The following is a 69,144-nucleotide window of genomic DNA, read 5'->3' as shown; positions in this document are numbered from 1 at the left end:
GTGCCTGGTTCCCGGGTTCTAGTGAATGGCAACTTCTGGGCTGGCTCTTCTTGTGATCACTGTCACCCTGAAGAAGGCGACTTGGCAGAAATGCCCACCTTGGTGGGCGTTAGGAACAGACCGCGAAGCGTGCCCTCTGGCTTTCGGCTGAGCTTGTGGCCTCAAGGTTTTCTGCTTTCTTTAAAGTAACAGGGTGAGCCGTTAGTTTCGCTGGGACCTGCCGCATGTTGTTGGTTTCTCCTCCTTGTCTGTGATTTCTTTGTCTGAAGCAGGAAAGACTGAGAAAATGCTTGAGGCTTTAATTGTCCTTTGAGTTCCTCTTGCTTTTGCAGATGAAGCAAATAGATAACGAGTCATTTTAATTTTGGTTTAAGCCAGGTGCTCTCAAATGCCAGCCATGACCCCAGGCACTGGCCAACGCTGAGATGTGGCAGTTCCACCCTGCTGGGATCCATGTGGCTGGTTTGGGGGCCTCCTGTGCAGAAGACCAGGCTTCCGAGCCTACCCTTATGAGTTTGAATGCACATAGGGACACCCCAATTCAGGTGGGGACTGCACATCACCAAGTCCCCCACTCAGGTGGGACTGCAACTGGGGGGCCTCTCCACTAGACCTGGTGGTGTTCCGTGACCCCCACCCTCAGCCCCCAGACAGGAGCCCCCAGCAGCTGGGAGTGCAGGCCCATACCCCCTATATCTCATGGGCCTGCCAAGGGGTGCCTGCACCTCAGTCCCTGCTATAGCCCTTCCTCCCAGCTCCCGGGATCCCAGGGGCCATCAGGTGGTCCTTGGCTCCAGCCAAGGAAAGACCAGTGGGGGAGACCTGGCTCCGGGAGAGTGAGTGTGGTCTGAGGTTGTTATCATTATGCTGCTAATTCATTCCCAGCTCATTGCATTTCCTGCGGCTCATTTGTGCTCTGGCTAATTTGATTAAACTCATCCCTATGCTAATAAACGTGTTTCCATTTGTCTTAGTGGCTGAAGGAAAAGGGTTTGATGTTTACATATTTTGACATTTACCAGAGAGATCAGAGCATCCGAAGTAATTCCTCTCTTGTTTGTGAGTTTGTGGAAAGGACTCTGGATCAGGCTTTTCCTGCAGGTGGCCCTTCCTCCAGGGGCCCTGAGCCTTGCCCAGTGTGGGGGTCTCCACCTGGCACAGCCTCCTGGGCAGGTCCTCCGCCTCCCTCCCTCTGAGGGGAGTCTCAGTGCCCACGCCTGTCTCTGCTGACAAGTGCGTTTCTAGTAACAGGACAACCCCAGCTTTCATATCCCCCGACTCTGGGCATGGGGTAAGGAGGCCCAGCACTATTTCCCTTAAGCCAACCTCATCTTGACTTCTATCTCATCACCCCAAGCTCCCTCCGAAAATGCACAAATATTGTTTCATTATATGGGATAGGCTCTGCCTCCTGGGATTCCAATTCTCAGCCTGAACTCAGTGTCAGACCCATTAATAGGCCACAGAATGCAGGCCTCCTCCTCGAGTCTGTATTTTGGGGTTACAGGTGCCCAGGCACATCTGTTCTGTCCACCTGCCTGAACCCCAACTTTCAGGATTAGGAGGAGCTGGACATTTTCAAATCATCTCCTCCAGGCGCCCAAGCAGAGGCAGGGTTCCTTGGCTCCCTCAGCTCATTGCTGTGAGGAGGTGGGCAAGAGGGAGGAAGGAAGGCGAGGGAGGAGGAACGCGGGGAGAAGGCTCAAGCTCTGACTGAGGTTAAGAAAGAGACTTTTGCCCCCACCTGGTGAAAGAAATGGACTTACAGGTCCAAGAAGCGCGGAGAACCCCAAACAAAAGGAATCCAAAGAGGACCACACCAAGACACATCATAATTAAAATGCCAAGAGCAAAAGATAAAGAGAGACTCTTAAAAGCAGCAAGAGAAAGAAAGTCAGTTACCTACAAGGGAATACCCATACGACTGTCAGCTGATTTCTCAACAGAAACTTTGCAGGCCAGAAGGGAGTGGCAAGAAATATTCAAAGTGATGAATACCAAGAACCTACAACCAAGATTACTTTATCCAGCAAAGCTATCATTCAGAACTGAAGGTCAGATAAAGAGCTTCACAGATAAGGAAAAGCTAAAGGAGTTCATCACCACCAAACCAGGATTATATGAAATGCTGAAAGGTATCCTTTAAGAAGAGGAAAAAGAAGAAAAAGGTAAAGATACAAATTATGAACAACAAATTCACATCTATTAACAAGTGAATCTAAAAATCAAGTGAATAAATAATCTGATGAACAGAATGAACTGGTGATTATAATAGAATCAGGAACATAGAAAGGGAATGGACTGACTATTCTTGGGGGGGAAAGGGGTGTGGAGGATGCGGGAAGAGACTGGACAAAAATCGTGCACCTATGGATGAGGACAGTGGGTGGGGAGTGAGGGCGGAGGGTGGGGCGGGAACTGGGAGGAGGGGAGTTATGGGGGGGAAAAAAGAGGAACAAATGTAATAATCTGAACAATAAAGATTTAATTAAAAAAAAGAAAAGAAAGAGACTTTTGTTCCCAGAGACACGCGGGAGAGCCATAACCTGAGACGGTTGGAGGGAGGCCCCGTGGAGCTGGTGTTTGTGGACGCCGGGAAGGTCGGCCAGGCTGGGGTTTCGCCTTCAGAACCTTGGAGAGCGCACGACCCAGCGTGAGTCTGGCTGGATCCTAGCACCATGGACAGCGGGCCCGGCCTGCTCAGCACCGGGACTGTGGGGAGGGGCCCGGCCCGCCCCAGGCGGAGGGGCGTGGGAGGTGGCGGTGGGTATTGCCCACAGCCGGGCAGAGCAGGGCCTGTGCCCCCTCCGCAGCGCTTCTGAGCAGTGCCCCTGCCCTGCTGAGAGACCACAGCTCAGCTCCCTTGGGGTTAGCAGGAGCCTCCCAGGTCAGGCGTTTTAATTGGCTTCTAACTAGCAGGTTTTTTGTTTTGTTCTTTGTTAATCCTCGTCCGAGGATATTTTTCCATTGATTTTTAGGGACAGTGGAAGAGAGAGGGAAAGACAGAGGGAAACGTTGATGTGAAAGGAACACATCAATTGGTTGCCTCTTGCACAAGCCCCAACCAGAGCCCAGGCCAGGGAGCAGCCTGCAACTGAGGTACATATATGCCCTTGACTGGAATCGAACCCCGGACCCTTTGGTCCACAGGCCGACACTCTATTCCCTGAGCCAAACTGGCTAGAGCTGTGTTGTTTTTAAAAAATAAACTTTTGTTGATTTCAAAGAGGAAAGGAGAGGAAAAGGGAGATAGAAACATCAATAATGAGAGAATCATTGATCGGCTGCCTTCCGAACACCCCACACTGGGGATTGAGCCCACAACCAGGTATGTGCCCTGACTGGGAATTGGACCTCCTGGTTCATAGGTCAACGCTCAACCACTGAGCCATGCCGACCGGGCTAAGCAGCAGTTTTTAAAAGCCAGCGCTCCTGGCCAGAAGCAGACCAGCTGGCCACAGAAGCTGGGGTGGATGCAGCGGCGGCTCCACCAGGTGGCAGGGGCCTGGCCTCCATCTTGACTCACATCTGACGCCTAAGAGGAGGTCGGCTCTGCACCCCAGGAGCCGGAAGAGGTGGCACCATGTGGTTGTGGCTGAGTGTGGAGGTTTCCTTCATATCTTATCGCAGTGATCTCTGTGCCCAGCTATCCATCACAGCTACCCACCGAGGTCCCCACCTTTATGTTTTATGAATCCCAGCGTGGCTTGGCCACCTCCAGGCTCTGTGCCTGGAGACCTGGGAACAAATCTCACCTGCTCCTCCGGTCGCTTTCAGGAGAGCCTGGTTCACCTGAAAAAGAAATCAGCTCAAACACCACCTCTCCCCGGAAGGAAGGGAGCCGTAATGTGCCTGTGCCCGACCCCAAACGGGCCCACCCCTTGCTGCCCTCAGGGCTCCTCCCATCCTCTCTCAGCCTCCTCTCAGCAATACCAGGTGCTCCATCTGTAGTCCAACCCCCGCTCTCTCCACCCCCTGACCCCTAAGACACTCCCTGGTGTGTTCCAGGAGGGAGGAGTGTGCGGATCACCCGGGGAAGGAAGGGTTAAGGCGCTAGTGTACCGTTTCTGAGGAAATGTCTCCTTCCCGTCTCCCGCATTTCACCCAGGAGGCCTGGGTGTCTCTGGGCTCCAGGAAGGCAGATGGCTTCAGTGGCGGGAAGTGGGGTCCAGATCCTGGGAGCTGGGCATCTCCCCTCGTCCTGGGCACCACAGGCCGCTCCCTGCCCTTGTGCCTCCTCAGCCTTTGCACCAGGCAGCAGGGGAGCTGAAGGGGAGGGCGGGGAGCTGGGCTGGGGCCCTGGACACTCCTGTGCTGCCTCTGTCTGGGCCTGCCCGGCCCCCACTCCTGGCTGCTGATGCTAGAGTCACCTTCCCTAATGTGTGTGGGGGTGCAGGGAAGGGGCAGGTGAAGGAATGGACAGACATGAGGAGGGGATGTGGACAAAAGAACATGAGTCAGCATCAGAACCAGTTGGCACTTTTGTCCTGGGCCCCACACACACCACCCGGCTCCACGGCCCCAGCAATCGGTCAAGGGTGCCGATTGACAATTCATATCGTGCCCTCCCAACCCCCGCCCAAGTCAAGCCAGTAGGTTCAAGGGATAAATGAGTGGAGTGAGTGGGTAGGTGGATGGATGGGGACAGAGGTCAGGATGTGGGCGTGAGGCACTGGGGACTCAGCGTGAACATGAAGCTGCCTGCTCCGCCACTGCCCCCGGATCTTTCCAGATTGGAGCCCAGCACCGGAGCAGGTGATGATGGCAAGACCCCAGGGCTCCCTGCTCCCGGCCGCCATGCTCCTCCCCTCGGCCCACCTCATCCCACTGGCAACACAGTGGCCGTTCCCTTGAGCATCCCCCTCACCTGCCTTAAGTCCTGCGAGAAGGGCCAGCACAGAGTCCGCTTCATGCCAGGGCCCACTTGTTCCAGGCTCGTCTGCTAGGCGGGGGGTGGGGGGGGGTGGTGAGTGGGTGAACCTGCAGGAGAACAAGCAGCCCACACACACAGAGCAGTCTCCCCACCACCCGGGTCCTGCCAGGTCCCCTCTGACCCGCAGGACAGACGTCAGTGACACGCCAGTGCTCCGGGCCTTCTCAGGACAGTGAAGATCCACCTGCTGCTTCTTTTTTTTTTTTTTATAAATATATTTTATTGATTTTTTACAGAGAGGAAGGGAGAGAGATAGTTAGAAACATCGATGAGAGAGAAACATCAATCAGCTGCCTCCTGCACACCTCCTACTGGGGATGTGCCCGCAACCCAGGTACATGCCCTTGACCGGAATCGAACCTGGGACCTTTCAGTCTGCAGGCTGACGCTCTATCCACTGAGCCACCGGTTTCGGCTACCTGCTGCTTCTTTACATCTTATACAAACTCTGGAGACCTCAATCCTGGGGATGTGGTCACACTTGGTCCACAAGGTCGTGGCACATGAGGTCAAGGCCGTCCCCTACCTAAGGGACACCCGGGGACCCTGTGTTCCCAAAGCAAAGCAACAGGTGCGCCCACCGGCACCACAGCGTGGGGCCTTGGCCTGCGGGTGCCTGGCAAGCGGCAGGAGAGTTACATGCCCCGGGAGCAGCGCCTGTCGACTGTCAGGATTTCACTCTTGCCCGTCACAACAGCATCATCCAACCCGCGCCCAAAACGGCAACTGAAAATGGTCTTGAGGCTGAGCAGGCCTCGCTTCAGGCAGCAGAGCCGAGCAGCGCTCAGGGGGAGCTGGCCCACTTCCGCCAGCATTCCACGCCGCGTGGCTCGCCCGTGTGACCGGAGGGCTGCTTCTGCAACGGGGCCTCGGCTGCAAGGACCTGACAGCCCGGGGCAACCACACCGCCACAGGGCAGAACGCAGCGAGGTGGCCCTCCTCTTGCAGGGCGGGCACCGTCAGGGCCAGGTCCCAGGCACGCTGTGACCAGGAACTGCCCAGGTGCCACTGCCTCCGGGGACAGCGAGGAGGGGACAGCGCTGTGGACTCGGCCATCCTTGCTGAGCCTCTCTGCCTCCTCCCCTGGCGCATGACTGTCCCCAACCCAAGGCCAGGCCTGTGAGAGCACAGCTGCTGCAAGCCCATGGGCAGCGATGCCCCAAAACCTGTCAGCAAGAGAGGAGGGAGCAACGGGCGTTTGAATAGAAACATGGGCTCGGCGATGAGGAGGCGCAGGGGGCTCCCCTCATAAGGAAGGGCGTCGGGAGGTAAAGCTGACCCGGCCAGGGGCTACAGCAGAGCCTGAGGTCGGGGCAGGGGGTGGGGGGACGTGCCCCCGCCTAACCCCAGAGACGCACAGTCCAGACAAGGGCGCGGGAGCGAAGCCCCGAGGCGGCGGGCGGGAGTGGGAAGCACCTGGCGTCCGGGCGGAGGACCAGAGGGGAGCTGGGAAGGAGAGCCCGCCGTGTGCCCACGCGTGTGTGGTCCAGACAACGCTGCCCAGCCCACGGCCCGGGGCTGCACCTCACTACTGGTCAGACCCAAAGAAAGCCTCCAATCCCCACACGGGTGTGTAGTCAAGGCCGGGCAGCTGCTGGGGAAGGCGGGTGCCTGTGCAGCGACCGGGGTGCCCGGCCACCACGTGGAGAAAGCCTGCTGGGTCCATCCCAGCCATCCCTGCAGTGGAGCTATTTTAGCATCTCTGACAATGGTGCAGGCTTGCTTCTAACTAGGAAGAGCCAAGCTTGCTTGGACAATAGCTTCTGAAATTATTTCCATCCCGACAGTTTGGGGAAGCGCTGACTCCTTGGCAGAAGACACAAAGATCCTCATTTTCTTGTCTTCCCTTCAGGCCAGTCATGATGATCACCCCAGAGACACCCACGGGGCCGCAGGGGCCAGGCTGGGCCCTGTCCCCTCCCGAGGGCGGAGCGGAATGCATGCCGGGAAGCAGTTCAGCAGCAAGACAGAGAGGGGGTGCTCACGCACGTGCAGGGCACGGGTGGACATGCCCGCAGACGGCAGGAAGAGGCCTCATCTAGCACAGACCAAAACATGGGCCAGACTTCAAAGCTGCCCGACTACCTGCCCCGGCCCCCAGGTCCTGCCAAGCCTGGGGCCAGCGAGGGACCCTCCTGCTCCCGCGGCTTCACCCGCACATCTGGGAGCTGATGTGGACGTTTGCAGGTTATTCCCACTGAATAGCTTCATCACTGCCCTCGAATCATCCTTCCTAAATGACTGTTTTAATTCTCATAAACTGCTTGTGCCTCCCCTGGTGACCCAGGCCCTGCTTCCTGGGCAGGGGGTTGGGGAGGGGCGGGGCGGGGGGGGGGGGGGCTGGCGCCAGGCACACAGGGCGTATACAGAAGGCCTACGGCTGGTTTCTAAACCAGATCTGATCTGGAAACTGTTTCTGGATGGAACCTGATCAGGAAATGACTCAGGTCCCACATTTGGGGAAACACGTGACAGTATTTAAACCTGTTGTGCCCACGCTTCAGCCCCACCCCAGGTGCCGTCAGGAAAGCAGTCCCACTTTGTGCCACCTGCCCAGGACCCGCTGTGGCCTCAGGTGACCTCACTGAACCCTCTGAGAGCCAGCCCCCCACAAAGGATGCAGTTGCCAAACAGGGTGCTGGGCCCAGCCTTCCCCCTCCAGGGCACAGGGACAAATGGGGTTTCTGCCCAGTGGGTAGTGGAAGCCACATAAGAGTTGAAGATGGAGCTGAAGACCTCACAAGCCAACGAGGGCGACAGGCACCTGGGGGTCCCCATGCCCCCACCCGCCCCTTCCCAGGACGCTGCCAGCACAGCCTGGGGTTCACCTGACCTCCGCGTCCGAGCTGCAGCTGCTGAGTGAGCCGCGAGGCGGCCGATGAGGAGCGCGACCAGGAGCAAACCCGCAGGCGCCTGGCCATCTCAGCCTCACCAAGTCAGGGGCCTTCTGAGGCCCTGCCGAGCCAGCACCCAGAGGGCCTGGCTGCTAATCCACCTGGAGCCCAGAACCCAGGCCAGGGGCAAACCGTGACAGCCAGGACCCTGAGAGGGAGAGAGACCCAGGCCAGTGAGGTCGACCCAGGTGCAGGGAGGCTGAGCCTCGTTCATCCACCCTGCTCCCCATCGGTGCTGCCGGGGTGGGGCCTGCCCAGCCCCCTGCACCCTGCCAGGCGCTGCTGGCACCCCCAGCCCGGGCCTGTGCTCGGCAGGGGCTGCCAGAGCTTCTCCCGCCGGGTGCTAGGGCCCAGCGCAGGCCCCGCCCCGCAGCACCGTGGTGAATGGCAGCACCCAGCGCAGGCCCGCCCCGCAGCACCATGGTGAATGGCGCACAGCAGTTTGGAAGCTGCTTCTTCCTTCCTCCGGCATTGTCTTTCCTTTCTTCAGGGATGAATTCCTTAAATACTTTATCTTACTTGTAGTTAAGATGTCAGATTAACCACAGGCAGGGGTGGGGCGACTTAAAAAAAGAAATGTCAGAGAGGTTAGGCTAGACTAGAGTGTCCCCACCTGAGAGAACACAGGAGATACTGTGGGGGTGACAGCAGGCCCCTGGCCCCTGGGGGCCCTGAGTCCTGGCTCAGACCAAAGGGCAGTGCCCTGGAGAGAAAGGCCCCCCACCCTGTGTGTGAAAGAGGGAACAAATGGCCGAAGCCGGTTTGGCTCAGTGGATAGAGCGTCGGTCTGTGGACTGAAGGGTCCCAGGTTCGATTCCGGTCAAGGGCGTGTACCTGGGTTGCGGGCACATCCCCAGTGGGAGATGTGCAGGAGGCAGCTGATCGATGTTTCTCTCTCATCGATGTTTCTAACTCTCTATCTCTCTCCCTTCCTCTCTGTAAAAAATCAATAAAATATATTTTAAAAAAAAAAAAAAAGAAAGAGGGAACAAATGGACAGATGAGCCCTGGAATGAGGGGATGAGTGCCTGGGGTCCGGGGGGTCATGCTCAGCAGGGCCATCAGCAGCTGCAGCTGATGCAGCCTCCAGCCCTGGGGTATGGACATCTCCAGCCAAAGCTGAGGGCCTGCGGGTCATAAGGGTGGACCTGCCCTGTGGACACACCCGCTAATGGCTGTCCCCCGCCTGCTGCTCTCTGCAGGGCATTGGCCTCCAGCCTTCGGGAGGAACGTGGAGACCCCAAAAGGCGGAGCCCATATCCAGCAAGGCCCACCCACTCTGCCCCGCTGAGTGCCAGCCCACCGCTGCCCTCTGCTGGCCGTGCCCATTCACTGCGCTCCTGGCTGGGAGAGGGAAGAGAGGGGACTGAAGGCAAATTGGGATGGTGTCAGCTTGTCAGCAGGTTGCCATGGCAACGAGAGGGTGGGCGTGGAGGGGCTGCTGCCAGAGCCTCTGGAAAGCAGGGAATGTGCCATCTTCTGGCTGGAGCCAAATTCCTCATGCTCTGCCTCCCCAGTGCAGCCCACTGACCACACAGCCCCACCGGAGGAGGGCAGGGGAGCCAAGAGGGCTGGGCCCACTGCCAGCCTGGCTCTGCTTGGGACAGCAGCAGCACACTCCCTCCTCGCTGGGTGGTGCTCCCCGATGGCCCTGGCAGGCCACACTCCCTCCATCCAGACCTGGAGGACACGGTGATCACCTGCAGCGGTCACTTGGGGGAGGGGGAGACTCAGCCAAAAGCAGAGGCTGGGAGGCCAACACAGAGCAGGGCCCCCCGAATTCCAAGCTGGGCACCCGGTCTCTTCCAGAGGCTGCTTGCAAACCACCCATCAGGGAGGATGGCAGTGACCGCACCTGGACGGGAGCAGCTGCAGTGTTTGAGGGCAGCACCATTAGTATACAGCTCACGGCCCTGGGGCGGGACCACAGGCACTGGGCCAACCTGCAGCCTTCAGGGCCTCGCTGACCACAAGCCCACCCGTCACAGAGCAGGGTGTTCAGCCAAGCTGGGGTGGCCCAGGAAGCCCCTGACCCTGGGTGCCACCCAGAGCATCGTTGTCCCCAGGTGTCTCTTCAACAGGAGATGATGCCCAGCTCTCCAGTTATCATGTAAACAGACAGGAGTTGCTGGTTCCAAACGAAGGTATTTATGTAAATTAATATATCATATTCTATCCTGTAACAGAATGGTTTGCCTCTGGAGGTATCATGTTAGACATGGCATAAGGTATAACTGTGTCATTTGCATATGCAGATATACCTAACTAGAAGCCCAGTGCATGACATTCGTGCACTGGGGGGGTGGGGGGGGGGGGAGACCCTTAGCCCCGCCTGCGCCCTCTCACAGTCTGGGACCCCTCAGGAATGTCTGAGTGGGAATGGGCCTAAGCCGGCAGTCAGCCATCCCCAAGGAGTCCTTAGCGTTGCTGCGGAGGCAGGAGAGGCTCCTGCCACCCTGTGGGAGGGCATTGACCACCAGGGGGCAGCTCCTGCATTGCTGACCACCAGGGGGCAGATGCTCAATGCAGGAGCTGCCCCCTGGTGGTCAGTATGCATCATAGCGACCAGTCGTTCTGCTGTTCGGTCAATTTGCATAATAGGGATTTATTATATAGGATTATTCAATCCACAATTAAAGGTTTATGTGTCAGCCCTAGCTGGTTTGGCTCAGTGGATAGAGTGTTGGCCTGCGAACTGAGGGGTCCCGGGTTCAATTCCGGCCAAGGGCAAGTGTCTGGGTTGTGGGCTTGATCTCAGTGGGGGATGTGCAGGAGGCAGCCGATCGATGATTCTCTCTCGTCGTTGATGTTTCTATCTCTCTCTCCCTCTCCCTTCCTCTCTGAAATCAATAAAAATAAAAATTAAATTAAAAAAAAAGTTTATGTGTCAGCAAATGTGACTAATTAGATACATTTATCTATGACAATCAGCTCTTTACAAACAAAATAGATCCCCCTTTGCTTCCTTCGCAGGGAAGTGGTCCGGGGTGCTGGCCAGTGGCGGAGGAAGGGGCCTGGTTGGAGGTGACTGGGGGGGCTTGCAGCGCCCTCTGCTGCATCTGGTCTGGTGCACAGACCTGCCCACTGCACTGTCCTGGCCACAGAGGGTGTCCCAGGATGCAGTGCAAACACAGGCAGAAAGTAGAATTCCCTGCGGGGGGCAGCAGTAAGGGCAGCCTCTAGGCCAGACAAGGTTGGGGAAAGTCCAGAGAGATGCTGAGCCCAGGGAGGGCTCTGTCCCCGGAGGGAAAGGCAGGCGAGTCCCCACAGGGAGGGGAGGGCTGGCATGCAGGGGCGCAGTGTGCATGACTCCTGGGTTCTGTGACCTCACGCTGGGTTGTGTCACAGGTGCTGGCTTTGATCCCTGAGATCTTTCTGGATTCAGGGGACAGCCCCTCTCGAGGGGCCAACAAAACACTGGGACCAAAAATCCCCGACCCCCTGCTTCCAGTCCCCACATCATGAGTGGGGAACATTGAACAGCACCCACCTGCATCATTACAGAGCAGACTGGAGCTGCCCCCCCAAAATCAGTCACTGCACACCTCATCCCACCTACGCAGACCCCTCCCCCTCCTCCCACCTCACCCCTGGTTCCCACCTCCCTCCCTCCGAGCCACCTGTCTGTCTTCTTACTGTGGGCCAGGCCCCATCTGGGGACGCTGACACCTAGAAACACAGTAAATCAACAGAACAGGGCACAGGCTAGGAGAGCGGCCCTTTGGGCCCGAGCTCAGGTGCACAGGTGACCAGCACGGCTGAGGCTCTGCAAGGCTGTCTCCAGTACCAGGTGGTGAGTTCTGCCTCTTTGCAAACCGCCCAGGCTCAAAGCTCAGCCCAGGCTGCTTCAGATGCGGAGCCGCCACAGCAGGTCCCCTGGGGTGACAGTCACCTAATTCGGTAGCGGCCTGGCACCAATGCCCTGATCTCCCCATGCTGAGGCGTGTGAGTGCCTCTTCCCTGCTGGGGCTCCCAGGCCCCCGGCCTGGCACCCTTCTTGTTTACCAAGCCCACCTGTGGTCGTGCCAAATATGATGCCACTGAAACCCCTAATTGCTTTCAGAACCCCTGATTAATTCAACATCAAGAACGAGAGCCTGGTGTGAGCAAACCAAGCCCTCCCTGCCTTTGCACCCAGGACAGAGGTGCTGCGCTTGGGACAGCAAATCCCATCACGCAAACTGCATCACTGGGTAAAGCAGCAGGGGCATGGCTGCCAGGCAGCACTGAACACACAACCCCTGCCTGGTCAGGAGCTCTGCCTCCAGGGGCTCCATCTGCCTTGGTGCACTGATGATGGTGATGATGATGGTGATGACAGTGATGATGATGATGATGATGATGGTGATGATGATGGTGACGGATATGATGGTGGTGATGGTGACAGTAATGGTGATGATGGTGATGATGATGGTGATGGTGATGACAGTGATGATGATGATGGTGATGATGATGGTGATGGATATGATGGTGGTAATGGTGACAATGATGGTGATGATGGTGATGGTGATGACAGTGATGATGATGATGGTGACAGTGATGGTGATGATGATAGTGATGATGGTGATGATGGATATGATGGTGGTGATGGTGACAGTGATGATGGTGATGATGATGGTGATGACAGTGATAATGATGGTGATGGATATGATGGTGGTGATGGATATGATGGTGGTGATGGTGACAGTGATGATGGTGATGATATGGTGATGACAGTGATGATGATGGGTATGACAGTGATGATGATGGGGATGATGGGGATGGATATGATGGTGGTGATGGTGACAGTGATGGTGATGATGGTGATGGTGATGATAGTGATGATGATGGGGATGATGGTGGAGACACCTGCATCAGTCAGGGCCAATTGGGAGGACAGAACCCAGGTCCAAGTGTTTAATTAGGGTACAGTGACCTCAGAGCTGGAAGAGCTTTGGAGACAAATGGGGGGTGGGGTGGGAGAGGCGGAGGAGCCACAGAATGCCTGCCCCCACCCCAGGGCTGAGTGCCAGGAACACTGGCTTCAGTGGTGAGTAGCCTCCTTTGAGGCAACCTCTCGGCCCTCAACTTCTGGAGCTCCTGGTAGGGGCCATGCCTGGGCTCCTCATCCTTAGCTCAGGAGAGACCGCCCCAGGCAGGGGAACTGTGGCGAGAAGGGGCACACCTCAGTGGGCAGGCGGCCGAGGCTGCTGTGCTGGCCTGCCCATGTCCTCGTCCTCCTTGGAGGGCGGTGCTGGGAGCCCTGGGGGTCCTGGTTCGGCGCACAGGGCTGAGAGGACCTCTGGGGGTAGTGCCATCTTTTGGGGTCCATTTGGAAGTAATGCACATGGAGGTGCTGGCAGACAGCTGGAGGGAGCCCACATGGGATGCCCCCAGGTCAAGAGTGAGAGAGTGAGGGGCAGGTCCCCAGCAGGGATGAGCCAAAGAGGCAGGGCCTGGTCAAACTTCAGAGCCTGTGTGGTCAGTGCTGTGTGGTCTGAACTGGACCTTCTGCTGGTCAACAAAGAGGAAGCCACAGGCCTGGGGAGAGAGGCAGGGAAACCACCAGCCACACCCCATCAGCTTGTCCAGCTGAGGCTCCTGGCCCCACACAGCCCTTCCCCAGCGACCAGGACGGTGGACATCACGGCGGGTCTGGGTTTGGCTTGCAGCCTCACCTCTGCTGGTCCTGCTTGCAGACATATCCATGTCCTGCTCATGGTGACCCGTGACCCAGGGCGTGTCCCATGGGAAAGAACCCCGTGCCTGCATGTGTCAGGCCACTGCCTGTCGCCCTCAAGGACCGTGCTCTGGTGTCAGGGGCTGTCAGCCTTTCTCCAACTTCAGTGTTTTGTTTCTTTCTCTTGTTTCATTTCTAATTGTAGAATTTTACTCTCATAACAAAAGACGCTCAATATCTTGCTGCCGGGGGTCCAACCCCAGCAGGTCCAGGGGTCCCCAAAGGTGTGGATGGAGTCGGCGAAGAAGGAATGACACAGAGACAGCGTTCAGTTGATCAGCAGCCTAGCCAGGATCTCTAGCCAAGTTCTGGTCTGGATCTCCAGCAAAGTTCTGCTGTTTATTGTCTTGTTACATCCGTATTTATACCAGTTGATTTTAATCCTGTCAATTTCTATTACAAAGGTTAGGGCGTTTCTTATCTCCATTCCAGGGAGTAAAGATTATGTAGCTTAAGCATGATTGTTTGTAGTTAAAGTGATTAACTACCCGCCTGGCACTTAGTTAAGGAGTTTCATCCCCTCCCTGACTTCAGGGAAAAATTCCTACCTGGGGAAACAACCTTTCTAGGAGAGGCATCCCCTCCCTGACTTCAGGGAAAAATTCCTACCTGGGGAAACAACCTTTCTAGGAGAAGCATCCCCTCCCTGACTTCAGGGAAAAATTCCTACCTGGGGAAACAACCTTTCTCGGAGAGGTGACCTTGGTTAAAACACACAGCGCTAAGGGGAGCAAACATATTAAGAACAGTATGCTATATACGCCAGGTCCCTTGAAACATATGCTGTGCAGATGTTTCTTTCCTGCAGCGACTGTGTCAAGCAGCAAGGATGGACCGGCTTCCGGCAAATTCCCCCTGTTTTATTTTTTAAATGATAGCACATGCAAATCAGTGGCCACCTCTCAGATTGGGCCATTTAAAACTCGGAAGAAGACTGGCAAGCAATGACAGTGAGCATAACTATAAACATAGTGGATGGAGTGCACAAGGAGCCCCATTCCTGTAGAAGCTTGCCGGCCTCTTCAGTCAAGGGATTACAGCTGTCCTCAAGTTGTTGGTTTGATTGTCTTTGTTGGTCTGGCTAGCGGGCGGCATCACTGGCGACGGGCTTCCCGAAGCATCAGTGAGTTGAAGGGCTGCATCAAAGGGTCCATCAGGGCCGTGGTTGATGGTGGTGTCGGTGTCCGAGGAGGAGTAAGCTGTGCCCTCTGGGTCAGCTGATATGAAAGATGGAGGGTAGTAGAGAGAAAAAGAAGAGAAAACAAAAGAACTACAAGGCATGGAAGTGTTTAGAAAAAAGAGGGAGAAGAAAGGGAAGAAGGCAGCATCCTGACACAGCCCTTTCCTTCAGTTGACCCTTTCCCCGTGGTCCAAGGTAGAAATGGGAAACAAGTCCTGTTGCAGTGAGAGGGCAGCTGCTCTCATCCAGTCTCTGTCTTTACCTGGGTCCCAATCTGAGCTGGGCGTGGGAAGCGGGAAGCAGCCATGGGGACAGGATACCTTCCTCAGAAGGGGCGAGTGTTCAAGCCCCTGAACCATTGGGGGGGTGAGGATCTGTGCCCCACCTCTGTTGAACCCCAAGTTCTCTCCTACTGGCCCCCGACTGTGCCTGTCTTAGGTTGCCCCACCCTGTGGGGTCTTACCCGTCTTTGACTACCAGCCATCTCTGGGCCAAGCAGGGTGATGTGAGATTCAGTTCTGTCTCCTTGGTAGCCTATGTCCCTCTGGCCTCCATGCCCAGCAACTGCCTTGGGATCCCCTTGCCTGCTGGCGGGGCCCCAGCATTGATCACATATCTTGGGGAACCCAGGTTTCTTCTCCAGGGAGGGCCCAGCTCACGCCATTGGGTGAGAGACAGATCCATGGTACCAGCCACCATGAGGCTTCAACCTCAGCGTGAACAGAGAGCTCAGGCAACAGCTATGGGCAATTGGATTGTAAGAAGAGGGTCCCTCTTGACACAATGGTAAGAGGGGCCAATACAGGACAAAGGAGAGTCCCGGAACAGGGCTTTCTCAGCCCAGGATGTCAGGCTCTTGGCACAAGACAACTCCATGTATGGGACATATACCAGACATCCCTAGTCACGGCATAAAAGGGAGGTGCCCTTCCTGGAACAGTAGGGTAGGGAGATTCTAGAAGAGGCTGTGTTCAGGAAAGAAGGAGAAAGGCCAAAGAACCAGCAAACAAGTAGTTAGATTTTAAAAAAAGGAAAAAGGAAAGGAGATGTGGGGCAAAGCTGGGACATGTGGAAAGACAAAAAGGAGGCACATGTGATCCTCCCAATGGACAGATTGTTCCAGCTCAGGGCTGCACATCTGCTGCAGATGGGCACTGGTCAGGTGTGCTATGATGAGGCAGAGATGGCGGGCGGTGAGACATAAGGTCGGACTAGACGGTCTGGAATCCACACAGGTGAGTCTGCGTCCTATGGAAATATACAAGCATATCCTCTCCCCCAGGTTAAAAGTACATCAGGTCCCTTCCAGGCTCCTGTAAGCAAGTCTCTCCATTTGACGAGGGCTTTAGGTTTAGTTAGATCAGGGTTCCAATGCCTGTACATCGGGGAATTTCCCTCAGAATCTACATTTAGTATATTAATTACAAATAGAGTATGTTGTAGAACATGATGAGGAGAGGAATATTTAAACTCATTTTCTTGTAATATTTTGTAACAGGAGTAAATCAAACACCGCTGGGGCTATATAATAGAACTCCCATTTGAGATAAGATATCTCTTCCCCATAATGTAAAAGGGATAGTTGTAATTACATAGGGACAGAATGTTCCTGAATGTTGATCTTCATCAGCCCAAGTTAAAATCTGAGAACTCTTTTTTACATTAGATGCCTTGCCTAGTCCTACTAGGGAAGTGGAGGTGGTGTGCGTGGGCCATGAAGAGGGCCAATCCTTCCCTGCTATGCAGGAAACATCTGCTCCTGTATCCAATAGACCTTCAATTGGTTTTCCCTGAATTTGTAAAATTTTTGTAGGTCTAGTAGCATGGATTTCTTGTATCCAAAATGCTGCATCGCTAGATCCAAAGCCTCCAGACCCTCTAGCTTCCTGGGTAACGGCTGTCCCTATTTTCTGCATTGGTAACAGGAGTAATTGGGCAATTCTCTGGTTGGGCTGAATCTGTATAGTTGTGGTGGGTGGGGAAAGTAAAATCTGTATTTCTCCTGTGTAGTCTGCATCAACAACTCCTGGGATGACTAAGATCCCCTGTAACGAGGTGGAGCTCCGTCCTAATATTAAACCTACGGTTCCCTCAGGCAGCGGCCCAGACACTCCTGTAGGAATGGCTGCTACTGGCGAGTCTGGGGTTAGTACTGCATGGGTGGTTGAGTGGAGGTCCAATCCTGCACTGCCTGGGGTTGCCCTGAAGAGGTCACTGACTGATCGAAATTTGCAGAGGGGTTGAAGGTTGATGCCCCTATTATTGCAGGGGCCTGGGGCTGGCCCCTTCTCAAGTTTCCCAATTGAGGTGATGGGATATAACCTCCTTGGGAGCTATTTGTAGAGTTTATGGTATTTTGATCTACATTCCTTTGCCCAATGGAATCCTTTCTGACATCGGGGACAAACGGTTTTTGGAGGATTAATATTATTCCCTAATGTATTTCCAGGCTGTCGAGGAGCTTGCCATCTGGCCTGAGTATTATTATTATTTTTATTTGGGCATTCTCTGCTAAAGTGCCCAGATAAGCCACAAGAGTAGCAGTTCATATTTCTTTTATTACCTGTATTATTGCTGGCTTGTCCTATAGCCTGTACATATTGAGGGTATGTCTCCCCTTTGAGAGCTGCAGCTATAGCTACACCCTGTATAAATGCTGGACTTACATCAGCACACTGTTTTATAAAATCATTTATAGTTCCTGTTCTGAGAATCGGCCTTAATAAAGCCTGACAGGTATTATTAGCATTTTCAAAAGCCAGTTGTTTGATTAGGATATCGGCTGCCTCTTTGTTATTGATTACTCTCTTGACTGCCTGCATGAGGCGAGAAAGGAAATCCTGATATGGTTCCTCGACCTTCTGTTTAACCTCTGTAAGGGTGGTTGTTTTTCCTGCTGTATAAGGTAGGGATTTCCAGGCACTTACTGCACAACTGGTTACTTTGGTAAGTGCCTCTGTGGGCATATTCATTTGCTCCTCAGCCGTGTTAAAATCACCTTCTCCTAATATCATGTCTAGGGTTATTCCTTTTCTGGTTTTTTCGCTAGTGGCTACAGCTTCCTTAGCAAGATCTTCATATTCAGTTTTCCATAATAAGTAATCGCCTCCTGAGAGACAGGATTTACAAACCTGTGACCAATCATAAGGAGTCATCCATTTACTGGCTAGGGTTTCTACCAAGGTTTGTGTGTAAGGAGCTAGAGGTCCATATTCAGAGCAGGCCAATTTTAATTCTTTAAGTACTTTGTAAGGTATAGGCTCCAAGGTGGGGTTTCTATTCCCACCAGACTCATTCTCATATGTAACTGGGAAGCAGAGTGAGAATTCAAGATCTCCATTAGCTTCAGCTTCTTATCGCCCTTTGAAATTAGACATGGAGCTCATAGGAGCCACAGGACCTGGTTTAGGCTTCCTTTCTAATTTGGGGAGCCTGTTTTGAATGGGAGGGCCATTCTCCTCTCTACTGACTGGAAAGGACCAATGGTCATGTTTATGATATTTATTCTCCTCCCGATCAGTAGGCATAGCTAAATTGCTTTTAGATTGAGCTGAAGACAATAATGATGTATCCTCTCTAGGTGGAGCCAAGGGACTATTTAAAGTTTGAGAAAGTTCAACCGTTTTTGCCTCTGGTGCCAAGGTGTCACAGATTGAATTCCAGAGAGAAAAGGTATCTGCCGGGACCTTCTCAGATCCATGGTAGTTGTAATAGTTCTTTAATTGCTCTCCTACTTTAGTCCAAGTTTCTAAATTAACAGTTCCATCCTCAGGAAGCCATTGACATACGTCTTCTATAAAACTTTCTGTCTGACTGGGAGTAACCTTAACTCCTCTACTAGCAAGCATATGTGTTAAAAGATTAATACAGAGTCTTTTTTCTTTAGACTCAGTATGACCCATCCTGTCAATCTAAGTTCTGTACTAACTACCCGTTTACCCTACTTATTCTCTATGGGGGGGGGGGGGTCTGCAGCACCCTACGGTGCAGTCCTATCCGTCCCAAGTACGGGGGGACTTACCTAAGGGTCCCTGTTCGGGCGCCAGATGCCGGGGTCCAACCCCAGCAGGTCCAGGGGTCCCCAAAGGTGTGGATGGAGTCGGCGAAGAAGGAATGACACAGAGACAGCGTTCAGTTGATCAGCAGCCTAGCCAGGATCTCTAGCCAGGATCTCCAGCCAAGTTCTGGTCTGGATCTCCAGCAAAGTTCTGCTGTTTATTGTCTTGTTACATCCGTATTTATACCAGTTGATTTTAATCCTGTCAATTTCTATTACAAAGGTTAGGGCGTTTCTTATCTCCATTCCAGGGAGTAAAGATTATGTAGCTTAAGCATGATTGTTTGTAGTTAAAGTGATTAACTACCCGCCTGGCACTTAGTTAAGGAGTTTCATCCCCTCCCTGACGTCAGGGAAAAATTCCTACCTGGGGAAACAACCTTTCTAGGAGAAGCATCCCCTCCCTGACTTCAGGGAAAAATTCCTACCTGGGGAAACAACCTTTCTAGGAGAGGCATCCCCTCCCTGACTTCAGGGAGAAATTCCTACCTGGGGAAACAACCTTTCTCGGAGAGGTGACCTTGGTTAAAACACACAGCGCTAAGGGGAGCAAACATAATAAGAACAGTATGCTATATACGCCAGGTCCCTTGAAACATATGCTGTGCAGACGTTTCTTTCCTGCAGCGACTGTGTCAAGCCGCAAGGATGGACCGGCTTCCGGCATCTTGCCAGGCACAATTGCATAAAATCCAGGACTTTGCCTCACACCACACCCCACATAGCTCTCGGATTCCACTTCTTTTTTTTTTAAATATATTTTATTGATTTTTTACAGAGAGGAAAGGAGAGGGATAGAGAGTTAGAAACATCGATGAGAGAGAAACATCGATCAGCTGCCTCCTGCACACCCCCGACTGGGGATGTGCCCGCAACCCAGGTACATGCCCTTGGCCGGAATCGAACCCGGGACCCTTCAGTCCGCAGGTCGACGCTCTATCCACTGAGCCAAACCAGTCAGGGCTCGGATTCCACTCCTGAGCTTTATGTTTGCCTACCCGGGTCCACGTGCAGGAGCATGGTGAGGCGGCTCACGCAGTGGGGCATTGCCGTCCAGCCTCCCTGACCCCACCCAGCCACAGAGAGGGCGGCTGGGGGTGGGGAATGAGAGCGTTTATTTTGCCTTTTCCAGCCACTGACTACATTCAAATATAAATTTACAAACCACGTTTGCACTTCCCACTGCGATGCTTGTGCTGTGATTATTAAATGCTTCACAAACAGTAATGTGACATTTCACGATCGGGCGTCTGATGACCTGCCATTCTTAGCAGCTGAGGTAGCTGGAGGCTGAACAACCCCTCGGGGACCAGGAGTCGGGGCCCCCAAATGAGTGCCGCTCAGGCCAGGGGAGCCTCCCCAGGCCACAGTCTGAGGCCCTGAAGCGCCCACCCGGCCACACCGTGGCCCGCCTGCCCGGTGGACAGCGTGGCCAGCCCAGGAGCACCAGAGGAACCAGGCAGCCCCAACGCCCTCATCTCGCAAGGCCAGCACCTCCTGCACACCCCCTTCCCCAGGGGACAGCGGGTCTGCCCTTCCCTGTGCAGAGCATAAGGGCCATGCCCCTGGGCGCCTCCACAGCTTCTGCCCCAGGTCCCCACGGGATCCGCGGCCCAGCCACGCAAGAGCCCGCCTGCAGTGACCAAGAGAGACCGGCCAAGCCAGGCGGCCTCTGTCTGGCCACTGCCCCTGGTTCTGGAGTCTCAGTGACAGCACAGAGAACCTTCACACACACTGGGCGCCTGTCGCTAGCCAACACGTACAAAGGGGTTCTCCAGACCCACCTGTGAGGCGGGACTACTGCTCCCCATCTCCCTCTCCCTCTCCCTCTCCCCTCCCCCATGAAGACAAGAGACCCAGGCTCAGCGAGGAGCTGCCAGCTGCCCAGGGAGCTCGGACAGAACGGAGCTAGAGGGCCAGGCTCCACTGCTGGCACAGGACTGGGGAGCCTCCTCTCGTGCGCCACCCAATCCACCAATGGGGTCCTGCCCTCCTCCAGCCTCTTCACATTGTTCCAGGAGAGGGACCAGCACCCCCACCACCAGGTCAGCAGTCACCAACCCCCACCCGGCTCAAGGGCCACCTCCTGTGGGAGTCCCCTGGCTCCCTGACCAGTTAGGCCCCACCGGTCTGCTCCTGGACGCCCAGCTTCTCCCCAGCGCTGGTCATATTGCCAATGGACCTCTGGTGGCAGGAGGCCTCTGGCTGTCAGGGGCTGTGACCCTGAAGAGGGGGAAAATTGGGCAGCAGATGCCAGGTGGCTGGTCCTCTGAGCATGGGCTTTAGTAACATGGCAAAGAGCTGTGGCCGTGCCCGAACCAGCTGGGAGGTCTGACAGGATCTGGGATTCAGCCTAAAAGCCCCATGCCCTGAGGCCTGCCAGGCTGAGGGCACCCACGCCAGGCTGAGGGCACCCACGCCGGGCGGGAAGCCAGCGCTCAGCCGCGAGGACTCTGCCTGTGTGCGGTGAAGCCCTTCCGGGGGCCTGGGCCCCTGGAAAAGCTGCTCCGGGCACTCACATCTCCCTGGTGTTTCCCAGGCCCGTGGGCTGGAGGCGCAGGCCACGCAGGGGCTGCAGCCCAGACCCTGTCCAGTGCCCTCCTCAGCCTGCAGCCCTCACCACTAGCGGCCAGGGCAAGCTCCTGGGCTACGTCCCAGCCCAATTCAGCCATGACCCAGGCTGCTCCCAGCACAGCTGCACGCTCACAGCTGGAGATCTCACCCTGAAAGGAGGGAGAAAACATCTGTTTGGTGGGAAACCTGCGCTTAGTTGAGGGTGTAGCTCTTTACTTTCCTCCCTCGCTGGCCCGACCATGAAATATTTGTTTTTCCTCGTCAGGCCTCTGTGCGGAAGCCGCTTCAGACCAGTTCCCCGCGGGGCCACAGAGGGAATCGTTAGTCAGTGGCCTCACACAAGAGGCCAGGGAGGCACTGGAGCAGGTGTGTTTGCCCAGACAGCCCCCCCAAAAAACAACCTCAGGACGCTGCCCCTGGGGCACCGTGTCCAGTGAACATGTGTGGGGACGAAATGTGAATGTGTCCTCGGCCCAGTTGTCAAGCCCAAGCAGAGAGGTCAATGTCGGGGGAAGGCAGGGCTGGTAGGTGTGCGGGCACGTGCAGCCTGGCCTGGGCCTGTGGAATGAGACTCGAAAGCCTTGGGGGGAGGGTGTGAAGCGGCAGCGGGGGAGGCCTGAAGGGTTCGGAGCCTTCACCAGAGACAGTCGAGATCGTCACAAGCAAAGAAAGAGCCCGGTCTCCACGGGCTCCTGCCCAGGTCTCCTGGGAGCTCAGCGGGATGGCTTCTCGCGCTGTGTTGGGGTCCAGCCCCAACAGGTCCAGGGGTCCCCAAAGGTGTGGACGGAGTCGGCGAAGAAGGAATGACACGGAGACAGCGTTCAGTTAATCAGCAGCCTAGCCAGGATCTCTAGCCAGGATCTCCAGCCAAGTTCTGTCCAGGATCTCCAGCCAAGTTCTGGTTAGGATCTCCAGCCAGGTTCTGTGTCCATGTTCCCTCGCTAGGTTCTCCAGCCAGGTTCTCCAGGGTCTCCAGCCAGGTTCTGTAGCCATGTTCCCTCGCTAGGTTCTCCAGCCAGGTTCTGTGTCCATGTTCTCTTGTTAGGTTCTCCAGCCAGGTTCTCCAGGGTCTCCAGCCAGGTTCTGTGTCCATGTTCCCTCGCTAGGTTCTCCAGCCAGGTTCTCCAGGGTCTCCAGCCAGGTTCTGTGTCCATGTTCCCTCGCTAGGTTCTCCAGCCAGGTTCTCCAGGGTCTCCATGTTCTCTCCAGCGAAGTTCTTCTGTCTTTAGGTTCTGTGTAGGTTCTGTGTCTAGGTTCTGTGTCTAGGTACTGTGGCCAGTTTCTGTCCAGGATCTTTTTCCATGTTCTGTCTCTAGGTTCTTCTCTAGGTTCTTCTCTAGGTTCTGTGTGTAGGTTCTGTCTTCTAAGTTCTGTCTCTTGCTGTCTTGATACATCTGTATTTATACCAGTTGATTCAATCCTATCAATCTTATCTCCATTCCAGGGAGTAAAGATTATGTAGCTTAAGCATGATTGTTCGTAGTTAAAGTGATTGATTACCCGCCTGGCACTTAGTTGAGGGGTTTTATTCCCTCCCTAACTTCAAGGGAAAACCCCTACCTGGGGAAACAACCTTTCTCAGAGAGGAGACCTTGGTTAAAACACATAGTGCCAAGAAGGTGAGCAAACTTATTAAGAACAGTATGCCATATATGCCAGGTCCCTTGAAACAGCAAGCATGGACCGGCTCCCGGCAGTGCTGTACAGGTGCCCCATCTATTCTGAGAATTGAGCTAAAAGATGCAGAAGTCGATTTTTATAAAAGATTTCTAATTGATTTTCAAAGAGAAACATCTATGTGAGCACAAAACACTGACTGCTGCCTCCCACAGGCCCCACCACGTGGACATATGCCCGGACCAGGAATTGAACCAGTGACCCCTTGGTGCACAAGACAACACCCAACTGAGCTGAGGAAACTGGCCTTGCAAGGAGTGTCAGGCCATAAAAACTGTGAACAATGAACTGCCCTGGGGGGGGGGGGGGGTCTTTATCTCTGGCCCCAGGACAGATCATCAATACCTGGGGGCCTTGCTGCAGGGCCATGAAGGGGGCAGAACCATATCTGCAAGACAGTGACCCCAGCGGGATATATACAGACAGGCTCTCTGCATGTTACTCACTCTGATTTGGAAATTATTCCCTGAGCCCCCTAGTGTTAATAAACGGGGTCCCTCCCTTTCTCCAGGAAGCATGCTTGGTATTTCTTTGCTTGTCTGTAAAAGAGCCACACTGGCCAGGCCCAGAAGTCTTTTTTAAAAGGAGGGCATCCCAAAAGCGGGGGAGGGTGGGTGGGAGGTAATCAGCCAAGGACCTTGTATGCGTATGTGCATGGCCCATGGACATGGACAATGGGGCAGTGAGGGCCTGGGGCGGTGGGAGGGGCAGGCTGAAGGGGGTCAGTTGGGGATTAGAGGGGACACATGTAATACTTTCAACAATAAAGAATTATTAAAAATAAATAAGAGGAGAACTGCGCACAGAGTGGCTGGGAAGCACTGCGTGTTTTCTTGGTAAGCAGGGGAGGCAACCATCGCGCCTCCCTCAGGCCGGGCCCACACCCCCCACTCCAGGACCTCCTGGTCCCTGCATCGCCCCTGAGCTCTGCTGTCCCCACCCCGCACCTGGCAGGCATCTGGGCTCTTGGAAAAGGGGTGCCAGAGCAGAGCACCTGGGGGAGAAACTGCAGGAGGTTTGGGCCATGAGCTGCACGTGGGAGCCTCTGTCCAGTGACAGGGGCCAGGGAAGGATGGCGACCGTGGCTCAGCCAGGTGACAGGACAGCTCCAGAGAGCTGGGAGGGAGGCGGTCTGCCCGACTCCTTCCCCATCTGAAGACTGCACAGGAGACTAGGAAGGAGAACAAGGGACATTCTGCCGGCAGTAACGCTGCCTTTGATTTTGTGCCACATGAGTGTAACCTGGTGGCTGAGCCTGGACAGTGGGTGTGCTTGGGGGTGCGGAGTGCTGGCTATGCCAGTGCCCTCCACTGATGGCAACTCCAGATCCCACGCTTTCCGGCTAATTCAATCTCTCCACGGGCCCCACCAGTCTCCCCCAGACCTCCATGTGCGTCCCTTGCCAAAGGGGAATGAACAATGGGCCTCGAAAGGACTGACTCCACCCACTCCCTCGCCCTCCATCTGAACCATAGGCACTCCATCTTGTTCCCATAGCCTCCATTTTATGAGAACTGCCGTTTAAAGTTTTCCACTAAACACAGATGGTCCTTTGTTCTGTTAATTCCAGGAAGTGACTCCGCTACTTTCTAGCTTCTATAAGCATGCTTGCTCGAATAATGGGGAAAATGAGACATTTTTTTGGGGGGGGACTAGCAATCTGAATCTGTGCCGATAACCTAATGTACATTCTCACCAGCCTATAGTCCAGTCACTGCTCCCTCTTAATAATCTGGCCCCGCAAGCCGTTCTGTTCTGCCGGTGTGGGGGTCTGGTCCGTCCTCTGGTTATCTGAGCTGTGCTCAAGGCTGCAAACTTTCTGCAAAGTACCTGCTAAGCACAGCCTCCCCCTTTGTTCTAACCGGGATGTGTTTTGCCTTTATAAGATCCCCTAAGCTCATTAGGGGCCTCGAGGTTTGGAGAGGCATGAGCCCTTCGCGGCTGCCCGCGGCTGCAATAAAGACTCCAAATTCGGCTCTCTGACGTGGCGTCTTCTGGTTAGCTCGCTGAATTCCAACCAAACAGAAGCAGGAGTCCCGGTGGGGAGGGTGCAATCCAGTGCACATCGTGAAATTAGGAAAAGCCATGTGCACAATCCTCCCCCAGAAACGACCCTCCTGCCTCAAAAGGAAAAGGTGGGGTGCCCGGTGGTGTCCATTAGTGTCGCCAGGCAGTCACTGAGTCAACTTCCGCATTCACAACTGCTGGGTGGGGCAGAGGCCTGGAGTCCTCCATGGGGGGGGAGGAGGGGCGAGGCCTGGGGCTGACTGATGCTGATGGTTTGATTTTAGGGGAAAATGTGGAGGCTGCTCTAGGGTGTGCTGTCCAGACACAAAAGTTCACATGGTTTAGGTTCCACACATATGAAGTGTCCCAAACAGGACAGTCCAGAGGCAGAGAATGGAAGGGGGGGGGGGGCGGTGTGCAGGGGCTGGGGCTGGGCAGTGACTGCTAACAGGGGTGTGTCTGCTTTGGGGGTGATGAAAAGGTTCTGGAAATGATGGGAGGGTGGTTGCATAATGTCTGGACGTGCTGAATTGCACTTTAAAATGGATGACTTGTGCATGGCTAGTGTGGCTCAGTGGACTGAGCATCATCCCATGTACCAAGAGGTCACTGGTTTGATTCCCGATCAAGGCTGACCAATGTCTCTATCTCTCCCTCTCCCTCTCCCTTCCTTTCTCTAAAATCAGTAAAAACATTTCTTTAAAAAAAACAACACTTAAAAATATAAATAAAATGGGTGACTTGTGCAGAATGTGAATTATATTTCAACTAGAAGCCCAGTGCACGAAATTCATGCACGGGTGGGGTCCCTAGCGGCTGCCATCTGCCGGCTGGGGCCTCCCGTCCCCCCAGCCAGCCCCGACCCCTGGCCAAACTCCCAGTCAAGGCGGAAATTTGCATGTTAGGCTTTTATTTTATAGGATAAAGCTGTGCACACACAGCTGTGCAATGCGGGAGCCTGAGGGGAGAGCCATCCCTCCAGGGCAAGCATGTCAAACTCGCAGTCCTCGGGCTGCATGCGGCCCACAAAGAATATTTTTGCCATCCAGCCAATATAACAGTATGTAAGAAACGTTTCAATACAAATGTTGTAACTTAATTTTTACAATATCCTGTTATACATAATTATTAATAACAAATTACAATGTTCACTAATGACGGATTACTATCATCGTGTTGCATTCATTTCCCTTACGTGCCTTACGGCAGGCGCACCATTTCTCTCCACTAATACTAGCAACGAATATTTTAGCAGCTGATGGCCACGTCATTAGTCTTGTTGGTGTGCACTGACTTGTTGGTGTGCACAACAGGAAATATTTCATTTTCAGAGAAGAAAAATAGGTTTATTTGCATTACACTTATTAATTTGTGCAGTTATTCATTGTCTGGTAAGTTAATGTTCAAGAAAAAATATTAGTTTTTATTAAAATGTTCTATTATTTTATGTTAACGACGACTCATTTATTTCAGCCCTTTGTAGTCAGCATGTCTCTAACGAAATAAACCTACGTCTCTATGAAAATCGAAGCAGCCCACATACATTTACACCTGGTTTACTTGACCCGTGTTAGCCTTTGAGTTTGACATGGTTGCCCCAGGGGCTCACGGCAGCGTCTGTGCTCTGCCTGCATGGAAGTCTGCGCAGGCAGCTGGCTATCTCCCTGTTGTGGTAAAGATTCCGCAGACATTACCGTGTAAAAGACCTTTTCCTTGACCAGGCTGCTCTGAGCTCCCCCTGGACCAGGCTGCAACCTGGGCTTCTGGGTCCTGGTAGGATCCAGTTCTAGATGCAACACTCACATCCCCCCACCCCCACCCCCTGCACACATGCACACAGAGTCATGGCCAAGGGACTTGGGCTGTCATTCCACACCCTGTGCTCAAGGGTTAATGGATTAATTATTAGTAATGTTAGCACAAGAGCCTCTGCACTTTATTTTGCATTAATTAACATCTCCATGCTGCACTAATTTTCACATCTTTCTATAGCCACACCTTACACAGAAAACATGAAAAATTCTGTTGTCCAGCCCTAGCCTATTTGGCTCAGTGAATAGAGCACAGGCCTGCAGACCAAAGGGTCCCGGATTCGATTCCGGTCAAGGGCACATGCCTTGGTTGCAGGCTCCTCTCCAGCCCAGGCCTGGGCCCTGGTCAGGGCTCGTGCAGGAGGCAACAAATCGATGTGTTTCTCTCACATCAATGTTTCTCTCTGTCTGTCCCTCTCCCTTCCACTCTCCTTAAAAGTTCAATGGAGCCCTAGCTGATTTGACTCAGTGGATAGAGCATTGACCTGCAGACTGAAGGGTCTTGGTTTGATTCCGGTCAAGGGTACGTACCTCGGTTGCAGGCTCCTGGCCCTGGTGGGAGGCATGCCAGAGGCAACCAATCGATGTGTCTCTCTCACATCGGTGTTTCTCTCTGTCTCTCCCTCTCCCTTCCACTCTCTCTAAAAATCAATGGAAAAAATATCCTTGGGTGAGGATTTTTGAAAAAATTCTGTGGTCCACACTGTTTTCAATTTTTTAAATTCTTACCCAAGGGTATTTTTTCCATTGATTTCTAGAGAGAGAGAGAAACATCGATATTGATGTGAGAGAGACACAGTTATTGGTTGCCTCCTACACAGGTCTTGGGAACCTGCAACAGAGGTATGTGCCTTTTTTTAATATAATTTTACTAGAGGCCTGGTGCACAAAAATTTGTGCACTTGGGGGGTGGGGGGGTCCCTCAGCCCGGCCTGTGCCCTCTCGCAGTCTGGGACCCCTCGGGAGATGTCCACCTGCTGGCTTAGGCTCTCTCCCCAGGGGATCGGGCCTAAGCTGGCAGTCAGACATCCCTCTGGCAGCCCGGGAGCCCTCGGGGGATGTCCACTTGCCAGTGGGGAGCAGACCTAAGCTGCAGTCGGACATCCTTAGTGCTGCTGAGGAGGCGGGAGAGGCTCCTGCCACCACTGCTGTGCTGGCAGCAGTCAGCCTGGCTTGTGGCTGAGCAGAGCTCCCCCTGTGGGAGCGCACTGACCGCCAGGGGGCAGCTCCTGCATTGAGCATCTGCCCCCTGGTGGTCAGTGTGTCATAGTGACCAGTCATTCCCAGTCATTCTGCTGTTAGGGTCAGTTTGCATATTACCCTTTTATTATATAGGATTGATTTCAGAGCAGAAGGGGGAGAGATAGAAACATCAGTGATGAGAGAGAATTACTGATCAGCTGCCTCCTGATAATTGATTTCAGAGTGGAAGGGAGAGAGAGAGAGAGAGAGAGAGAGAGAGAGAGAGAGAGAGAGAGAGAAACATCAATGATGAGAGAGAATCACTGATCAGCTGCCTCCTGCTAATTAGGGGATTTTTAATGATCCCCACACTGGGGATCAAGCCTGCAACCTGGGCATGTGTCCTGACCGGGAATCGAACCGTGACCTCCTGGTTCATAGGTTGATGCTCAACCACTGAGCCAAGCTGGCCGGGTAGTGCCCTTGACCAGGAATCGAACCCGATGCTCTAACCACTGAGGAGCCCGCCAGGGCCACCCTGCTTTTAAAAGTCACTACATGTGCCCAATTTGGAAACTGGGGGCAGAGTCTGCTGTAACTGTCTTCCATGCCCATCAGGTGGCGCCACCATGATGAGCTGCCCTGGCCTCCTTGGGGCCTGGAAGCCCAGCTGGGACCCTGCTGACTCAGGGCCACCCTCTGCACCTCATCCTGGTTGCCCTGCCGGCTACACATTGGAAGGTGGGTCGTCTTGTGCACACACACCTGCGGCCCTCATTTTCTCAATCTGGGCCTGTCTTTCCCTCCTAATTGAGCAGAACTTGGATTGACAGTAAAAGTGTTTGTCTGGTTGACCCTGTCCCTTTCCCTAGGATGGACCAAGGAAAAGGCAGTCACAATGGAAAGTCCCAAGTGCCAGCTGGATGGAGGCTAAAGAAGGTGGCATTGAGCCCAGACCCCTAGTGGAGCTCAGCCCAACCCAGTACTGGAGGCAGCACAGCAGGGGAGGGAGCAGGGAGTGTGCTGCCCTGGGGACAGAGCGCTACAGGAGTGGCAGAGCACATGCACCCAGGTGAACACCACCTCCGGCCTCTGCCAGGCCCAGCAGGAGATGGGGACAAACCTATGCAGCTCTGGTCCCGAGGAAGTGGGGAGATGGAAGCAAGACAGTCCTCTGCCCAAATGTAGCCTCAATGCCACCCAGTGCAGCCTCCACCCGGAAGCCTTCCGGGAACTAGGCCAGCTAAGCACCGCTCTGGTCTGAGGGGCCTGCAGGGTCTGAAGGAGGGAGAGGAGGAACCCACAAGTAGATTGGGGGAGCTCTAGGGACCAGCCTTCCTGGCAGCCTCAGCACGGGCCCAGGTCTGGCACCTACTGGACTAGATCAGCCTGGCCTTTCGCGGGAGGTGGAGGAGGTTCTGATGCCAGGGTACCCGTCCCTTGAGTGGGGTGGCAGCCACCCAAACCACAAGGAACAAGAGTGGAGAATTTCCAGGGCAAGAGAGTGCAGGTGCTGGGAGGGAAATGAGGTGCCTGCTTCCTCCGGGGGCGCTGAGCTGGGAAGACATGCATCTGCGTTGCTCTGGGGCCACAGCTGCCTGGGAGTAAAGTCAGCACAGAGCAGAGCAGAGCTGAGAGACGGAGGCGAGCAGGTCCCCACGCCATCACCCAGACGCCTAGATCCAACTGTGCCTGAAGGCATCAGTGGTTCTCACAACAGGAGACTCTAGAGCAGGGGTGGGCTAACTTTTTGACTCGAGGGCCACAATGAGTTCTTAAACTGGACCGGAGGGCCGGAACAAAAGCATGGAAAAAATAAAAAAGACCGTACCCTTCTATGTAATATAAATTCAAAGTAAACATCATTACATAAAAGGGTACGGTCTTTTTTATTTTTTTTTAGTTTTATTCATTTCAAACGGGCCGGATCCGGCCCGCGGGCCGCAGTTTGCCCACGGCTGCTCTAGAGGTTTTTTCTTCTAAACCAGTTTGATTTAGGATTACTTCAGCCGCAAGGGATCCCAGCAGGTCGTGGCTCAAAGGGAAGCCATATAGTGCCAGGAACCAATTCCAGCATGTCATAATTTCAAGAGTTTCATCAAAAGGTTGATGAGACTTGGGGACTCAACAGGGTTGAGTCACACATGTAGTCACCTCTTGGGAATGGCTGAAGGCATTTCCCCAAACCTGAATAGGAAACTGACTGTGGCTGCCAGACAGTTAAAGGGCTTCTTAATCACATGTTATTGCCTCCTACTGGCCAAACACCTGAACAGCCGTAGGCTATTCCCCAAACTGACAATGCTTCTGTACCCTTGGAAACCTTACCCTTTAAAGTGTATTAGCTCCACCTTGCCTTAGGACAAATTGTGTTAATAAAAGCAGGGGTCCTAGACAAGGAGGGGTCTTCAGCTCCTTTAGCTGAAGGTCCTCTAACCCCCAATGCCTTTCAAAATTATATCTCGCCTCCGGACTCTTATTAGTCTCTGGATTCCTATGTCATCTACGCACAGCCCCTTCTCCAGATTCCTGAACCCTGCTTGATGCTGGGACAAGAACCCCGGCAGCATAGGGATGGAGTCGGCGCTGGGAAGCTGAGGGGTGGTGGGCCCTGGCAGAGGCCGAACCCTTTGTCTACTTGACCCTGATCAATAGCAAACACCCATTTGGGAACAAGTGGGCCCTCCGTCTCCTTGCCTCCAGCAGGGGCGTCTCCACACCCTCGACTCCAGCCGACACATTTGTTCCTGACCAGGGTCACTCATGCCTTTCTAACAGCGTCATAGGCCACTGTGTCGTGCCTGGACATCTCCTTTTTAAATTTTATATGTATCAATATTTAATCTCAACCAAGCACCCAAGCATTGGTGCAAGAACGTGGAAGCCAAGGGAATAAGAACCAGTAACAGACAGGTTCCATCTGCTCCAGGCACTCACGGGTGGCACGCAATCTCCCAGCCAGCCAGCAGGTGGCGGCATCTGACCAAAGAACGATGAACGATGCCGCTCCGAGTTTTCAGGATCCGTGCCTGGTTCCCCAGCACCAGCCCAGGGCGCCCACACCCACCCCTTCTCTGGGCTGGTGAAGGTTCTTGGTTACCTGGCCGTTGGGAAACTGGCCCAGAGTTTAGACATTCCCACAGCCAGGCCCGCCCACACAGGAGGTCTCTGAGCGGAGACCCACAGATTGGCTTTACTTTAATCTCCCCAGAACTCTGATCTGGCCGGGTATTGAAAGCCAATCTCATCAAGCCTCTGGCTTCAACTGACGCCGCAGCTAACAGCTCCAACCCCCGCAAATGCCTGCCGGACCTCCTGGGGGTCCACAGCATACCCTCCCCTCCACCTGGTCCCTGCCGCAGTCCGGAATCCGCAAGGTAAGAAGCCATTGGGCCCCAGCCCCCGTCAGCCGCGCCGCTCACGGTGGCCTCAGGGTACCTGCGGCGTTGGCCTGCCGGTCTCTACCAGTGTGTCCCCTTTCACTGCCCCCAACTCTGCCAGACCTGGGGGGACAGTCAGCCAAGAGGAAGCGCCCCAAGACCCTGACCACAGCACTGGAAAGGCTTCCCTCAGCGCCTCCCGCGGCTGCCTGCAGACTGCCAGGAGCGCAGTTCGCCCCTCGGTGCTTGGCTGTGCAACACCGGGCGCCCCAGGCCCCGGAGGTGGCCCCCGGGGGGGAACTCCACCCCTGCTGCCCCGCGGCCCGGCGTCCTCCGTGCGCTGTGCGTTCCCTGCTTTGACCTCCGCGCGATGCCAGAGGCGGCTCCGCCAAGAGGGGCCAGGGCCAAACGGATGGAGCGGGTGTCCACACGGGATGCGAGCGCTTAGTGGTGGCCACGCCAGGGGGTGGCGGGAGGCAGCAGCGGGAGACGTAACCGAGAAGCCGGGAAAGCGCTCGTGGTCCCGCCGCCTCCACCATCTCCATTCAGCCCTCCAGCCCTCCGTCCCCGCCTCCGGGAGCCGGGCTCGGGAAGAGGCGCTCGCCAGGTCCGCTCGGATTGGACGACCGCGAAGTCCCGCGGGCACCTCCGCGCCTCCAAGCAGGAGTGAGGCGAGGACGGGGAGCTGGGGACGGAGAGAGGGGAGGGGCCGTGACAGAAGGCGGGGCCGAAGCGGGCCTGGGTGGCTCTGAGCGCAGAGGCTCGGGGACCCACAGAGAGCCCCACGGACGCGCGGAGCCCGGAGCAGCAAGGCGGCGGCAGCGGCGGTGCGGCCATGGCCGAGCTCAGGTCTCTATCGGGGGACGCGTACCTGGCGCTGAGCCGTGGCTACGCGGCGGCGGCTGGCCTCGCCCTCGGGGCAGCCCTGGGGCCCGAGGCGGGCCGTGGCTACGGCGCACCGGACCTGGGCGGCGACCTCCCCGCGGCGCCCGCGCCCTGCACCCGGGTTGCGGAGGCCGAGAGTAGCGACGAGCAGAGTGGCGACGAGGACGACGCCTTCGAGCGGCGGCGGCGGCGCGGGCCGGGGGGCGCGGCGGGCGGGCGGAGGCGGCCCCGGGAGCAGCGTTCGCTGCGGCTCAGCATCAACGCGCGGGAGCGGCGGCGCATGCACGACCTGAACGACGCGCTGGACGGGCTGCGCGCCGTCCTCCCCTACGCGCACGGCCCGTCGGTGCGCAAGCTCTCCAAGATCGCCACGCTGCTGCTCGCCAGGAACCACATCCTCATGCAGGCGCAGGCCCTGGACGCGATGCGGCGCCTCGTGGCCTGCCTCCACCAGGGCCAGGGCCTCGCCGCGCCCCTGCCGCCCTTCAGCCAGGCCGCGGTGTACCCCTTCTCTGCGGGCGGCGCGCTGCCCTGCCCGGACCAGCGCGCTGCCTGCCCTGGGCAGCCCTCGGCACTCTGTGAGCACTGTAATGAGAAGCTGTAAGGGCACCACTTCCCCCCCCCCCCCCCAACACACACACGCTCGCGTCAGCCGTTTCCACATTGTCCACGATGACTGTCCCCGCCCCACCGGACCCTGGCCTCGCCGCCTGCCCCTGTGGCCGAACAGCTTGGGGCCACGGGACACTCAGAGCCCGTCGGACGGGAGCTGAGCTCCGAGTGGGGCGCTGGAAGCCACGCCGGGAGTTGAAGCGTCCATTGGGCACTTGCCAACACCGGCCAGGGGCCTGGGGACGCGGTGGAGGGACTCGCAGGGCTTCCCTCCTAAGGAAGCCAGGCCGCAGCGGCGGAGCTGGCGCGACGGTGCTTCCCGGCAACAGCCCAGGGCGCGCAGCCCGCGGCGCAGGGAGGGAGTGCACCCTGCTCAGCGGGCGGGGCCCTCGTCAGGGCCCGTCCTCCGCTGCCGGCTGCCGGGCTGCGCTCTGGCACCTCCTGCTTCTGCCGGCTCCACCACCCGGCGCCCCGGCAACCAGTGCGCCCGCAACTGTCGTTTGCAAAGGAGCTGGACTTCGAACGCAAGAAGAGCCGGGTAGTGGCTTCTCGGCTTTCTCAAGTCTGAGTTTGTCCTCTTGCCCAGCTGGAGGTGTTAACCTCTAGAGGTGAGTGGACACCAAGGCCGCTGCCCTCCAGCCTGCAGAATTTGTCCCCTGAACAGCCCCTGGACTCCCCAGGGGCGGCCCTGCTGGAGTTGGATGGAGACTGTCCTGCGCCCTCTGCTTCAGGCGGCTGCATGGAAGAGGAGGAGTCCGCACGGCCTGCGCCCCCACTTGCCATAGGGTGTGAAGGGTGGGCCGATCTGGTCCCGGTGACCCGGCAAAGGCCCCTCCCTGCCAACCCCCTCAAGCTTTTGGGGGAGGAGGCCGGCGGCGGGTGAGTACGCTAATGGGGCCGCGCCCTGACCTGTGCAAACGGTGAGGAGCGTCTGTCCCCTTTACGTGGGTGTGCAGCTCAGAATTCTGCCGCCATCGGGGTCCATGCGCAGCACACAGCCCCGCCGGTGCCCCGGGGACTGAGCCGTCTGCCCAGTTTGTGCCCGAGTGGCTCAGCTACAATATCTGGCTTTATTAACCCAATTTTCTCTGCTGTCCGTAATGCTATGCTAATGGGAGAGGACTGCCGCCCTGCAGAGCGGCCTGTCTACAGCATTTCGCTTTAATTAATACATTTCAAAGGCCCTTTTATATTTGCAACACGAAGTGTGGATAAGTCGTATTCATAGACATATGCTTAATACCGGTTTCTGCTCATTTCCATTTTCATTTTTCACTATCTTTTCCCGTAACAACCTAGTTTATCAGTGCTGCGCATTCGTAGAGCTAAGCGTTGGGGACTGGGTTTCAAATTCCTTCTAGGTAACTGGAGACAGCACAGCTGCAACTCAAGGTCATTCATGCTGGGGACATTTCGGAGGGACCCTGGTCAGCTCTACAAGTCACTTTTCATCTGAAACAGTTGCTTATTCTGGCTAAGACCACAGATGTTTAGTCCATCGTTTGTATTCAGAATCAAGTATTTGATTTCAACGTGTTTAAATGATTAAATTTTAATATCAAAGTAGTGTTCATTTGTGACAACTCATACTTTCAAAATCAGAGTCTAAAACGTCTGTGAGGTGTGGACACTGATCTGTAAGCAACAAATAGGTGAAATAATCAGCAAAGGTGAAGGGGAAAATGTCTCTGGTGAAAAATAACAATTTTAAGAGAACCATTTAACTAGTCATAAACCCTTTTAATAACTTCATTTAAGTAAAAGTTAAATCAAATTAAAAGTTTTTAAATTGCAAAGCTGTTTATCTGCTGTCCCCACTGGCAGCATGCCTTTCACGGGGGTTGAATGGATGGTTTCTCAACATTGCCACTAATCAAGCCAGCTGTTCCCCGAAATAAGTGTCATTTGGCCCCTCCCAAGTTTGCTCCGCAAACTCCCCACCTAAAGCAACCCAGACACTGGGGACCTTTCTCAGCACAGGCCTGGCCTCCACCGTCCATTTTGCCGCACACACGAGGCCTCGGGAACATCGGCTGGGGCTCTGCTGCCCGCTGGAGGCCCGTGCTCCTGCAGGGATGGTGGCCATGCCATGGGTCAGTTTGAAGGGACTCGCCAGCACCTGCCCGCCCCCCCCCTGAGCCCCCACTTCTCCATCACTGCCCAAGGAGTGACAGAGAGAGCTTCGTGGGCACCCCCGGTTTGAAACAGCCTTTTCATGATGCTCATCCTTGGATCCATCTGAGATAAGGCAGGTGCGCCTGCTGCCATGAGGACAAGTCCCGGGACCGAGGGATTCACAGCCGCCCTCCAACCAGCATGTCCCGGCATGGAGAGCGCCTGCTGTGGGGGGAATTTTACATGTTCTAGTGCTGAGGTAAATAGAATTAATTAAGTAAAGTTGAAAATTAACTTCAACTATTCATTCTAATGATAATTTCTACTTATCCCAACCTAGTGTCAACATGTCAGCATTTTAAAATTCTTAGGGAGATAATTCACTCCTTTTTCATATGAGTCTTCAAAGTGCAGTGTGTCTTGCGCATTAGAGCCAGCCCCGTGGCAGGTGTCCAGTGGACACACGTGGCTGTTGGCCACTGCAGCAGACATTGCAGCTCTGCCTGAAAATGCAAATATGTGAAGGGCGTGTGTTTCCTTTGCTTTAATAAAAATGAACTGATTCAGGGAATAAATTCTAGAGCTGGACAAACAGGAAAGGCTTGTGCCTGTGCCTCTTTAACCTTGGCCCACTGAGTCCCCAGGGCCGGGGCAGTGAGAGGAGCCGCAGCTGTTTTCTACCCAGCAGCGGTGGCCGTATGCCCACCTGGCCACTGGTTCCATCCAGCCGCACGCTGGCCAGCCACACCCGGGCCGGGGCCAGTGCAGGACAGCTCTGGTGCTTCTGCTCTGGCGAGGGGCTGTCTTGAACCAGCACGGCCTTCCTCCTCAATTACCCCCTCAAGCCAAAGGCTTGGCCACACTGACTGCTGCTCGAGCACCTCACACACCAAGCCTCGCTCAAGCCCAGGTTAGGAGCCCGGGAAGCCAGGTTCGTGGGTGCTTGGGGCCGGTGACTCCAGAGGGGTCCCTTGCGAGGTCAGGAGAGGCTAGCAGCCTGGCCAAGGCACCCAGCTTCATTCACTGTTGGGCGTGCCTGCTGACCCCAGAGCACCCACAGCTTGCCAGGTGGAAACGGGACACAGATGCTAAACAAGGTGGTTAAGTAACGATGGGCCCAGGACAGACACAGCGCCCTTTCCCCCTCTCTTTAAAACAACGCCTGCAGACAGATTCTCCCATACCCTGGGTTTGATGCCCTGTGATCAGGGAGGCCCTCAGCCTGCTGCTCTGCTTGCACAAAGCCAAACTGTGTGCTTGATTTTTCACCCGCCGGTGAGGCTCGGTTCCAGTGCTGCCCTAGATCCTTAGCGCAGGGATCTGCGCTTCCCCCGGGTGGAAATTCGCTCCCCTAAAACCACACCCCTGGTTCTCTGTAACGGGATTTGGAACCAACCTCAGGGGCAGAACTCCCCAAACCTGGCTCTGCGCCGGTGTCGGCGTCACACCACGCAGCCAGCTCGCGGGTCACAGCAGCCACAGCGCCTCCAGCACGTGCCCCTGTTGGTTTCACCCCACGTCGGGTTCCCTCTGCACTGACAGGTGTCAGCAGCACCCTCGGAGCTGGGCTGTGCCGGACGTGGAAGCCAGTGAGCATCCCAGTCCAGATGCTTGCTTTGCCAAATAGGTGTCTCCTTCCTTCCCTTGCAGCTGGGACATTAAAGGGAGCGGCACCTGCTGGGGAAGCCTGGCTTCCCCCTCCCCACCCCCTCGGCCCCCCACCCCCGCTCGCCAACTGAGGGGAGGGCGGCTAGAAACCCAGCCGAGGCCCCTGAGCCCGGGGTTAATCCAGCTGAGTGATTACAGCAATTTATCATGTGAATTCGCTTGTGATAGGTTTTTAGCATCCCATTCTAACGGATGGAAGCAGAGAGATTTACAATGTATTCAGTTATTTCTGCAACAATTACCTCAATGGACTCCGAACTCCTGATGTTACGTCACCCTTCCCCAGGGAAGTCTGCTCCATAAAATCAGGAAGTAGCACACATTTGCAAACTTAACCCAAAGTGGCAAACTGCATGTTACCACAGATGCAGAAAGGCTCAATGGATTAGCAAAGTTAGCTTTGATGGCAGGGTTTTGCCTGTTTAAAAAGGGGTCTGTGCCGGCCTGGTCTGGGTGCCGGGCAGATGTCTTCACACCGTGCAAAGGCTGCATCGAAGCGCAGCTCTGAGTGGGAGGGCGGCCGATTGTCCGGCCAGGTGGCGAGCAGGGTAGCCTTGGAAGACACATGTGAAAGGGTCCGAATGAACTGAGGTTTCTGTTCTCCTATTGCTGGTCAGCTTGTGGTCAGGATGCAGTGGCCTCCGTCATTTCCAGGAGGCACAGTCCTCAGTGTGGGCCTGGCCAATGTTCTCTGTTCCCCACGACATTCAGGGCCTCCTGGGGTGCCCCCCACCTAGTGCTGGCCCGGGACAGGGGCAGGATCCTAGCAGGAGGGTTTCACAGAGCAGCCCGCCTGCACCGGGAACACAGTGCCCTCCCAGCCGCCCAGCTTCGCCTCCAGGCCCCATGCCGTCTGAAGCGATGAGCCACACTTGGTTGCGCTTCCAGAGGCCCTGATGTGGCCTGACCGGCGCCCAGTCTGCCCTGTCCCACGTGGACGGCCCTTGAGGCCCTAACAAGACCATGGCCAGTCTGGGAACTTGGACACAAACCCTGAGACACAAGATGGAACCGCACGCTCTGAGGGCCCAAGGCCACTGATAACGTCATTCTGTTGCCATCGTTGCTCTGAGCCCGGCTGGCTCTCTGCACCAGGAGCTGCAAGTCCCCGCCCTCCCCGCATTCCTGCTGTCTGACCCCAGCGGCACCAAAGGTGCAGACCCCTGGGAACGACAAGTCTCGCTTCTCTCGCTCGGGACAGAGCCTCCCATTACAGCCCTGGCACTGGACATACGTCTGGGGCCCGTGCAGCCTGTATGTGCCCAGGGGCTCTGACAGGCTCACAACCAACAGGAGCAGCAGTTGGGGTGGCTGGGTCTACAGTGCAAGGAAAGCCAGGCCCGGGGAGACTCCGTGCGGAGCATACTGGTAGGGGCGCTCCGGGCGGGCTGTGCAACGGTGGCGCTGGGGCCCAGGACGGAACCGAATGCTGTGGGAGAAGCCATCGGCTCCAGCTCATTACTCACCAGCCCGCCAGGCAGGGCCGGCCACCCGCCTCCCCTCTGCTTGTGAATTCCCTGAGGATGGTGCCTTCATTCCAAACATCACCGACAGTGGGAGTTGTTTACTTCATATCCGGCTTCCTCCTGAGCTTCCCCCAGCAACTCCTCCTCCTCAGCGCCTTGGTCCAGACGGGCGGCACCCCGCCCTCCAGCGCACACAACCACCGCTCCACCCTGCTCTCTGTCCCCCCCACAGCTTTTGGGAAGAAAGACCAGCCTGCAGTCCCCTCTCTGGGTGGCCTCCCAGGTGCTGCTTGAGTCCGGCTGGTCTGTGAAGGAAGGTGACCCAGGAGCGCCGCTGGCCAGCACCTTCAGCCCAGTCGGGGTCAGGGGGACACTTGGCAAGAACAGACTGGGGCCACTGCTCTCTGTGCCCAAAAGTGTCGCCTGAATTCATGTGTGAGCACATGTGTGTGCATGTGTACACATGAGTGTGCTATGTGTATTGTGTACGTATATGGGTGTGTACATAAGTGAGCACACAGGTACACATATGTGCATTAATGTGTGGGAGTACTGTGTGTTTGCATGTGTGTGCGAGTACGCGTACTCATGCCTTTGTGCACCCATGTGAGCACGTGAGCACGTGTGTGCATGCATTTTTGCGTGTGCATGTGTATCATGCTATATACAGTTTCATCCCCTGAGCAGGTTCTAGAATCTAGATCCTCAACCACAGTGAGGACCAGAACAGCCTGGGTCTGCAGGAGCCCACAGCAGCCTTTCTCCCCGCCCCACCGCTGTGCTAAGACATCTTGGAGCCCCTCCCCCGTCCTCGTCTGGCCTTGCGTATCTTACTGCACTTGATGAGACAACTTGCCTCCATTTAAAACCTGGACAGCCCTGGGTAAATGGCTGACTTGGTCTCCAGGGCTGAGGTGTCAACCCTTTCAGAAAACAGAAGGTGGGGTCAGCAGGATAAACATGGGCAGTGGGAACCTTCTCCCAGGTCCTGTCTCCCGGGGGCTCCCTCCACCCCAGCCCAAGCCTAAACCCATGACACGGGTGGCACCCTAGGGAGGGGCTTCCTCTCAGCCTCAGGGATGTCCTCCCGCCAGAGCTACAAGAAGCAAGGACAGCAAATGTGGCCACAGTCGTGAGTGACTCTGGAAAGAGGATAGAGCTGGACAGGAGGAGAGGGAGGTCTAATTTCTGAGCTGTGGTCACTTCCTGGCTCCCAATTTCTTGCCCCAAGGTACCTACCCAGCCTGGCTGGTGCAGCACCAAACCCCAAGTCCATCTGGTTGTTGAGGGGCAGTGGGGAGGCCCTCCTCACAGGGGACACGTCTCCAGGAGACACGGGAACTGGCGGAGCGAGAGGGCCATCAGCCGCCACTGGACATGCAGGACAGGGGTGCAGACAGGGGTCGGCACCCCTAATGAGCATGTTGTCAAGAGATTTTGTTCTCATTTTCTACTTAATGAGGCTGGTTTAAAAGTAATTTTGAGGGGATGCACCTCCCCTAAACCTGTTCGTTATCCTGCAGGCCTCTGGGCCACTGCAGGGGACAGAGTGGGAACGTGGCTTGCTGAGGGATGAGGGGCATGGGGAACTTTCAAGGACACAGGCTTCGTTAGCCGCCTCGTTAACGCCTGCAACTGCTACGGGAGTCATTTAAAAGGGATCTGAAGCTTCAGCCACTCCTCCCGCCTCCACCCACCACACAGGTGAACAGAGTGTTTCCAAAATAATTACAAATGAACACCAGGGCAGAGGCACCCCCAGGCCCTGACAGCCTCAGCGGAGCACAGGGCCAGCCGTGGAGAGCGCTCTGAGCGGCCGCAGCGGGGAGCAGGCTGTGCGGTCCCGAGGGTCCAGAGGGCGTGGGAGAGCCTGACCAGCCCCACACCCCGTAGCACTTTGTCCCTTCGCTCAGCCAGTGAGGCCCGCGGGCTGTGCAGGTGACAGCTGGTCCCTCGGCTCCTGGAGCACCTCCGGGAGCGGTGCAGGGGAGCCACGCCTCTTTTCACAATGTGACTGCTCCCCCTTTGTTTTTATTGAGGTAAAACTAGCTTAACATAAAACATACCGTTTTTGTCATTTTTCAATGTAGAATTCAGCGGCATGAAGTCCACCTACAATGTTGTGCAGCCGCCTACTTCCAGGACTTTGCCGCCCACAATTTGAGTTTTAAATCGGGCTGTTGGGAAATAACTTACACACTGTCAAACGCACCCGCCTTACCTGCCTGTCCCGGGGCGCTGAGCGCAGAGGCCTGCGCTGAGGTACCAATGCCCCCCACCCCCCTCCAGGGCCCAGCCCAGCGCTCGGCCTGCCATCTGCCCTGGGGCTTTGCCTTTTCCGAAAAATCCTCCATGGGGAGTGTTCGCGGTTGGTCTCTCAGCGCAGCTATTTGCAGCTGGAAGATACCGCTCTGCCCACGCCTCACTGTCAGTGAAGTGGGCGTTCACCCTGCGGCGCATGAGATGTGGGCTCCCACCCTGGGTGCCCATGCACTTCTGAGGGGCGTTGCCACCTTGACATTTGCAGGGCTGCCCTGCCTGGCGCTCTGTGGCATGGAGTGGGCTCTCTGGCGGTTTGAGCAGTCCAGACTCACTCTTTCTGGAAAGACCCGATGGGCGTGGGTCGGGATTTCCCAAGAGGCTGCTGCCTGCAGTTCCAGGCACGGCGGCCAGGACTCATGGAGACTCCACAGCCTGACCCTGCCAACACCTGGGACCAGTGCGACTGTCTCCCATGCTTCTCCTGCAAACACGTCCTCTCGGGGCAGATGAGCGAGCGCTGGTCTGGCTGTCCGTGCTGGGCTCCCTGGCAGGCGAGAGACGGTGGGGGGGTGGGCGCGCCAGCCTCGGACCTGGAGCTGGAGCTGCCTGTGGCTCAGGCGTCCTCCCTACGGGGCCGGACAGGGCCTGCGTGCAGTGTGCCCTTTGAGCACTGATTAAGTCAAAATGATGGCAGTTGTCGTAAGTGTTTCCCTCCACGTCCTGCGTGGTTCAGGGTTCGGGTCTGGAAGAGGAGCCGCACAACAAATGAAAAAGAAAAGACAGGAGATAATTTGGGAATATTGGGGGACCAGGCGGCAAGTCCAACTCAAGAGGAAGGACTTCCACTGTGCTCAGGCCTCACCAAGCTTTTTATAGTGAGCGGTAAACAAGGTAGTGGTTACCAAAGTTACACTTTTCTTGTGAGTTTCACTTGTTTACACCATGGCTATACTTCCTGCACTTCCTCAGCCCATTAGATTCCCAGATAAGATCTAGGGAGTGTTATAAGGTCAAGCCTATTATGCTAAGAGGACTGCGCCCTCTAAGCTGGACTTGTTTGTGACTTTGCCAGCAGGTCAGTCCGAGGCTTAACCCTATATCAGTTTCCCACAGGCAGTGGTCAGTGAGGGGCCGGGGGAGGGCCAGGCAGGAAGATGCCCCCATGATGTCACTTTTCCATAAGCTCAGAGGCCCGGCTGTGATAAGCAGCTTGTAGTTAGCGTTAACCTGGGGACTCAGGCTGAGGACCTGCGGACGATGAACCCATCGTGAGGAGCTATCCAAGAATCTCGCAATGAAACAGGAAATGCTCACAGCAGTGAGAGAGGACGCGGACTAGTGGAGGCCATCAGGCCGCAGCTGGGGAGAGAAACAGGCCAGGAGGTGGTCTGCAGCTACTTCACGTCTGTAAAATGAAGATGTGAGAGAGGCCTTTTCCTCTTTGAATCTTGTCTCTACTTTTTACTCCTGTTTTGCTTTCTTTTGTTTTTTAAATCTATGCCCGAGGGTATGCCCATTGATTTTTTTTTTAATTAAATCTTTATTGTTCAGATTATTACAGTTGTTCTTCTTTTTCCCCCCATAGCTCCCCTCCACCCAGTTCCCACCCCACCCTCTGCCCTTACCCCCACCCCCACTGTCCTCATCCATAGGTGCACGATTTTTGTCCAGTCTCTTCCCCCACCCCCCACACCCCTTTCCCCCTCCAGAGTAGTCAGTCCACTCCCTTTCAATGCCCCTGATTCTATTATAATCACCAGTTTATTCTGTTCATCAGATTATTTATTCACTTGATTCTTAGATTCACTTGTCGATAGATGCATATTTGTTGTTCATAATTTGTATCTTTACCTTTTTCTTCTTCCTCCTCTTCTTAAAGGATACCTTTCAGCATTTCATATAATACTGGTTTGGCTGTGATGAACTCCTTTAGCTTTTTCTTATCTGTGAAGCTCTTTATCTGACCTTCAATTCTGAATGATAGCTTTGCTGGGTAAAGTAATCTTGGTTGTAGGTTCTTGGTATTCATCACTTTGAATATTTCTTGCCACTCCCTTCTGGCCTGCATAGTTTCTGTTGAGAAATCCACTGACAGTCATATGGGTACTCCCTTGTAGGTAACTGACTTTCTTTCTCTTGCTGCTTTTAAGATTCTCTCTTTGTCTTTTGCTCTTGACATTTTAATTATGATGTGTCTTGGTGTGGTCCTCTTTGGATTCCTTTTGTTTGGGGTTCTCTGCGCTTCCTGGACTTGTAAGTCTATTTCTTTCACCAGGTAGGGGAAGTTTCCTGTCATTATCTTCAAATAGGTTTTCAATATTTTGCTCTCTCTCTTCTTCTGGCATCCCCATAATTCGGATGTTGGTACGCTTGAGGCTGTCCCAGAGGCTCCTTACATTATCTTCGTATTTTTGGATTATTTTTTCTTTTTGCTTTTCCGGTTGGGTGTTTTTTGCTTCTTCGTATTTCAAATCTTTGACTTGATTCTTGCAATCCTCTAGTCTGCTGTTGGGAGTCTATATAATATTCTTTATTTCAGTCAGTGTGTGCTTAATTTCTAGTTGGTCCTTTTTCATAACCTCGAGGGTCTCACTAGATTTCTTGAGGGTCTCACTAAATTTATCAGTGGTTTCACTAAACTTATTGAGGGTCTTACTAAATTTATTGGTGGTTCCTAGAAAATTCTTGAAAAACCTTATAAGTGTGGTTTTGAACTCTATATCCAGTAGTTTGCTTTCCTCCATTTCTGTCATTTGTGACTTGTTTCTTTGTCTGCATTTTTTCTGCTTCGCTGTGTTGATAGAGTGGCTTTCTGTGCTAGGTGTCCTATAAGGCCCAGTGGCTCAGCCTCCCCAATTACTTGAGGTGTACACTCTTGGTGCACCCCTTTGTGGGCTGTGTGCACAGTCTTGTTGTAGTTAAACCTTGATTGTTGTAGGTATCACTGGGAGGAATTGACCTCCCAGCTAATTGGCTGTGAGAATCAGTTGTGTCTGCAGTGGGAGCACTTCTGTGCTGGAGACACCCTTCTGGGGCAAGACTTGCTTCAGTGGGGCTTTGGTGCTCACTGAGTCTGCCCCCTGAGTGTGTCCCTTATGGATCTGAGGAATTGTAATCTGGATGGTCCCACTCTGACCACTGGGTACACTGGCTCTTGGATCTAAGGAGGTGCTAATTTAGCCTCTGCCTGAGGCTACCCAGCAGGAGCTATGGAGAGATCTGCAGATTCCTCTTCTTTGTTTGGGGTTTGGAGGTGCCCAGATGAGGCCCAGCTGTGAAGCAATGCAAGCTGCTGTGGGGCCCTGGACCTCCTTTTGGAAGTTCTGGGTCTCTCTGACCCAGCTGCAGTTTGTTAGGTAATTTTCAGATTGCAAAGGGCCAGGCCTTTCATATGCAAAAGCCTCTGCTGCAGCTTGGGTGGGGCGAGGTCTCGGGATCAACAGGGTGGAGCAAGCAGCTATGGATGCTCCTCAGTCCTACCCTAAGAGGCCCCACGTCTCAGTGTCCCGGTAATCACTGCAAGCACCTCTGAGAGAGAGCTGCCCTCAAGTTCTGCCCGATGCCAGACAGTCCAGTTTCTCCCCATATGAGTCTGGGTCCCCAGAGACTCACCCTGAACTGGAGTTCAGAGATGTTGGGAGCTTGTGTCTCCCTCCCTATTGAAAAAGACAGCCGCGTCCTCAGTTGCCAGCCCTTTCCACGTGCGCCTCCGTACCTCTGCACTTTACTTCCGCAGCTCCTCTGAGTCTCAGTGTGCTTTTCTCTTTCCTTCTAGTTGTAGAATTTCCACTCAGCCAGTCTTCCTGTGGTTCGGGATGATGTTCGTTTTGTCTTTTAGTTGTATTTTTGTGGTTTGTTTGTTTTTTATTGATTGCAGAGAGAAAAGGAGAGGGAGAGAGGGATAGAAACATCAATGATGAGAGAGAACCCATTGATTGGCTGCCTCCTGCAGGCCCCCACTGGGGATGGAGCCCAAAACCGAGCATGTGCCCTGACCGGGAATGGAACCATGACCTCCTGATTCATAGGTCAATGCTCCACCACTGAGCCACACCATCCGGGCTCAAGGCTCTTTGACTTGAGTTTGAGATGATGGTGAGTCATAAAGTAGAGATATTATGCAGCTAATTGGGTTTGTGAACCTGGGTTATGGTGGAGATGTCTATGCTGGACAGAAATATGAAAATCAGCAGTTTGGATGACATCACCTGAGAGTAAAACAGAGAAAAGAAGAAAGTGAGGACTGAGCCTTGGAACACAGCAACATTTAAAGACTGAGTCAAAGGAGAGAAATCAGGGATTTTGAAAAGAAGACCTGTTATCGATTCAGGTTACTGGCTGGGATCGTGATTCTCATGGATGCAGAAAAAATTTTAAGGTCAATGAAAATGAAAGTAAAGCAAAGTGGGATTTATTGAAGAGACACTCAAAGTGAGGAGCGGGCCAGTTGAGGTGCTACCAGGACACAGAGGAGACCTCAGTTCTTGTCTTCTTGAGGGCAAGATTTCCATCAAGAGACATGGTGTAGAAAAGCAAGCCAGAACTTATTGGCTGTAGCAAAAACATACTTAGGGCAGTGAAACTAGGAAGGACATAGAAGCAGCAGCAGGAGAGCCTCGGCTGGGCTGTGTTGGCTCACTGGGAGGTCAGAGAAAAGGGGGAACGTGGGTGGGGCCTTGGAGACAGGTTCAGGGGCTTAGCCCAGGACAAGCTGCCACTGCCCATTGCTCCCCTCTTTTAGTTGTATTTTTGAAGTGGTTGTGCGAGGCAGCAATTTCCAGTGTTTACCTATGCCGCCATCTTGGTTTCTCTCCCCCATTGATTTTTAGAGAGAGCAAAAGGGGAAGAGCGAGCAAGAGAGAGAGAGAAACAACGATGAGAGAGAACATCAATTGGTTGCCTCCTGTATGTGCCCCAAACCTGCAGCCTAGGTATGGGCCTGGTCAGGAGTGGCAGCGGCAGCCTTTCCGCGCGGGCAATGCTTCGCCCGGAACCGTCCTGCAGGGCTGCTTTGTGTCCTTGATGGAGGAAAGCATGGGGGTGTCTTTAACAAGTGGAGGCTGTCCTCGGGGAAGCCACCAATGTTATGGGTGGGTGGCCGCTGCGTGTGTGCAACCTAAGTGCCCAGTCAGAGCCCGGGCACTGTGCCCATCATCCCCGGTGCCCAGCTGCCGGCTGCAGAGCGGTCTCCATGTCCAGGAGATGGCCTTAATCCCTGGTGGCAGCTAAATGACCTCATCCGAGGGGACACATGGATGAGGCTGTAATTACATTTCCTCTGGGACCGGCCTAAGTAAATCTTTGCAATGTTCATTTTGCAGAGATTTAATATAGATCTCCAGCGCTGTGGTGGTTCCCTTTTCATCTAAACTTGCTCATTAAGGGGAGCCCAGCAGACATGGGTGTGTGAGGCCTGTGGGCTGGACTGCAGACTGGACGCTCCAGAGCGCAGTCCAGATGGACATGCTGGCCTCGTTCTCTGATAGGCACTAAGCTGAAACCTGCCCGCTTTTCTGCACATCACACATATTAAAGCCACCAAAATTCTTGGAATGGCGAGGCCCATGGACACTCTCCCCAGATGCCTTCGGACCAAGCCTGCCTGGGGGGCACGAGACGACCCTGACCCCTCCTGTATCTCCACACGGAAGCTGCCACTCTCGGGGTCTGCTGCAGCCACATTGTCCCGGGCCGGGCCTGGCGGTGCCCACTGACAAATCCAACCTGGAAACCCCACCTGCCTGGCAGACACCCCCGCTGGTGTTTCCAGGAAAAAAAAAAAAAAAAAAGTAATCTTCAGTAGGGCTCTGCCCCAAATATTGCAAAGGACACACTTGTACTGGAAGTGTGTTTGTTTGCCTGAAATTCAAATTTAACTCAGCATCCAATGTTGCCATTTGCTGCCTCTGGCCACCATCCCTAGTCCTGCACCCTTGGCCCCAAGCGTCCCCCGTCCGGTTGGCTCGGTCAGTCCCGTGGCTGCAGGCCCTGCCCTGGCAACCCTTCATCCAAAAACCCAGGGGCTTCCAGGTGCAGGACTGACCAGAGGACTTGCAGTCCCAAAGCAGAATGAGAATGTGGGCCCTCGTTCAAAATGACTACGAATCGCAGGACGGTGACAGCACAGCGTTCACCCACGGCAGGCCTCCCGAGCGCAGGGCCTGGGCAGCTGCTCAGACCATGGCCCGTGAAGCAGGTGGAGAGACGGGGCAGAGCCTGCAATGGCACCTGCTGGGACAGACAGGAAACCGAAACCGCTGTGAATCTACCAGGAAACTTAAACTCAGTGGATACAAAGCATAGCCTCTCCTGGCAGTTTCCATGTCCTCAAAAACTCCTCAATATAGGGTCCAGGGCGCCCAGCCTGCCTGTCCCCAGGTTCCATTTCTGCTGTGGGCCGTCAAGTCTTCTCAGAGTGTATTTACCTAGAGCAGCAGTCGGCAAACTCATTGGTCAACAGAGCCAAATATCAACAGTACAACGATTGAAATTTCTTTTGAGAGCCAAATTTCTTAAACTTAAACTATATAGGTAGGTACATTGCTATTAATTTAATTAGGGTACTCCTAAGCTGGCCTTTGCTAAAAACGTCCTCAATCTGATTGAGGTACGTTCGCTGAGGTCGACCCCTTCCAACTCTCCCATCCACACTCGTCTTGTGTACTTGTTTCCTCTGTCTCCTTTCGTTCATCCTCTCTATATGTCCACCCCCCACTTCTTCTAGCACCACTTCTTCAAAATAGACTCGCCCGGGCTGAAAACGGACTTCTGCGCATGGGCCACGAAGTTTCAATCGCACTGTCCATGCGCGCCCGCACGTGGTATTTTGTGGAAGAGCCACACTCAAGGGGCCAAAGAGCCGCATGTGGCTCGCGAGCCGCGGTTTGCCGACCACGGTCCTAGGGGACACGGGAAAGGGTCCCCTCGCAGAGACCAGGCGTAGCTGGAGGGCGATGGCTTCCGGCTTCAGGCCCACCTGGTCCTGGTTCGGCTTCCTGCAACGGTCTTGGGGTCTCGCATGTCTGCTCAGGGCAATGCGGCGAGGCTCAGTGCAGGCAGCCTGGGGTCTGGCCGCCAGCGAGGTCCCGATGCAGCCGGGAGCTGGCCATGTGGGAGCGAAACCGTCCTGACCCCGAACAGCACTGGCACTGGGACAGTCATGCGCACGTTGGTTTCTGGGAACCCGCTCCTCCACGTGCTGTCAAGGGACCCCAGTGGGTCACCTGTAGGAGGTGCTACAGCCCCGTGTCTGCCAAGCCCAGAGGGGCCCAAAAGCAGAGAGTCTTAACACCCACACCACAGACCAGGACACCGAGGCTTGTCCAGGCCTCTGGCCCCTGTCTTTTGGGGGCTTCCCCGATCTCCCCATGAGCCCGCCCCCTGCAAAGCAGGTGGAGGTCCAGGGTCTGAGTGCCTTTCCAGTCCCCAAGGGCAGCTCGGGTTTGAGACTCCAGCACCCCCTCAGAATGTTCTGGCACAGCCTCTGCTTCATTTCAGAACAGTGGAAACTTAGATACCAGAGGAAATTTTATTGTTGCAGTTTTCATATGGGGCCCAGAATGGCCACTCCTGTGATTGCTGTTAAACCAAGTCATTATTGCTGTTAAACCCGTCCCCTGCACTAGCATGAGCCCTTATTAGAGACAATAGCGGGGGCTGATAGAGCCGGTGCACCTGCATGCTCCTCTCCTAGTGCTTGGGCAGGGCACTGGCGACGGGGCTCCGTGGGGATGACCGGGGACCCTGTAGGGGACCCGGTGAGATGCCCCACCGAAAGCTGGGAAGGGCAGCCATACCCACATACCGAGCGCCTCTCACACCGGGCACCACCCAGCACTGAAGAAGGGGCGAAGGGGACAGACATGGCCCAGAGGCCAGAGGTCACTGCCTCCCAGGACAGTCAGCGACGCCCCGCAGAGGGAGGAAAGCGTGGCTCCCGGGAAGGAGGCTCCCTGCACGAGACCCTGGGGGGCCCTGGCGTCCCACTGCCGAGATCAAGGCTGGATGCTTCACTGGCAGACACAAGCTCTGAAGGCTGGACTCAGCCCCTGCCATAGCTTGCGGGCACTTCCACATGTAGGGGCTCTGGGTGACGCAGGGGGTTAGATATAAGTGAGCCCAGGCTTTCTGCCGATTCCCACGCGTTCTGCCGGGCTGTCCTCAGCTCGCATCCCCCCACTACTCACCCCTCAGCCTGGGGAGAGCCTGCCTTCAGGTGGGGCCTGGCCGGAGTCTCCCTCTGCCCAGGAGGGGACCGTGGCCTCTCTGGGTCCCTGTCTGTGTCTTGGATGCGTCCACGGCTTCAGGAGGCAGAGTTTGCCAGGAAACAGATTCCAGTAACCAAAGCAAGGCGCCGAGGCTGCTGTCCTCCCTGTGGGGGCCGGCCCGCCATGAATCCTGATGGCGCGTGCTCTGTGACCAGCCCCGCTCAGGGCTGCTGCAGGGCAGCGCTGCTCAGGGATCGGATGGACACAGCGACAGATGGGCGCCCCCCAAACCTCTGCGCCCGCCGCCCGCAACACACAAAGGAGCGGGTGTTTTCACATCCCTCCCTTGCTCGGGGCTCCTCAGGCGTTCACCCGTGCTCTGGCTCTTTATCAGTCAAATGCCATGAGCACTTTGTCAACTTGGACATCTGGCTGAACATTTAAAAATGTTTCATTTGCTAAACTATTTAATAGCATGGCGAGGGCTTTGCTGGAGATTCAAGCACAACGCACAGCGGACACCAGCCGCTCCCCAGAGCCACAACGGGCACTCACCAGGCTCCGTCCGTCCCGCCCCGTCCCACTCCGCCCCGTCCAGCCCTGTCCCTCCTGGCTGCAGCGTTAGAATCTGCTCACTCCGGCGGGTGAACGTGTGCTGGGACCCGCCCTGGACAGGAGCAGCCGAAGGCCGAGGGAGGGTGTGTGGACTCCAGAGAGTCTCCTGTGCTCACCCGCACGGCTGCTCGCCCGCACGTTCATTCCAAAAAGGAGCCAAGCGAGGGAATCAACCCGGAAGCCATCAGCTGATGGCGGAGCGACACACTTGGGTCCGTCGCACACTGCCATGTTACCAAGCGAGAGAAGACGCGAGGTGCTGGCCTGGCCACGCCACGGAGGAGCCTCGAAAAGGGTCAGAGAGGGCGGGTCTCTGGTGAAGGCCTCGGGCTTCCAGGTGGGGCTTTGAGCCCAAGCCTGGTCCAAGCTCCCATCTGGGCTTCGATGAGCCCCTCCGAATGGAGGGGAAGGCAGTGGCCTGTCAGGTGCACTGAGGACCCTGGGGACAGCCTCAGGTGGCCCCACAACAGGTTGGCTAGGGCACCCCTGGATCCATCCCCAACCCTGGTGCCAGGACTTTCTAAGAGCTGGAGGAGTAGGGTCAGGAGATTCCGGACCTTCCATGCAGCCCACAGGCCTGACACTCACTCCCAGGCCCGCACCGAGGTGTCCGCCTGCAGCCCGCACAGCTGGTCCCGGAGCCCAAGTGCCCCTCATCGCCTCTTCCTGCCTTGCCCACCAGGACCAGCAGATTCCACCTCCTCCAAAGCCACCCTGACTTCCCCCAGCCCAGCCCATTTCTCCGTCCGCACGGCTCCAGGCCGGCCTCCTGAGCTGGGCCTCAGGCAGGGCCCAGGGCCAGAGCCCAGCAAGGGTGCGAGCAGGGTCATGCGGCGTTACCCCAACTCCCAGGGGAGACCACAGCCAGCCGTGACTTCCTGTCCACGGAGGGGTGGCCCCACTTGGCCAGGCCAGAGGGAGGGCAGGGAGCCAGCCCGGGAGCACGCCATCACCGCCAGGCAGCCCACACCATCCAGCGAGATGCTGTGTCCTATCAGCTCTTCAAAGAGGACATTGGTCTCCTCTCAAGGAGACCGACTCCCCTCCCCGTCCTCTGCATGAGCTTTTGCATCCTACAGAGGCGCCCAGTCACCTGGATCGTGCCGCCCGCCACCCGTCTCCCCGCTCTCCGACGGCTGTGTCTCAGCCTGGCCTGTCACTCACCCCCCCGCCCCTGTCCTCCTGCTTCCGTGTCTGTGCCTCATCCCAGGGGACCCCAGTGGGTCCGGGTCCCAAGGCCCTGGCTGGCGGTCTGGACTCTGCTGTTACTCTTACCTTTAGATGTTCAGCAGCATGAATATTCTTATTTTTTATTTAAAACTAATTTCGACTTCTCACTCTCTAAGGGGCTTCTAATCGCCGAAAAGCGCCTACGGCAAGAGATGATTGACAGGCCACGGTGGCCACTTCTGAAGAACAAGTTGGCCATTGGCAGTGCCACAGACAAAGGGGAAAGCCGGCTGGTGATTGGTGGGCTGTTCGGAAATGCGACTAGCATCTGCCTCCCACTGGCAAGCACCTGTCAGTCATCAGGAGATGGCGAACTCGCCCGTTTAATAGTTACTTTGTTCAAAAAGTCATTAAAATTGAATGTCAGCTGAAACAGGAAAACATTTACTCTTCAAACGCCTTTCAGTCTTGCTGGTGAGCTCTGCCCGTGGACAAAGACATTAGTTTGTAAACAGGGAGGTGCCGCCCCAGACAGAGCAAGAAGCAAGGAAGAAAGGCCTGGCCAGGCCGACCGCTCGGGCCTGCGCTGGGAGGCGGCCGGCCCCACTCGGGCAGCTGGCTGGACAGGGCTCGCCAGGCCCTCTCTCCGCTCTCCGCTTTTCTGCAAATAAACTGAATGCTCTCACTAAGCTGGAGAGCAGCCGGTCCCGAAGGGCTGGTCAGGGGCCGGGCCCACCCCCCCAGGGTCCTCCCCGCACGCTGACTGCAGACCAGGCCCACTCCGCCTGGTGCTCACCCTGCCGAGAACTGCTGGGAAGCCACCGATTAGGGGTGATTCTGGAGAGAATCCGTGACAGGAGCCCACAGGCCAGATGGGCTACAGCAGAGTGCTAACTAGGGAGTCAGAGCAGGGCCGGCCCCTCCCAGGGGTCTCCTGCTTCCCAAGTCCCAGGCACAGAAACTGTCCTGAGGCCACGTGCTGCCCAACGTCCTGACTTGGTAGGGACGGAACATTGGAGACAAGGAGGTGCACTGGGGGTGGCGGCAGGAAGCCCCCCACTGGACGGAAGGGCTGTATCTGGCTGGCCAGAGACACATCCCTGACTGTCCCTGGACGGAGGGGAAGGACAGGGCCAGGGTTTCAAACTCAGGTCAGGCACAGGTGGAAACAGGGGCGCCACGGCCCCTGAGGAGCCACCTGGGAGGGATCAGCAGGGTTGGCCCCAGGCCCGCCCTTCCTCTGTCCCCCTTCTTTCCACAGTGTCCAGCCTCCAGCCCTCCCCCACACACAACCTGGTGGTGACTCCCCCACCATCCCCCGTGCGGTGCTCTGAGCTGTACCGCCTCCCACCCATCCCCTCCCTGTGGAGAGAGGAACATCAGCTCCCACTGAGGGGGCAGCTGCCACGGGCGCTGGAGGAGTCTGGGAACAGGAGCTGGGGCAAGAGTGGGCACAGCCCTGTCCGACAGCACCCTCTGTCGGCCAGCTATGGGGTGACAACAGCCGTGCCCTCCTGAGGCGCCTCCTGGTGGTGGGCTGTGCAGGTTACATACGCCTAATTCCAGGTGGCGAGCCCCTCCTTCGGGAGCTAAGGGACAGGCAGGGTTGGGCATGGTGTTGGGACCCTGCCAGAGGTGGGGACATGTCTGACTTGACTGCACCAGATAGCACTGGGCGCCCTCCCACCGAGGGACCACGCCTCTGTTATCAGCACCCTCCCCGCCCGCAAACACTCCCCCCGACTCCATGGAGCTCTCTGTCCTGGGGTCCAACATCGGCCTGGGAAGGGTTAAGGAGACCCCACCCAAGGATTAGGGTGACATTCTGGACCAGAACCGTCTTTGAGGGGAGGAGGCTGGGCCCACCTGCTGTACTGGGCCCTGCACCCCCAAACCCCACACGCGGCCTCGGCCTCTGTCTTGTGAGGAGTGGCAGAACTGTGACCAGCCTCAGCACCAGGAGGCCCGAGAGCAACCGTTCCAGGTGCCTGGGGCTCCCCTTCGGCACAGAGCCACCGTCACCGCCTGGACCCTGGCTCCCGTGGGGAGGGCCGCCTCTCTCAGAGTTTATAGCTTGTGATGGATTAAAAACAAAGGTGTTCACCGCACCCCTGGTTCACAGCTGCATGTTCACAACAGCCAGGAGGTAGGAACAACCCAGGCGCCCACAGACGAATGGATGCGCATAGCACAGTTGTGGGCCCTATCCAGCGTTCACGGCCAAGAGCGCAGAAGCAAGGGCACAGCGATCTCACGCACGCACAGCGCGCCCTTCTGCAACTCAGAGACGGAGGCCTCACACGGCAGGAAGCCTCTTTTGTCTGCGTTGGTGTGAAGTATGTTGCTGACCAGCGTGCGTGCTGCTCGTTGGGGCGACTGCGTTTGCGTAGCTCCTATGTTGGAGGCTGCTTTGCAGGAAAGACGTATTATTGACAAGCCGGGTGCGGCTGCCTGCCTCAGCAACTGCTTTGAAGAACTGTTTGGCTGATGGCTCGTTAGCCATGGCTACTTGGGCTACAATAAAGACTCTCTCTACGCCCGTGATTTCTCATGTCTTCTCTGTCCGATACCCAGTGTACAAGGAGGCCCAGTTCCTGGCAGAGGGACTCGGGCCCGACAGTCGGCGTCGTCAGACGGGAGGAAGAGTGAGCACGCCCAGCAGTGGCCCATCCACACAGGAGGGAGAGGAAGGAAGTCCGACACCTGCTCCACACGGGGAGCCTGGGGGCATTATGCTGAGTGGGCAAGTCAGTCACTAGAGACAAATGGTCCATGGTTCCACTTATACGAGGTGCTTAGAGTCGTCAGAACCACAGACTAGAAGGGTGGGTGCCAGTGTCTGGGGCCGGGGAGTGAGTGTTTAATGGGGACAGAGTGTCAGTTCACAGGATGAAAAAGTTCTGGAGATGGTGGTGGCGGCTGCACAGTAGGGTGAATGCACTCCTGTCGCTGAGCTGCCACTCACATGCAGTTGCCATGGTGGCCCTCCTGTCGTGTCCTGGGAGCTGCCTCAGGACAGCGGGCCACAGAAGTGGGTCTACTTGAGGTTGCTCATGAAACCCCAGCCGGGCAAACCCAAGGCCTTTATGGGACATTCGAGTTCTCCCTGCACCTCTGCAAACAGGCCCAGCCCACCCACCAGACTCACTTTGTGATCAAGAATCTCTCAGATTCAACCTGGCCGGTTTTGCTCAGTGGATAGAGTGTCGGCCTGCGGACCAAAGGGTGCTGGTTCGATTCCAGTTAAGGGCACATACCTGGGTTTTGGGCTAGATCCCCAGTGGGGGGCATGCAGGAGGCAGCCAATCCATGATTCTCTCTCATCATTGATGTTTCTGTCTCTCTCCCTCTCCCTTCCTTTCTGAAATTAACAAAAATATTTTTTTAAAAAAATAATCTCTCAGATTCTTTCTAATTAAAAGTGGGGAGACTAGCCCTAGGCCAGTTTAGCTCAGTGGATAGAGCATCGGCCTGCAGAATGAAAGGTCCCAGGTTCGATTCCGGTCAAGGGCACGTACCTCAGTTGCAGGCTCCTCCCTGGGGCACATGCAGGAGGCAACCAATCGATATGTTCTTCTCACATTGATATTTCTCTCTGTCTTTCCCTCTCTCTTCCACTCTCTCTAAAAATCAATGGAAAAATATCTTCAGGTGAGGATTAAAAAAAAAAGTGGGGCCGAAACCGGTTTGGCTCAGTGGATAGAGCGTCGGCCTGCGGACTGAAAGGTCCCAGGTTCGATTCCGGTCAAGGGCATGTACCTGGGTTGCGGGCACATCCCCAGGGGGAGATGTGCAGGAGGCAGCTGATCGATGTTTCTCTCTCATCAATGTTTCTAACTCTCTATCTCTCTCCCTTCCTCTCTGTGAAAAATCAATAAAATATATAAAAAAAAAAAAGTGGGGAGACTGTGGGGGAAGTTTGTGCTGAAATAGGAACCAACAGATGTCCCTGCACAGTTGGCCTGGGCTGTGTGACTGTGGGCGGGGCTGCTGGGCTCTGTGGGGAGCTGATAGCAGTGCCCCTGTTCCTGACACCAGCCGTGGGGTCACGCAGCACCTCGCCCCATGCAGTGCCCTGGCTACCCCTGGGTCTGTTTTGGGGGTTCTCCTTTGACCTGTTTGTAACACTTTACTGGTTTCCTCATGAATGAGTTCAAAAAATATTTTACAAGTATTTATTCTTTTAACAATGTGCTTTAAAATAACAGTCTTCTTTTAAATAAATGAATAGTCATCATTTAAATAAGGCTTTGGTACGTGCCCCACATTTTATATTTCTTTTCTCTCCATATATATCTGGCGACACCTATTATTCATGAGCGATGGCTCCTCTGTCGTAAACCGGAAGGCAGGGTCACCTGGTTCTGGGGAATGGCTTGGGCAGGAGAGGGTGCCAGGTTCCCACACAATGGCACCGGGTGCCAGGGAAGCAGAGTGCATTGCTAGTGTCTGGGGATCCACGGGAGGGAGACCTTGGGGTCGGGTCTAAAGACAGCCAAAGGGCTGGAGCTCACTGCCCCCCACCCAACCCGGGGGACACTTGGTGACATCAGGAGACAGCGTTGGGGGCCAAGGATGCTGCTCAATCCCCCGTAGTACACAGGATGCCCCCGGAGAATGATCCGGCCCGAGTGCCAAGAAACAAAGCCAAGCAGTGCTGGGGGCGGCGTGCAGTCCAGGCCCTGTGCCAGCCGCTGCTCCCAGGCGGCTGAGGGCAGGGCACACCTGGCTCTGCACTGACTCCAGCCACCGGTGACAGGCCCACCAGTGCTGAGGAGGGCACGCACCCTGTGGCAGAGGGGAAACTGAGGCCCCACTCCTGCTCCACCAAGGCTCACTCTCCGAGGTCCCATGTTTGCAGTCAAGAGGAGAGGCTCTTAAATGAAGCCACTCGCCCAAGGCTGATGGACGGGCCTTGGGGCGGGGGGCGGGCAGCTAGAGGTCCTCCTGCCTGGGGCTCAGGTCCACCCTCTGGGCCTTTCCAAACATCAGGAAGGTGCACAGCCCCAGGCTGCTGACCGCGGCCACCAGGTTGAACACGGACGTCCAGGAGCCCGTGGTCTCAATGAGGTAACCACCCAGGCCCACACCCACAACACCTGCACCCAAGAGAGGGGACAGCAGGGTGAGTGACAGGCAGTCCCAGGCAGTTTGGGTGAGAGGAGCTGTTGGGGGGGGGGGGGGGTGCCTGGAGGAAAGGGGCCTGAAGCGAGAGCCAAATTCGGTGTCTGAAGGCCGGCCAGTCTCAGGGGGCAGAGGCCTCCCAGGCCCTGCAGGAGACAGGCCACCTCTGTGCCTCCAGCGGGGCTGGGGCGGTGGGAGGGCCGTGTTCTGTCATCCAGGCACTTGACCCATGGGGACCCGGGACCTTGGGGATTTGACTCACATTTGAAGGGCAGGTGAACCCTACAGTGCGGGGGAGGTGAACCCTGCAGAACGCAGCTCTGTTCTCTCTCTGGACAGCATGGAGGTGTGCCCCCACCACACTGATCTGACACTGCTGGACCCCCCTGAAGGGTGCCACACCCCACCCTGCATGGCCAGAGGGTGGTGGGAGGACACGGGGTGGGAAGCCAGGGGGTGTCCCGGGCACCACCGGCAGGGGACCCCCGCCCGCTTCTCACCTGCCAAGGCTCCAGCTGTGTTGGCCACACCTACGGACAGGGCAGAGAGGAAGACCATCAGAGGGGTCCCACTGTGACCCTCCCAGGCAGCCCACCTGGGAGCAGCTGCCGAGGCTCCGGGCAGGGGCCAGGGTCCTCACCAAAGAGCACACCAGCGCAGGACGGGGCCAGGTCCTGAATGTTAACAGAAATGCCACTGTGGGGAGGAGAGCACGTGGCAGGTGACCACGGGCAGCCACCATCCACGGAACTAACGGCAGGCCTCTGAGCACCTGGAGACCACTGGGGGCTCAGGGCAGCCCAGCGGGTGCTTCCGGGCCGTGCCCAGACGCTCGGCCACACGTGGGCCATCTGAGCTCCCAGCTCCCCGTCTGGGCAGCGACACAGCGAGGGCCCCACTCCCAGGATGAAACAAACAAGAAGGCCAGCTTGCCGAATGTACACTCCTTTGCGGTCCATAAATCTGAAAAATGACAATTCCCAAAACGACTCCCCATGAGGTCCCTCTGATTAAACGGGGCTGATGCTGGGCACTGGAAGGACCGGCGCCGCCCACGGATGGGCGTGGACTGGAGGAACTGCTCCTCCTGGTGGACAAGACGCCGCCTCCCCCAAGCCCCCCCTCAGCCCCGCCCCCAGCGCAGCGTTTGTTTCCTCAAATGGCCAAGTCCACGCCCACTGATGCCAGACAACCGTTTGCCTCTGTGGCTCGTGCGTGGACCTGCCATGGCCCGCCCTCCACACGGCCTGAGCCAGGCGGCTCCCCCTGCGCACCAGGCTGCAGTGCTGGAGGCCGAGGGCAGATGGGCGTCTCTGGTGGGCAGGGCGTGGGCCCTTACCTGTGGTTGAAGGTCTGCAGGCCAATGGAGGCTGATGCAAAGAACACAGACTTACAAAAGCTGGAGGTGTGACCCAAACACAGGGCAAATACGCTGGACAGGCCCAGGCCCATCACCTGCAGACAGACACTAGGGTCAGGCGGGGCTGTGCCAGCAAAGGGCCAGGGGTACCCCTCCCAGGCATGGGCCGCCCCAGGGGGGAGGCAGGTGTGTGGGGTGAGCTATCCCTGCTGGTTGAACCTCAAGTGGAAAGACGCTATTAGATGTGAGCAAATGCAGGCCCCGAATGGGTGCTGGGGCTCAAAAGGGCACAGAGAGCCGCACACACAGTTCCGAGAAGGGGTGGCCGCACCGGCCCCAGCACAACCAGGGCACCCTCCAACGGCCCTGCTACACCAGCCACCTTCTGGGTCAGGGGGTTTGGGGACACAACCCTCGTGTCCCAGGAATAAACAGGATGTCCAAAGACAGCCATCCCACGGCCTCCATACCTGCATGAACTTCCGCACGGTGATGGTTCTATAACCTGGACAGAGGGGAGACCAGGATGCGTTCCCACGGCACCGTTTGCATTGACCCCTCCCTCCGACAGCACCCACAGTGGAACCCCTCCCCCCGCCTGCCCCTGGCAGAGCTGCAGGAGGGAGCAGGGAGAGGCCCCAGGCTCAAGCCGCGATATTCTGTGTCGTGGGAGAGGCGTGTGCACACTCGTGTGTGTGCTGTGGTGCATCCACTCTGAGGTTCGTCTGCGTTCCCAGGACCCGAGGCTGAGGCCGGGCAGGTGCGTGGAAGGAAGGCCACTCTGACGGTTAAAATGTGCCCTCGGGCCCGCTCACACCTGATTTTGACTCTGACCCCACCAGGTGCCCTTTCCACCTCTGAAGAGGGTGGGGGCTGCATCCAGCCCTTGGGAGGGAGCTCCACTCACAGGGGGACTCGGATCCTCTCGCTGCACCCCAAGTCCACTCTTAACTGAGGTGGGGGTCACCCGCTGCCTCTGAAGGGCTGGGGTCTCACTCTCCCAGCTTGGTCCTCAGGGGCCATGGCCTCTTCCCATCGCTGTGGCTGCCCTCCCAGGAGGGGCGCCTCTCCCTCCCACAGCGGGGTGAGTCCAGGCATGGCTCCCCCAATTCCCATCCCCAGGGCTCACCCTGACTGATGAGATGGTCAGAGAGAAACCCGCTGAACAGACTGGCGGGAATCGCCACCAGCCAGGGCACCACGTTGAAGACCCAGCCCTGTGGAGAGGGAGGCGGGTCTCAGAGGCAGCCAGGCTGGCACCAGCCCCTACCCTCATCCTCACCCGGGGGTTGGGCCTCCCTAACCCATCCCCATGGGGCTAGACCCCAGCACAGTCTCCCCTGCTGCCGAATCTCCCAGGGCAGAGCAGGGGGTGGGGGGAGTTGGGGGAGGAGGGTACCGCTCAGGGGGTCCTGGCCACCAGGACCGGGAGGTGACATCCCCGTCGCATCAGGCCCCTGCTGGGCCCTCCTCAGAAATGACCGTCACAGATGGCGGGCCCAGTCACAGGCCTGGGCTGAGTGTGGCGTTGCGGGGTCAGGGGTCAGGACCGCGTGGGCGGGACGGCAGGGCCCTCTGCGCACGGGCGTGGCGCTGGCCATGCGGTGCGGCTTCGCCCTGCGGAGCCCAGGCGGCCCACCCACCTTGGAGCTGGGAAAGGTCTCCTTAAAGAAGGTCGGCAGCCAGGACAGCAGGATGAAGAAGGAGCAGGCAGCTGAGAGCTGGGAGAAGACGGCCGCCCTGCAGGGGGGTGCCTCTCAGGTCCATGGTCCTCAGCCCCCAGGGCAGCCAGAGACCGTGGGAGACCCTGGCTCTGTGACCAGTCAGTGCTAAGGACACCCAGTGTCCCCACCCTCTGCCCCTGCCCCACCAGGTGACCCCGCCCAGCCAGCTCACCAAACAGAAGGCTTCCGGAAGAGCTGTCTCCAGGGAACCCTGGTGTGCCTGGCCATCGGCAGGCCTTGCGCCAAAACGCCCAAGGCCAGAATGTGATCTGGAGGGAGCAAGGGGTGCCTGTGTGAAAGCTGCTTGGAATCAGGGGACGGCAGCTGCTCTGCTCTTAAGACCCATTGATGGGGCGGGGGGTGGGGGGTCCCTCCCACTGTGTCCAGTGCCTTCGAGGGTCCACTTTTCTGATCATCCCCCCTCCCCCAGCCCTGAGCCCCCATCCCCTCTTCTGCCATCTGACACGCAGCTCCCTGCCTCTGCCTTGACCCCTGCAGACCTCTCAGCTTGAACTTGGTGTTAACCACGGGGGTGGGGTGGGGGTGGGGGGTGGGGAGGTGGGGCAGGTAGCGCAGGCATGTTTTCTGAGGTCCTCGTCTGGGGCTGAGCTGCAGCCCCTGGTCCCCTGAGCTGGGGCTGCTCTGTGATTTTCACATTTGGTGGCGGCCAGAGGGGCCTGGGCTCCAGGCCAGAGGGGCCCTGGCTCCAGGCCCTCACCCTTCCTGGGCGGCCGAATTTGCAGGCTGTGCCTACGCGGCCGCAGTTACCTTGTTTGCTCAGCAGGTACCTGTACACGTAACACACCCACAGCAGGGTGAGGCCTCCAGAGAGGTAGAAGACGCTCTGCCAGCCGCACCAGTCCAGGAGCAGGGAGCCCACTGCCCCCGTCACCAGCGTCCTGGAACAAGAGGATAGTGGCCATGACTCGGCTTCACCCAGGCAAGGAGGCGCCTGGACCCACCCAGCCCTGTGGCTGAGGCAGGGCACAGGGGCGCTGTGGTACTTGAATGTCTTGCTCCGCGGCCCGTAAGGGGGCCTGAGCCCGGCCGGCCTGGCTCAGTGGTTGAGAATCAACCTATGAACCAGGAGGTCGTGGTTCAATTCCTAGTCAGGGCACATGTCTAGGTTGCAGGCTCCATCCCCAGGGTGGGGCCTGCAGGAGGCAGCCAATCCATGATTCTCTCTCATCATTGATGTCTCTCTCTCTCTCTCTCCCTCCCTCTCCCTTCCTCTCTGAAATTAATACCAATATATTTTTAAAATAAATAAATTAATAAAAAGAAGGAGTTCTGAAACTGCGGTGTGGGTCTCTCTAAACCAAAACCCCCAACCCCTGGGGCCTCAACCCCCAAACATCACTGTTCAGGGGCTGCTTCTCCACCACCCCATCTGCCAAGGTTTGGCCAGGAGATAGTAAAGGAGAAAAAAAGCTGGGCTCAGACTGAGGCCACTGGGCCTGCGGGGGTCGCTTCCTCTCTAAGCCTCCATTTCCCTGCCCCCCGCCATGGGCCGGGGACACCCAGGTGAAGCGGGATTCCAGATAAATGCGGAGTGTTGTCCTGTATTGCTTCTCTGAACATCACACTGCACTGGGCACCCTGGGTTCTTATTTGGGCTGCCCCAGCCCACCCAGGGGCACCCCTTGCCCCTCTAAATTCTGCGTGGACCTTGGGGTCAGGAAACCCATCAGGACAGGGAGCTGTCCTTCCACACAGAGCCGAGGGGCAGGGCACAGGTTCTCACTTCCAGATGTGACGTGTGCCCGCCAGGACGAGTGCAGGCCACCTCCCATCGGAGACCACTCCCCACATCTGGCTCCATCAGCACATGTGAAAGGGAGCTTGACAAAGTGCTGCTGCCCTGGCCCATGAGCACAGCCCAGCCACTCGCCTGCCGCCAGCACCGTGCACAGCGCCGCCTGGAGCACAGAACCAGCCGGACCCAGTCACTTGGAGCCACAGAAGCACCCACATGGCCTGTTCCACCACCGACGGGGCTTTGCTGGGGCCACGCACTTTGTGTCCCCCCCCCCCCCCCCGAGGCTCGGACTTACCCGAACTGGGAGCCGGCCCCCACGGTGCTGTAGGTGAAGGCTCGCTCACTCTCCCGGACCTTCTGCGACAGCAGGCTGGTCAGTGCAGGGAAGTAAACCCCTGGAGAAGCAGAGAGTGCAGCCGCCGAGGGTGAGGCCGGCTGGGAAGCTCCCCGTCGGGGATTATTCAAGCTTGGGGTGTCCTTCAAGCTCGCATCGCCCCAAGGAACCAGCAGCAACACTTGGCTAAGGAGATGCTCAGCTTGGATGAGAGGCGCTGGCGGGAAAGACTTCTGCCACCTTCACCCTGGCTTCCACACCAGCTCTACAGTCCTGGCACATGCATGTGGCGTGTCCACCTGCACACACACCCACTGGTTCACATTAGCACATGCTATCTCACACACACACACGCATGCTGCGCATACAACAGGTGAGACCTGATGGCCTGTGGAACCACAGTGCTGGGTCCGGGTGTGATGCTTCCCTGTAGCTACTTGAGATGTCACCACAGGAGGCGGGAGAGAGCACAGAACTTCCCATATGTTTCTCTGCAACTTCCTGTGAATCTATAATTATTTAAAAATCTCATGTTTAAAAAACGGCATTGGAAACTTCAGCTCTTGCCTGTCATGCTGTAAGAGGCTGGGGACCAGAGTAGGACTTGGTTCCCCTCAGAGCACTGGCCCTGCCCACCAGAGTGCCAGCCACCCAGGGTGACAGCTGCCCTGGAGCCTGGTCTGTCCCCCATAACGGGCCATAGACCAGCACATAAGAAAGGCCCTTTGGCCTCCCAGGATGGGGAGAAACAACCTGAGCTGAGGGCCACCCGACAGCCCAGCTCTGGGACCTGGGTCGACAGGACCCTGAGCACCAGCCCTGAGCCACAGGGGGACCATCTGGGCTGGGTTCACGGGAGCACAAAGGCCAGACTGGTGGGGCTGGCTGGTCAGAAAATAGGCACAGGCCAACTCCAGGAGAACAGGGGTCCTAGGGCCCATGCCCATGCCCTGCCAGGATCTGAGGGGGTGCCAGGGGTCCCTTCTGGAGCAGGTGGGGCGATGTGGTGAGGAAGGGCCCAGAACCCACGCACTCGGGGGAACCCAGGAGATGGATGCTACAGGGCTGGTGCTCAGAGGCCGTCCCTTCCCCGGAGCGGGGGCCGGGCGCCACCTGCTCACCTGGGCCACGGGGGTCTTTGGGGACTCTCCCCAGAAGTCCAGTGTGACCAGGGCATGGGAGCCCATGTCCCCACCATGCCTCATGGTGTTGATGGCTGTTAGACAGCAACTTGGCTGCCACCCAGGAGTAGCTGTTTTGGCAGGAGAATGTCTGACATTAGAATGTGCCAGACTCTGAAATGCTTCTATTTATTTCATTGTTGTTGTTAATTCTCACTCGAGGATATTTTTGCCATTGATTTTTAGAGAGTGGAGGAAAGTTGGAGGGGGAAAGAGAAACATTGATTGGTTGCCTCCCACATGTGCCCTGACCTGGGGACCGGGAATCAAGCCTGCAACCCAGGTATGTGCCCTTGACAGGAAATCGAACCCAAGACCCTTCAGTCCGAGGCCCAATGCTCTAACCACTGAACAGACCAGCCAGGACAGAAATGCTTCTAGAAACGGAAATTGCTTAGGTGCCAAGGCATCGTCGGGCCAAGCAGCCCACCCATCACACACAGGAGCACACAGGAGCACACACATGCATACACAGTGCACACACATGCTCCGTGAGAGTCTGACACCAGTGAGGGAAGCCCCTGCAGCGTGCCTACCTTGGAGCAAGCCCGTGAGGACGCGAGAGAAGGTCATGAAGGCCAGGTGGGCGCTGCCCAGGTGCGCGAGCAGGGGCGTGGCGGCGGTGAGGAAGCCCCAGGCGGAGGCTGACAGCAGGATCACCTTCTCACCCCCGATCCTGGAGGGGCCGAGAGGGCAGTGATGGGGAAGCTGCGGGGCCAGCCATCCTGCCGTGGAGACAGCCAGGTGGGGCTCAGGCCACCCCTCCGCGGAGCCGTTCTCCAGGGTCGTGCTGAGCCACACCCCTCTGCGGAGGAGGCCACGGGTGAGAGCACAGGGTCCAGTCCGTCCATCCATCCCGCCTGCCCCAGGAGCTCTCACTAGGATGCTGAGCACCCAAAGGGTAGCTGTGCCCCCCCACCCCCTGGGCTCAGGTTTCCCACTTCCCAGTCGGCCTTCCCCCAAGAGCTCTCCAGCCTAGCACGGGAGCGGGGAGCGGGCAGTTACCGGTCCCCCAGGTGGCCACCCAGGATCTGAGTCAGGCAGTAGCCCCAGAAGAAGCTGCTGAGCACAATGCCGGCTTCTTTCTTGTTCCAGCCGAAGTCCTGGCTCATGGAGACGGTGCAGATGGGCATGCTGACGCGGGCGCAGTACAGCAGGCACGTGCCCAGCAGCAGCGTCCCCGTCCATGCCTGGCACTCAGGCCTGCGGGAGAGGAAGGGTCAGGCCCCGAGGGGCAGAGTCTGACGAAGACTCACGGCCTCCCGAACGTCTGAATGCCGCCTGCTGACTCCCAGGAGGAGACAGCCTCCAGGATCGTTGCGAACACAGAGGCTCACAGCACCGCATGCGGCTGTGGCGGCTTAAGTGCACCGTGGTCGGGCTGCTGCCCGGGACTGCAGACCAAGGGGCCCAAGAAGGCAGCCAGGCGGAGTGACAGCTAGTACCTGCCAAGGGGGCAGTGAGCTGGCAAGAGGACCCCTGGGAGGCAGAGAGGGAGGGTTCCGAGGCTGGGATGGGACCAACCACAGGTTCGGGGCAGGACAGTGGGTCCTGCAGGGTCCCCAGAAAAGCTGGGTCCGCCCAGCAGAGGACCTTGGGCAGGCGGTGCTGGGCAGCCCCTTGGAAGAACCTGGCAGGGGTGAGGCTGCCCGGCTGCTGGGAAGGTTGTCAGACAATGTCCACAGGGGGAGTATCCACAAAGCTCCTGGCCGGTGCTTTCAGCTGTCTGTCACCAAAACCAAGGGCCGCAGGTGGAGGCGCCCAGGAGACCCGCCCCGAGGACCCAGTGCCTGTGGGAGCCCCATGGATCCTGGGACAACAGAGAGCTCCAGAGGCCTGAACGCACTGTGGACTTTGGTTTGTAACTGTGTCAACACTAGCTCACTGCCCATGACAAACACGGGACACTGACCTCAGTGTGACCAAGGGCACCAGTGCGGAGCTCAGGGCGTGCTGTGCCACCTTGCCAGCAATCCTGCACATCTACAGCTTTTCTAAAGACGAAGTGCACTTTGTGTGGGTGGGAGACGGGGGCGGGCAGGAGGCACCCTGCTGACTTGAATGTCCTGTGCTGTGGGGGACATCCCTGAGAGTGTGGTGGCGGTTGGAGGCAGCTGGTCTGGACAGTGGCAATGCCCTAAAGCTGGGGGTTCAGGGTCCTGTCTGCACCTGGACTCGCCCGCCTGCCTGGAGCTTGGGTCCTCCCTGGGTGGGAACAGCAGAGGGGGAAGCTCAGGCTGTGGGAAAGGCCAGGCAGATGAAGGGGGCAGAGGTGTTAGTGCTATGAAGCTTCGAGGAGGTTGCAGGGGAGGAGAGGGTCACAGGTGAGAGGCCTGGCTGCTGGATCGATGGGCCCTGTGGACATCAAAGTCATCCAGGAAAATGGCAGGACTCAGGGAAAGGAAGGCAGGGGCCAGGAGCCAGGAACCAAAAAGGGTTCCTGGAGGCCAGGCGGGGGCAGCAGGGGCTTCAGGGGCAGTTGTCAGAGCAGAATAGGGAAGGATGCCTATGAGGAAGGACAGTGGACTGTCCCCTCACTCCCAACCCCCCGGATTCGGACCTCTGTCGGGACCTGGCAGGGGGCAGGGGCTGGGGGTGGGGGGCCGCGTCTGCCAGAAACCAAGTGGGGTCCAGGCGGCAGACATGGGGCTTGATCTACAGGAACCCAGAGCCGGTTTCCCACCTGCCAGCTCCCCCCACAGGCTCGAGCTGCACAGACGACTGGGGAGGACGGTCCAGGGTGAGGCCAAGATCACCCCAGGACGGCTGGAGCCCACGCCTGGCTGCGGACAAGGCTGGGGGGACGAGGACCTGGGACAAGTTGCCTAGCCTCCTCAAGCCTCAGTTTCCCCAATGAAGAAGAGCCCATGATGTCTGCCTCCTTCACGAGCCAGTACACAGCAAGGTGCCCCACAAGTTCCAGGTGCTCCCACAAGGAGCCACTGTGACTGGCCCAGAGGGAGGCATGGCAGCCATGTCCCTCTCCTCTGCCGCCTGCCCCCCAGGCCGCTGTGCTTCTCCGCAGAGGGGAGGGAGACAGGAGGGTACAGCACCCTCCCTGCTGCCCACAGAGGCTGCTGTGCCCCACAAGCAGAGACAGCTGATTCCAGGCTCGAGACCACCGTGCAAGGGTTTTGGGATGAATGAATCTACGTTCCAAACCGCCAGCCTACTGCCCCCAGCATGTCCATGTTTGCAGACCAGGTCCCGTCTGGAGCTGGGAAGCTCCTGCTGGCTTCTGTGGTCTGGTGCACGCCCGACATGACTTGGAAACCCCATCTCTTCCCTGAGCCTCAGTTTCCCCATGTGTGCAGTGAAGAGGTTGCATTTCAAGCTGGTTCTGCGGGTGCTCAGCGGGGTGCCACAGGCTGAGGCCCCAGGGCACCCTCTGCCGCTACCTGCTTCACATATTGGAACTTCCTCCCAGAGCCCCTGGGAAATAGGTCCTGTGCTGAACGTGGAGCCCCGCCTGGCCGCACCTCCCCAGAGGCCAGGGCAGGTGCTGTACTTGGAAACGGTCCAGTGACCCCTCAGTGTCTACTGGGGAGGGACCCTGGCCGCCATGCCCGGGCCCTACTTCCTGGTTCTTAAAATGCTACTCAGAAGCCTAGACAAAAACAGTCTCGTGGTGGCAGATGGGGCAGGTCTCAGTGGTGCCTGCCCTGCCTCAGAGGCCAAGGTGGAGGGGGCACTCCCACCAACTCTCCCTCCGGGGTTCACAGAACGAAGAAGGCGTTGGGTCAGGCCAGGCACCTGCAAGGCCCCAGAGCTCCCAGCAGTGCTTGCTCCCTGCCTGCCTCCATGTCTGACATGGGACCCAGGAGGGTCAGGGCTGCAGGCTCCATGTGGGGTTCTGCCACGTGGGCTCTGAGCCTGAGGCGCTGGCATGCGCACTCCTCCGGGAGGCGTAAGGTGCTGTCTGCTTTCCCCCTAGGCCAGGGGTGGGCAACCCCTGGCATGCGTGCCAAACATGGAACGCCAGTAACTTTTGCTGGCACGCAAAACCCTCTCATAATCTTCCATTTAAATGTTTTTTCTTAATATCGACTTTTTTATTTTTCAGATAAATTCAGTGTAGGTGCATCTTAGATAAATAATTTTACATAACAAGTTATCTTAAAGACCATGGACATGGATTGACGAGAGAGGGGAAGAGCAATTTCTATGCCTCTGCCTTAACTCTCCCTGCCTTCCTAGATCCGACCAGTGTTTTGGTTTCATCCACATATGCTTGTGAATCTTTGTTCTCAGTGATGAATTTTGTTAAGTCTCGTAATAGGAGTAGCCTGACGGATGAAAGTAGTAGCCCGTGCATATCTCTGAAGGTCACGAAATATAAACCTGATGTAAAATCTCTGTCATCAGTGATGCAGCAGCAAAAGTCCCACTGATAATGTCAAACGGAGTCATAAAGTTTTCTGTCGGACTATCAGTGTACATGTATACATTAAAAAATAAATGTATTTTTCATCATCATATACTGTGTTTTTGTCGCTCGAATGAATTTTATTATTTCTTCGAGGTTCTTCACATACCAAGAGATACCAAGTAGGTGTAACATGTTCTCAAAAAATTAGGGTTGGCACCCAGAAGAATTTTGAGTCAGAGATTTTGCTGGTTTTGGCACACACTCACAAAAAGGTTGCCCACCCCTGCCCTAGGCCCTGGAGGCCTCCACAGCCCCGACCCTAAGCTGGCGGGCAATGTTGGCCAAGTGAGCAAAGGGATGTCCCTAAGCTGCTGGGGACACAGAACAAGGATGTCTGGCTGGAAGGGGTGACCCAGACCCAGAATGCTCAGCCCTGCGTGGCAAGACCGGTCAGGAGAGGCTGAGACTGAGCCCCGCCTACTCTGACCAGCCCTGAGCCTCAAGCTTGAGTCCAAGTCATCAGATGCCTCCTGTGAAGCAACTAGGAACGCTTCCTGCAATGGCCCTGTGCCAGCAGCATCTGCGCACACAAACACGTGGCCACGTGGCCCCTTGACTCAGAAACGGGAACTATGCAGGCGCCGCAGGCCAGGAGGGCAGCAAGCCGGAGAGCACACGTGGGTCCACGGCAGCTGGTCGCCCCCTCACCTGGAATGTGGCTGGAGAGCGGCCCTGCCTCCTGGGTCGCTGTGAGCACAAGACGTGGCAGTCCAAGCAGAGGGCACACAGAGCCAGCAGCGTCAACAGTAGCACTTATTATTATTATTATTATTATTATTATTATTATTATCCAGTCATTGGTGTGAACAACCTGCTCCCCACTGAGCACGACTCCATCCAGCACCCACAGGCCGTCCGGGATACCGCCGTCCTGACTGTCTGCCCTGGGACTCAAGTGCTGCTTTTGCACCGGGTGGAGGAAAGCAGCTACAGCAAAGCCAGCCCAGGCTACTAAACTGTCGCAAGAGAGAAGTTTGCAGACTGTTCCATAGCCCTGGGCACAACCTTCTGCCCAACTGGCTGCCAAGTGGGCCTGCCACCTGGCTCCCTCCATAACCAGCAGGTTGTGGAGGGAGAGGCTGGCCAAAAGCACCCCTGGTCCAGGCACACCGCTAACAGTCCCCAATCCAACCTGGGAGACACTAGAGCTGTGCCTGGGCTTTGGGTCACACTCCCTGCTCCCTGGCCATCCCCAGGAGCCTCCTGGCTTTGGATGGCTTCTTACAAACGCCAGCTTCTCCCTCTTCCTCAGCAGCTTTGCCTTCATCTTGACCCCAACACTGGGGACTGTCCCTTCAGGTCTTCCCGCAGCCCTCTGCTGGGGCAGAGGCAGGAGGGGGCCATTATTCTGCCCACAACAGGGAGGCCCCGAGAGCAGATTCACTGGGGACCCAAACCTGGAGGTGGGCAAGCTCTGGAATTTCGGGGCCTGACTTTGGGCCCGGGGTCCAGCTGGCTGGTCCTCAGCCCACAGAACCAGAGCAAGCGCTGAGCCTCGGTGGCCTGGGGGCTTTTCTGGGGGCTCCCGACTCCTTCCTGTCTACACAGTAGTGGAAACAGATATGAAAAGGAGTGGGTAACCTGCCTGGGCCCTTCCTCTCCTACTGTCAAGTTCTCCTCCTCCTACCCCCTCGGGGACCTGGCCCACATCACACACATGCATGTGGTGGCAGGACTCGGTCACGCCGAAGGCTCCCGCCTGTGGCCCTCTGCCCAGCCCCTGACTGCCCCATGGGGTGACTGAACCGCTCCTCTATGCTCTCCGTGTGGTCCTACCGGGCAGGGTCAGTTCCAGCATGTGAGGCCAGGCCAGTGAGCGCCGGCTCATCCCCAACCAGGAAGATGCCCCTGTCCCAGCCAGGCCTCACAGACCCCCCCTCCCCCGCCCGCCTGCATGACCTTCTGGGCCCCAGCAGCCTGGAGTGGGCGAGGGGGCACTTGCCGCCCGGGGCTGGATGGAAGGGAGGAGGGTCCGGCGGTTGGAGTTACTTGTGCACTCCACTCCTTCCTCCCCAGGGTGGTGCCTGCCCCCCATGAGGTGCAAGAGGCCTCCCCCAGGATCCTCTCCCCACAGGATGCGCCGCCCCCTCCCCTGATCCCCGCCCACGCCCCTCCTCCTCACCTGGACCACTGGGCGTCCCCAGCTGTGTCCTGGTGGGCCTTGTCCGGGGGCGGCTGCATCAGGAGCGGACAGCCACGGTGCTCACTGAGTCCCGAGACCGGCTCCCGCGGCCCACAGCGCCGCCCAAGTCCACGTGTCAGTCCCAGCAGCGCTTCCGTCCGGCGCTCCCAGGACGTGTCGCCCCAGATGGCCACCCCGCGGGGTGGGGGAGGGCAACCGCAGCAGGCGGGGCCTCCCCTCCTCCCGCCCCGCCCCGCTGGTGTCTGTCCCCGAGGCTTTCAGCATGCCTCCCTGTTTCAGGCGCTCGCGCCATCTGCCCTGCTCCCTGAGCTCCTGGAGCGCCAGCACAGGCTGCCATCAGCCCCCCACCCCTGGCGGTGGCATGGGCTCCCCTGCAGCTTTGTAGGGGCTGGGCCAGGTGGCCATTGCTGAGCCAGGAGCCTGCTGCCCCATCTATAAGTGGAGATGGTTGGTCTGCACCTCACAGGACTCTGTGCCAACAAATGAAAGTCAGGGGAGTCTTACCTGGATGCAGGGACAGTAAGACTCAAGTGTAACCAAACTTTTTTTTTTTTTTTAAGTTATTTTTATTGATTTCAGAGAGGAAGGAAGAGGGAGAGAGAGATAGAAACATCAGTGGTGAGAGAGAATCATGGATTGGCTGCCTCCTGCATACCCACCACTGGGGATTGAGCCC

General features: G+C 56.6%; 2 protein-coding genes across 4 annotated transcripts; one reads left to right on the top strand and one right to left on the bottom strand.

Moving 5' to 3' along the window:
- Positions 1 to 28,663: 28,663 nt before the first annotated feature.
- BHLHE23 (basic helix-loop-helix family member e23) lies at positions 28,664 to 32,903 on the top strand. The gene is made up of 4 exons (XM_036320985.1): positions 28,664 to 28,775; positions 31,312 to 31,411; positions 31,918 to 31,983; positions 32,237 to 32,903. Exons 1-4 carry the CDS (start codon positions 28,664 to 28,666, stop codon positions 32,901 to 32,903), a joined length of 945 nt encoding a protein of 314 aa, XP_036176878.1.
- Positions 32,904 to 54,575: 21,672 nt separating this feature from the next.
- Positions 54,576 to 68,631, bottom strand: SLC17A9 (solute carrier family 17 member 9). 3 transcript variants are annotated; one of them, XM_036323571.1, is made up of 13 exons: positions 68,448 to 68,631; positions 62,902 to 63,099; positions 62,433 to 62,572; positions 60,677 to 60,776; positions 59,391 to 59,521; positions 58,795 to 58,891; positions 58,542 to 58,638; positions 58,028 to 58,115; positions 57,369 to 57,403; positions 56,878 to 56,993; positions 56,179 to 56,212; positions 56,039 to 56,068; positions 54,576 to 55,513 (listed from the first exon to the last, which is right to left on the bottom strand). In XM_036323571.1, exons 1-13 carry the CDS (start codon positions 68,504 to 68,506, stop codon positions 55,403 to 55,405), a joined length of 1,236 nt encoding a protein of 411 aa, XP_036179464.1. In that variant the 5' UTR covers positions 68,507 to 68,631; the 3' UTR covers positions 54,576 to 55,402. The 3 variants fall into 3 exon arrangements, with proteins under 3 accessions (XP_036179464.1, XP_036179462.1, XP_036179463.1); XM_036323569.1 differs by having other exon boundaries at positions 56,179 to 56,501; positions 68,448 to 68,630; XM_036323570.1 differs by having other exon boundaries at positions 56,179 to 56,234; positions 68,448 to 68,630.
- Between the last annotated feature and the right edge of the window lie 513 nt (positions 68,632 to 69,144).

Source organism: Myotis myotis, unplaced genomic scaffold (assembly GCF_014108235.1).
Source record: "Myotis myotis isolate mMyoMyo1 unplaced genomic scaffold, mMyoMyo1.p scaffold_m19_p_9, whole genome shotgun sequence".
In the NCBI taxonomy this organism is placed as follows: Eukaryota; Metazoa; Chordata; class Mammalia; order Chiroptera; family Vespertilionidae; genus Myotis; species Myotis myotis.
Note: the sequence above shows the minus strand (reverse complement) of the source record. Positions and strands in the feature narration are given on the sequence as shown.

Bases quoted from the DNA above. Each gene is read 5' to 3' on its own strand.
- SLC17A9 (XM_036323569.1), bottom strand. From the start codon at position 68,506: ATGCAGCCGCCCCCGGACAAGGCCCACCAGGACACAGCTGGGGACGCC. The intron at 58,892-59,390 runs GTAACTGCGGCC...TGCTCCCTCCAG, and splicing joins GTACCTGCTGAGCAAACAAG to ATCACATTCTGGCCTTGGGC. The intron at 58,116-58,541 runs GTGGGTGGGCCG...CCCTCTCCACAG, and splicing joins AGACCTTTCCCAGCTCCAAG to GGCTGGGTCTTCAACGTGGT.
- BHLHE23 (XM_036320985.1), top strand. From the start codon at position 28,664: ATGATGAGCTGCCCTGGCCTCCTTGGGGCCTGGAAGCCCAGCTGGGAC. The intron at 28,776-31,311 runs GTGGGTCGTCTT...CTGACGCCGCAG, and splicing joins TGCCGGCTACACATTGGAAG to CTAACAGCTCCAACCCCCGC. The intron at 31,984-32,236 runs GCCTCCGGGAGC...AGGCGGCGGCAG, and splicing joins CCCTCCAGCCCTCCGTCCCC to CGGCGGTGCGGCCATGGCCG.